The 71,846-nt window shown below is 45.7% G+C and overlaps 4 non-coding genes across 4 annotated transcripts; all 4 read right to left on the minus strand.

Moving 5' to 3' along the window:
* Positions 1-32,846: 32,846 nt before the first annotated feature.
* Positions 32,847-32,920, minus strand: trnan-guu (transfer RNA asparagine (anticodon GUU)). Its single transcript has one exon. It is a non-coding gene; the product is annotated as a tRNA-Asn (tRNA).
* A 2,864-nt stretch (positions 32,921-35,784) lies between these two features.
* trnav-uac (transfer RNA valine (anticodon UAC)) lies at positions 35,785-35,857 on the minus strand. The gene has a single exon. It is a non-coding gene; the product is annotated as a tRNA-Val (tRNA).
* An 8,573-nt stretch (positions 35,858-44,430) lies between these two features.
* trnaq-uug (transfer RNA glutamine (anticodon UUG)) lies at positions 44,431-44,502 on the minus strand. The gene has a single exon. It is a non-coding gene; the product is annotated as a tRNA-Gln (tRNA).
* Positions 44,503-68,505: 24,003 nt separating this feature from the next.
* On the minus strand, positions 68,506-68,579 carry trnav-uac (transfer RNA valine (anticodon UAC)). Its single transcript has one exon. It is a non-coding gene; the product is annotated as a tRNA-Val (tRNA).
* Positions 68,580-71,846: the final 3,267 nt, after the last annotated feature.

The raw sequence follows: 71,846 nt of genomic DNA on the forward strand, positions 1-71,846 counted from the left end.
AATTGGAAGGAAGTGACTTGTGGTGTCCACAAGAATCTGTGCTGGGGGGTCAACTATTCACTATATTTATTAATGACAGGGATAACATAATAGAGAGCCATATATCCAGGTTAGCCGATGACACAAAGATAGGTGGCACAGTAAGTAGTGTAGAGGGGAGCATAAAATTACAAAGAGACATTGATAGATTAACTGAGTGGGCAAAACTGTGGCAGGTGGATTTCAACACAGTTAACTGTGAGGTCATCCATTCTGGACCAAAGAAAGACAGATGTGAGTATTGTTTAAATGGTGGAAAGCTGGGAACAGTGAAGGTCCAAAGACATTTAGGGGTTTGTGGAAAGAGATCACTAAAATATAGTGATTAGGTACAAAAAATAATCAACAAAGCCAATGGAATGTGAGCCTTTATATCGAGAGGGCCAGAATACAAGGGGGATTGCTCGAGCTATACAAAGCCCTGGTTAGATCACATCTGGAGCACTGTGTACAGTTCTGGGCACCGCACCTTGTAAAGGATATCCTGGCCTTGGAGAATGTTACCAGGGCCCAAAGGGTTAAATTATAAGGAGAGATTACATAAACCTGGCTTCTATTCCTGGAATATAGAAGGTTAAGGGGCAAGTTGATTCAGGTTTCCAGGATTCTGAAAGGAATTGATCGGATAGACAGAGAAAACCTTTTTCCACTGGTGGAGGAATCTCGGACAAGGGGTCATAACCTTAAAATCAGAGCCAGGCCACTCAGGAGAGAATTTAGGAAACACTTCTTCACACAAAGAGTGGTAGAAGTGTGGAACCCTCTCCCACAAAAAGCAGTCGATGTCAGCTCAAATAATAGTTTCATATCTGAGGTCGAGAGATTTATCATCGCCAAGTGTATTAAGGGATCTGGAGCTAAGTCGGGTGGATGGAGTTAGGACACAGATCAGCCTCGATCTCATTGAATGAAGGAACAGGTTCGATGGGCTGAAGGGCCTCTTCCTGTTTCTATGTCCTGTGTTTCTCATATTCCACATCAGGGCAATAGGGATATATGACAATATCCTCCAATACCTCAATAAGAGCAATAGGGATATATGACAATATCCACCAATACCTCAATAAGGGCAATGGGGATATATGACAATATCCTCCAATACCTCAATAAGGGCAATGGGGATATATGACAATATCCTCAAATACCTCAATAAGGGCAATCGGGATAATGACAATATCCTCCAATACCTCAATAAGGGCAATAGGGGTATATGACAATATCCTACAATACCTGAATAAGGGCAATGGGGATATATGACAATATTCTCCAATACCTCAATAAGGGCAATAGGGGTATATGACAATATCCTCCAATACCTCAATAAGGGCAATGGGGATATATGACAATATTCTACAAAGCTTCGACATGAGGGCAATACAACAACAACTTGTAATTATATTGCGTCTTTAACGTAGTAAAAATGGTAAAAAGTCCCAGGATGATTCACTGGAGCATTTCAGACAAAATTTGACACCGAGCCACATTAGGGCAGGTGGCCAAAATGTTGTTCAAAGGTTTAAAGGAGGAAAGAGAGGTAGAAAGGTTTAGAGAGGAAATTCTGAGCTCAGGGCCTAGGCAGCTGAAGGCACGGCCACTAATGGAGGAGTGATTAAAATCAGGGATGTTCAAGAGGCCAGAATTAGAGAAGCGCAGATACCTCGGAGGGATTTTTGTGGGGCTGGAGGAGATTACAAAGATAGGGAGAGGCGAGGCCCAGGAGGGATTTGAAAACAAGGATGAGAATTTTAAACTGAGCCGTTGCCTAACCGGGAGTCAATGTAGGTCAGCGAGCACAGGGGTGATGGGTGAACGGGACTTGGTGCGATTTGGACACGGGCAGCAGAATTTTGGATGACCTCAAGTTTACGGAGGGGAGGTGGGACGCTGGCCAGGAGAGCGTTGGAATCATTAAGTCTAGAGGTAATAAAGGCAATGGATGATTGAGGTAGATCCCAAATCCTACAATACACCCACAGAACAGGAAAAGCAATATGACAATTGACGTAAGAAAACTACTGGGCACTTGGTCTAAGCATTAAACAAAGCTTTAATCAAATGCTTTATAAGATGGAGGTCCAGTTGTGTCCTTCACTAGTTCCTGTTAAGTATGTCCTGCGCAAGTTGGGCCCGTGCCCTAGTTTTCATACTCTCCCTGGACAGCACCAACCGCAGGCTGCTCAGTTGATTCATGTCAACAATATCTATGTTACCCCCACATACGGCCAATAAGGATGTATGACAATATCCTGCAATGTACCCACAGTAGAAAAACATGTGGAAACAGAAAACTTAATAAAGAATAGTCAGGACGGATTTCAAAAGGGAAGGTCATGCACGACTAACCTTATTCAATTCTGTGAAGTAGTAACAAAGAGAAGACAAGGATCATACAGTAGATGTAATAGATTTGGATTTTCCAAAGGCCTTCGATAAAGTACCGCATCGTAGACTCATGACTATGGTCATAGCATGTAGAGTCAGGGGACTGGTAGCAGAATGGATAGCAAGCAGGCTGCAGAACAGAAAACAGAGAGTCGGGGTTAATGGGAGCTACCCTGACTGGAAAATGTTGGGAAGTGGTGTTCCACAAGGATCGGTGCTGGGACCACTGTTCACAACTTACACAAACGATTTGGACTTGAGAATCGGAAATACAATTTCAAAATTTGCAGATGACACCAAATTGGGGGAGTTTAGTTAATACTGAGAAAGACTGCGAGAAAATACAAGAGAACATTAATAAACTTGCAGAATAGACGTGTAATTGTCAAATTAATTTCAATATAGATAAGCGAGAGATTTTACATTTTTGTATGAAAAATAAGGAGGCCACAGGCTGCTTGGAAATTAATAGTCTAACTGGGGCAGATGATCAAAGTGATCTGGGGGACAGATACTCAAATCACTAAAAGTAACGACGCAGGTTAATAAGGCCAAAAAAAACAAACCAACCCCTTGAGTTAGTTTCTAAAGGGATCGAATTGAAAAGCAGACAAGGTTTGTTAAACTTGTATTGAACCTTGGTTAGACCACATTTAACTTTAATGTTCACAGTTCTGGTCTCCATATTATAAAATGGATGGAGAGACACTGAAGAAGGTGCAAAATAGATTTACAAGGATGATCCCAAAACTAAGAGGTTATAATTATCAGGAAAGGCAGAACAGGCCTGTAGAAAAGAGAGGGCTGAGGGGTGAGCTCAGAGTTCTATAAGATTATGAAAGGGTTTGATAGGGTAGACGTGGAGAGATTCTTCCACTTGTGGGGGGAGACCAGAACTGGGCTCCATAAATACAAGCTGGCCATTAATAAATCCCACCGGGAATTCAGGAGAAACTTCTTTGCCCAGAGAGTGGTTAGAATGTGGAACTCGCTCCCACAAGGAGTAGTTGAGGTGAACAGCACAGGCCCATTTGAGGGGCAGCTTGATCAGCAGCTGAGGGTGAAAGGAATAGAAGGAGATGCTGAAAGGTGAGGTGAAGAGGGCTGGGAGGAGGCTTGTGTCAATCACAAACACCGCGATACACCAGTTGGACCCAATGGCCAGTTTCTGTGCTGTAAATTCAATGTAATTCAGGGCAAAAGTGCGATAGGAATATCTGACAATAGCTATAATAACAAAGAAAGTACTTTGAAGTACTTTTGAAGTGGAGTTGCTGTTGTAATGTGGGAAACGCAGCTGCCAATTAGTGCACAGCAAGCTCCCACAAACAGCAATTTGATAATGACGAGATAATCTGTTTCTGTTATGTTGGTTGAGGGATAAATATTGGCCAGGACCGCTGGTCATCCTCGAAATAGTGCCATGGGATCATTTACATCCACCTGAGAGAGTAGACGGGATCTCGGTTTAACGTCTCATCTGAAAGACTGCACCCCCGACAGTGCAGAACTCCCTCAGCACTGCACTGGAGTGTCAGCATAGCTTTATGTGCTCAAGTCTTTGGAATGGGACTTGAAACCACAACCTTCTGAGAGAGAGTGAGTCTGAGAGAGACTGTGAGAGACAGTGTGTGAGAGAGACAGTGTGTGAGAGAGTGAGTCTAAAAGAGACAGTGTATGAGAGAGTGAGTCTGAGAGAGACAGTGTGTGAGAGAGTGAGTGAGTCTGAGAGACGGTGTGTGAGAGAGTGCGATTCAGAGGCAGATGATGAAGTCCAACTCCACCTTCAGTTTGCTGGTGCAGTTTTCGGTCGCTTGAGGAAGAGCGTGTTTGAAGACCAGGACGTCGAACCCGGCACCAACTCATGGTCTACAGTGCAGTCGTGATTCCCGCCCTCCTGTATGCTTCAGAGATATACATAGATACATAGATACATAGAAGATAGGAGCAGGAGTAGGCCATTCGGCCCTTCGTGCCTGCTCCGCCATTTAATGAGATCATGGCTGATCCTTTAATTCAGTATCCCGTCCCCGCCTTCTCTCCGTAACCCTTAACCCCTTTTGCCCGTAGAAATATATCTAATTCCCTCTTAAATATATTTAATGAGCTGGCATACACTGCCCTCTGTGGCAATGAGTTCCACAGGTTCACCACTCTCTGAGTGAAGAAATTCCCCCTCATCTCTGTCCTAAATGGTTTAGCCCTTATCCTTAAATTATGTCCTCTAGTTCTGTTCTCACCCGCCAAGGGAAACATTCCTTCTGCATCCAGTCTGTCTAGACCTGTCAGAATTTTATACACTTCTATGAGGTCCCCTCTCAATCTTCTAAACTCCAGTGTGTACATCCCTAAACTACATAGTCTCTCCTCATAGGTCATTCCCGCCATTCCTGGTATCAGCCTGGTGAATCGCCGCTGCACCCCCTCCATGGCAAGAACATCCTTCCTCAGATGAGGCGACCAAAACTGTACACAGTACTCGAGGTGTGGTCTCACCAGTGCCCTGTACAGCTGCAGCAAGGTATCCCTGTTCCTGTATTCTAACCCTTTTGCTATGAAGGCCAGCATACCGTTTGCCTTCTTGACCGCCTGTTGCACCTGCATGCTCGCCTTCAGTGACTGGTGTACAAGAACACCCAGGTCTCTCTGTACTTCCCCCTCTCCCAATCTATTGCCATTTAAATAATAATTTGCCCTCCCGTTCCTGCACCCAAGGTGGATAACTTCGCACTTGTCCACATTATAGTGCATCTGCCATTTATCCGCCCAATCGCCCAGTCTGTCCAAATCGCTCTGGAGCTTCCTGGTCTCTTCCTCTGAGCCCACCCCCCCTCCTAGTTTAGTGTCGTCTGCAAATTTGGAAATGCTGCATCCGACTCCCTGATCCAGGTCATTAATGTAAATTGTGAACAGCTGGGGGCCCAGGACAGATCCCTGTGGTACCCCACTTGTTACTGCCTGCCATTCAGAAAATGAGCCGTTTATTCCAACTCTCTGTTTTCTATCTGACAGCCAGTTCCCTATCCACGCCAAAACTTTCCCCTTTATCCCATGAGCCTCAATTTTCCATGCTAATCTTTTATGTGGGACCTTATCGAAGGCCTTTTGGAAGTCCAGGTACACCACATCTACTGGCTCTCCCCCATCTATTCTACCAGTTACTCCCTCAAAAAATTCCAATAGATTAGTCAAGCACGATTTACCCTTTGTAAATCCATGTTGACTCTGTCCTATCCTGTCCCCATTTGCTAAGTGCTCCGCTATTTCATCCTTAATGATGGACTCCAGCATTTTGCCCACAACTGATGTAAGGCTTACAGGTCTGTAATTACCTGCTTTTTCCCTACCCCCCTTTTTGAATAGTGGGGTAACGTTAGCTACCCTCCAATCCATCGGCACTGTTCCCGAGTCTAATGAATTCTGAAAAATCATCCTTAGTGCATCCGCTATCTCTAGGGCCACCTCCTTCAGTACCCTAGGATGCATGTTATCAGGCCCTGGGGATTTGTCCACCTTCAATCCCTTTAGCTTCCTTAACACCATATCCTTAGAGATATTGATTTGCGTCAGTTCCTCCTTTGCCAATGTCCCTATTTTTCCCGATATCCCAGGGAGGTTTTTTGTGTCTTCCTTCGTAAAGACTGACCCAAAGTATGCATTTAGTTGATCTGCCATTTCCTTATTTCCCATTATATATTCCCCCGTATCTGACTGCAATGGACCAACTTTGGTTTTCACCAGTCTTTTCCTTTTGATATACTTATAAAAGCTTTTGGAGTTAGTTTTTATATTTTCCGCCAGCTTGTTTTCGTAAGCTATTTTGCCCCTCTTGATTATGCCCTTTGCCCTCCTTTGCTCTATCTTAAACTGTTCCCAATCTTCCGCTCTGGCGCTTTTTTTGGCTATTTTATACGCCCTATCTTTGGATTTTATGCTGTCTCTAATTTCCCCTGTTATCCACGGTTGAGTCACCTTTTTAGATTTCCTTTTATGCCAGGACCATGTCCAACAGGCAACTCAAATCCCTGCAAAGGTATCTCCAACGCTGCCTCCGCAAGATCCTGCAAATCCATTGGCAGGATAGGCGCATGAATGTATGTGCTCTCGCTCAGGCAACAGCCCCAGTATTGAAGCTTTGACCACGCTCGATCAGCTCCGATGGATGGGCCACATCGTCCGCATGCTCGATACGAGACTCCCAAAACTAGCGCACTACTCGGAGCTCCGACACGGCATGAGAGCCGCAGGTGGGCAGAGGAAATGCTTCAAGGGCACCCTAAAAACCTCCTTGAAAAAGTGCAACATCCCCACCGACACCTGGGAATCCCTGGCCCAAAACCACACAAAGTGGAGGAGAAGCATCCGGGAAGGCACCGAACACCTCGAGTCTCTTCAACGGGAGCAAGCGGAAGCCAAGCGCAAACAGTGGAAGGAGCGCACGTCAACCCAGGCACCACACCCACCCACCCCTTCAAGCACTGTCTGCCCCACCTGTGACAGAGACTGTAGTTCCTGCATTGGACACATCAGTCACTTGAGAACTAATTATCAGTAATGAAGCAAGTCATCCTCTGTTCCAAGGGACTGCCTAAGAAGAAGTGAGAGTCTGACAGAGACCGTGTGTGAGAGAGAGACCCAGAGGCTGTGTGTGAGGGAGTAAGTCTGACAGAGACAGTGCATGAGAGAGAGACCCAGAGGCTGTGTGTGAGTGAGTAAGTCTGACAGAGACAGTGTGTGAGAGAGAGAGTCTGAGAGAGACAGTGTGAGAGTCAGAGAGACAGTGTGTGAGAGAGTGAGACTGAGAGAGAGAGTGTGTGAGAGTGTGAGTCTGAGAGAGACAGTGTGTGAGAGAGAGTCAGAGAGACAGTGTGTGAGAGAGTGAGTCTGACAGAGACAGTGTGAGAGAGAGTCTGAGAGAGAATGTGTGTGAGAGAGGGTCAGAGAGACAGTGTGTGAGAGTCAGTCAGAGAGATAGTGTGTGAGAGAGTGAGACTGAGAGAGAAAGTGTGTGAGAGAGTGAGTCGGAGAGAGACAGTGTGTGAGAGAGAGTCAGAGAGACAGTGTGTGAGAGAGTGAGTCTGAGAGAGACAGTGTGAGAGAGAGTCTGAGAGAGACTGTGTGTGAGAGAGAGTCAGAGAGACAGTGTGTGAGAGTCAGTCAGAGAGATAGTGTGTGAGACAGTGAGACTGAGAGAGAAAGTGTGTGAGAGAGTGAGTCGGAGAGAGACAGTGTGTGAGAGTGAGTCTGAGAGAGACAGTGTGTGAGAGAGTGAGTCTGAGAGAGACAGTGTGAGAGAGAGTCTGAGAGAGACAGTGTGTGAGAGCGTGAGTCTGAGAGAGACAGTGTGAGAGAGAGTCAGAGAGACAGAGTGTGAGAGAGAGTCAGAGAGACAGTGTGTGAGAGAGAGTCAGAGAGATAGTGTGTGAGAGAGTGAGTCTGAGAGAGACCGTGAGAGACCAGCTATTCACAATATAAATAAATGAGCTAGACGAGGGAACTAGATGTAATATCTCCAAGTTTGCAGACGACAAAAAGCTGGGTGGGCATGTGTGCTGTGAGGAGGATGCCGAGAATCTCCAGTATGATTTGGGCAGGTTGGGTGATTGGGCAGAAGCATGGCAGATGCAGTACAATGTGGAAAAAAGTGAGGTTATCCACTTTGGTGGCAAAAACAGAAAGGCAGATTATTATCTGAATGGCAATAGATTGGGAGAAGGGGAAGTGCAACGAGACCTGGGTGTCCTTGTGCACCAGCCGCTGAAGGTAAGCATGCAGGTGCAGCAGGCGGTTAAGAAGGCAAATGGTATGTTGGCCTTCGTAGTGAGAGGATTCGAGTACAGGAACAAGGATGTCTTGCTGCAGTTGTACCGGGCCTTGGTGAGACCACACCTTGAGTATTGTGTGCAGTTTTGGTCACCTTACCTGAGGAAGGATGTTCTTGCCATGGAGGGAGTGCAGTGAAGATTCACAAGACTGATACCTGGGATGGCAGGAATGACGTATGAGGAGAGATTGGAGCGATTGGGCTTATACTCACTGGAGTTTAGAAGAACGAGAGGGGATCTCATTGAAACATATAAAATTCTAACAGGACCGGACAGACTAGGTGCAGGAAGATGTTCCCGATGGCCAAGGAGTCCAGAACCAGGGGTCACAGTCGAAGGATAAGGGGTAAGCCATTTAGGACTGAGATGAGGAGGAATTTCTTCACCCAGAGAGTGGTGAACCTGTGGAATTCTCTACCACAGAAGGCAGTTGAGGCCAATTCATTAAATATATTCAAGAAGGAGTTGGATATATTTCTTAAGGCTAAAGGGATCAAGGGATATGGGGAGAGGACAGGGACAGGATACTGAATTTGGATGATCAGCCATGATCTAATTGAATGGCGGAGCAGGCTCGAGGGGCCGAATGGTCTATTCCTGCTCCTATCTTCTATGTTTCTATGTGTGTGAGAGAGAGAGTCTGAGTGAGACAGTGTAAGAGAGAGTGAGTCTGAGAGAGAGTGTGAGAGAGAGAGTGAGTCTGTGAGAGAGTGTGTGAGAGAGTGAGTCTGAGAGAGACAGTGAGTGAGAGAGTGAGTCTGAGAGAGACAGTGTGTGAGAGAGTGAGTCTGAGAGAGGCAGTGTGTGAGAGTGTGAGTCTGAGAGAGACAGTGTGAGAGAGTGAGTCTGAGAGAGACAGTGTGTGAGAGAGTGAGCCTGAGAGAGACAGTGTGTGAGAGAGTGAGTCTGAGAGAGAAAGTGTGTGAGAGAGTCTGAGTGAGACAGTGTGTGAGAGAGTGAGTCTGAGAGAGATAGTGTGTGAGAGAGTGAGTCTGAGAGAGATAGTGTGTGAGAGAGTGAGTCTGAGAGAGACAGTGTGTGAGAGAGTGAGTCTGAGAGAGATAGTGTGTGAGAGAGTGAGTCTGAGAGAGACAGTGTGTGAGAGAGTGAGTCTGAGAGAGATAGTGTGTGAGAGAGTGAGTCTGAGAGAGACAGTGTGTGAGAGAGTGAGTCTGAGAGAGACAGTGTGTGAGAGAGTGAGTCTGAGAGTGACAGTGTGTGAGAGTGAGTCTGAGAGAGACAGTGTGTGAGAGAGTGTGTCTGAGTGAGACAGTGTGTGAGAGAGTGAGTCTGAGAGAGACAGTGTGTGAGAGAGTGAGTCTGAGAGAGACAGTGTGTGAGAGAGTGAATCTGAGAGGAACAGTGTGTGAGACAGCGAGTCTGAGAGAGACATTGTGTAACAGAGTGAGTCTGAGAGAGACAGTGTGAGAGAGAGTCGGAGACAGACAGTGTGTGAGACAGTGAGTTTGAGAGACACAGTGTGAGAGAGTGAGACTGAGAGAGACAGTGTGTGAGAGAGTGAGTCTGAGAGAGACAGTGTGTGAGAGAGTGAGTCTGACAGAGACAGTGTGTGAGAGAGTGAGTCTGTGCGAGACAGTGTGTGAGAGAGTGAGTCGGAGGGAGCGAGACGGAGGGAGCGAATCGGAGGGAGCGAGTCGGAGGGAGCGAGTCGGAGGGAGCGAGTGGGAGGGAGCGAGTGGGAGGGAGCGAGTGGGAGGGAGCGAGTGGGAGGGAGCGAGCGAGTGGGAGGGAGCGAGTGGGAGGGAGAGAGTCGGAGGGAGCGAGTCGGAGGGAGAGAGTCGGAGGGAGAGAGTCGGAGGGAGAGAGTCGGAGGGAGAGAGTCGGAGGGAGAGAGTCGGAGGGAGCGAGTCGGAGGGAGCGAGTCGGAGGGAGCGAGTCGGAGGGAGCGAGTCGGAGGGAGCGAGTCGGAGGGAGAGAGTCGGAGGGAGAGAGTCGGAGAGACAGTGTGTGAGAGAGTGAATCTCAGAGAGACCGTGTTTGAGAGAATGAGTCGGAGAGACACAGAGTGTGAGAGTGTGAGTCTGAGAGAGACAGTGTGTGAGAGAGTGAGTCTGAGAGAGACAGTGTGTGAGAGAGGGAGTCTGAGAGAGACAGTGTGTGTGAGAGTGAGTCTGAGAGAGACTGTGAGAGACCAGCTATTCAAAATATATATAAATGAGCTAGACTAGGGAACTAGATGTAATATCTCCAAGGTTGCAGATGACACAAAGCTGGGTGGGCATGTGTGCTGTGAGGAGGATGCCGAGAATCTCCAGTATGATTTGGCAGGTTGGGTGATTGGGCAGAAGCATGACAGATGCAGTACAATGTGGATAAAAGTGAGGTTATCCACTTTGGTGGCAAAAACAGGAAGGCAGATAATTATCTTAATGCCAATAGATTGGGAGAAGGAGCAGTGCAACGAGACCTGGGTGTTCTTGTGCACCAGCCGCTGAAGGTAAGCATGCAGGTGCAGCATGCGGTGAAGAAGGCAAATGGTATGTTGGCCTTCATAGCGAGAGGATTCGAGTACAGGAACAAGGATGTCTTGCTGCAGTTGTACCGGGCCTTGGTGAGACCTCACCTTGAGTATTGTGTGCAGTTTTGGTCGCCTTATCTGAGGAAGGATGTTCTTGCCATGGAGGGAGTGCAGCGAAGATTCACCAGGCTGATACCTGAGATGGCAGGAATGACATATGAGGAGAGATTGGGTCGATTGGGCTTATACTTGCTGCAGTTTAGAAGAACGAGAGGGGTCTCATTGAAATTTATAAAATTCTAACAGCACTGGACCGACTGGATGCAGGAAGGATGTTCCCGATAGTCGGTAGTCCAGAACCAGGGCTCACAGTCTAAGGATAAGGGGAAGGTCATTTAGGACAGAGATGAGGAGGAATTTCTTCACCCAGAGAGTGCTGAACCTGTGGAATTCTCTGCCACACAGGGAAGTTGAGGCCAATTCATTAAATATATTCAAGAAGGAGTTGCATATATTTCTTAAGGCTAAAGGGATCAAGGGATATGGGGAGAAATCAGGGACAAGGAACTGAATTTGGATGATCAGTATTGATCTCATTGAATGGCGGAGCAGGCTCGAGGGGCCGAATGGCCTACTCCTGCTCCTATCTTCTATGTTTCTATGTCTCTATGTGTGTGAGAGAGTGAGTCAGAGAGAGACAGTGTGAGAGAGTGACTCAGAGACAGTGTGTGAGAGAGTGAGTCTGAGAGAGACAGTGTGGGAGAGAGAGTCTGAGAGAGACAGTGTGTGAGAGAGTGAGTCTGAGAGAGACAGTGTGGGAGAGTGAGTCTGAGAGAGACAGTGTGTGAGAGAGTGAGTCTGAGAGAGACAGTGTGGGAGAGTGAGTCTGAGAGAGACAGTGTGTGAGAGAGTGAGTCTGAGAGAGACCGTGTGTGAGAGAGCGTGTCTGAGAGAGACAGTGTGTGAGAGAGTGAATCTGAGAGAGACATTGTGTGAGATAGTGAGTCTGAGAGAGACAGTGTGAGAGAGAGTGAGTCTGAGAGAGACAGTGTGTGAGAGAGTGAGTCTGAGAGAGGCAGAGTGTGAGAGTGAGTCTCAGATAGACAGTGTGTGAGAGAGTGAGTCTGAGAGAGACAGTGTGTGAGAGAGTGAGTCTGAGAGAGACAGTGTGTGAGAGAGAGAGTCTGAGAGACAGTGTGTGAGAGTGAGTCTGAGAGAGAGAGAGTGTGTGAGAGAGTGAGTCTGAGAGAGACAGTGTGTGAGAGAGTGAGTCTGAGAGAGACAGTGTGTGAGAGTGTGAGTCTGAGAGAGACAGTGTGTGAGAGAGTGAGTCTGAGAGAGTGTGTGAGAGAGTGAGTCTGAGAGAGACAGTGTGTGAGAGAGTGAGTCTGAGAGAGACAGTGTGTGAGAGAGTGTGTCAGAGAGAGACAGTGTGTGAGAGTGAATCTGAGAGAGAGTGTGTGAGAGTGAGTCTGAGAGAGACAGTGTGTGAGAGAGTGAGTCTGAGAGAGTGTGTGAGAGAGTGAGTCTGAGAGAGAGTGTGAGAGAGTGTGTCAGAGAGAGACAGTTTGTGAGAGTGAGTCTGAGAGAGTGTGTGAGAGAGAGTCTGAGAGAGACAGTGTGTGAGAGTGAGTCTGAGAGAGACAGTGTGTGAGAGTCAGTCTGAGAGAGAGTGTGTGTGAGAGTGAGTCTGAGAGAGACAGTGTGAGAGAGTGAGTCTGAGAGAGACAGTGTGTGAGAGAGTGAATCTGAGAGAGACAGTGTGAGAGTGAGTGAGTCTGAGAGAGACAGTGTGTGAGAGTGAGTCTGAGACAGTGTGTGAGAGAGACAGAGTGTGAGAGATTGAGTCAGAGAGAATCAGACAGAGAGAGAGTCTGAGAGAGAGAGTCTGAGACACAGTGTGTGAGAGTGAGACTGAGAGAGACAGTGAGACTGAGAGAGACAGTGTGTGAGTGAGTGAGTCTGAGAGAGACAGTGTGTGAGAGAGTGAGACTGAGAGAAACCGTGTGTGAGAGTGAGTCTGAGAGAGACATTGTGTGACAGAGTGAGTCTGAGAGACAGTGTGTGAGAGTGAGTCTGAGAGAGACAGTGTGTGAGAGAGTGAGTTTGAGAGAGACCGTGTGTGAGAGAGAGAGTCTGAGAGAGACAGTGAGAGTGTGAGTCTGAGAGAGTGAGTCGGAGAGAGTCTGAGAGAGTGTGTGTGTGAGAGAGTGCGACTGAGCAAGAGTGTGTGTGAGAGAGATTCTGAGAGACAGTGTGTGACAGATTGTGTGAATCTGAGAGAGACAGTGTGTGAGAGAGTGAGTCTGAGAGAGACATTGTGTGAGAGTCTGAGAGAGACAGTGTGTGTGAGAGTGACTCTGAGAGACATTGTGTGAGAGAGACAGAGTGTGAGAGAGACAGTCTGTGAGCGAGTGAGTCGGAGAGAGACAGTGTGTCCATTGAGTCGAATTGTTTCTGGGACAACTTGAAAACACTCCACAAAAAACAACATGACGATTTGTCCATTCAAAATGGGGACACATGGGTAAACCACTTTGAAAAATTATACCAGAAAAACACACTAAGGCCAGAGCAACACCAAATACGCAAAAAACTGGAAAAGCTTGAAATGGCCATAAAAGATAACCAAAACCCACTAGACGCCATAATAACAGAAAAAGAACTTCTTGAAAAACTCAAGGACCTGCGACCAGGAAAAGCTTGCGGGACAGACGGCATACTAAACGAGATGATTAAACACGCAGACGACAAACTGAAACTGGCTATACTAAAACTCTTCAACTTGGTTCTGAGTGTCGGTTATTTCCCTGACATCTGGAACAAAGGACTCATAACACCCATATACAAAAGTGGGGACAAAATCGACCCAAACAACTATCGAGGCATCTGTGTAAACAGTAACCTGGGGAAGGTATTCTGTAGCATCATAAACAAAAGACTTATAAACTTCCTTGAAGAGCACAATGTCTTGAGTAAAAGCCAAATTGGATTCCTGCCAAACTATAGAACATCCGATCATATCTTCACCCTACAGACCCTAATTGACAAACACGTTCACCATAACAAAAGCAAAATCTACGCATGCTTTGTAGATTTCCAGAAGGCTTTCGACTCCATCTGGCATGACGGTTTATTCCTGAAACTTATCGAAAGCGGGGTAGGAGGGAAAACATATGATGTAATTAAATCAATGTATACAAACAATAAATGTGCAGTTAAAATTGGAGACAAACAAACAAAATACTTCCCACAGGGGCGGGGGGTGACGCAGGGCTCGCCAATCTCACCGACACTCTTTAATATTTACATTAATGGATTGGCAAAACTACTTGAACAATCTACAGCACCCGGCCTCACCCTATATGAATCCAAGGTTAAATTCCTCCTCTATGCCGACGACCTGGTTCTGCTGTCACCAACTAAGGAGGGTCTACAGCAGAACCTGGACCTGCTGGAGTCGTACTGCCAGACTTGGGCCCTGACAATAAATCCCCCAAAAACCAAAGTCCCTGTGTTCCAGCAAAGATCCAAACAACATGGACCCACGATAAATTTCACAGTAGGAACAACCAAAATTGAACAATCCACTCACTACACATACTTGGGCTTAAAAATCAGTTCTACGGGAAACTTCAAACTGGCTGTGAATGAACTGAAAGAGAAAGCAAGAAGGGCTTTCTATGCCATCAAAAAATCAATCCAAATAGAAATCCCAATTAGCATTTGGCTCAAAATTTTCAAATCAGTAATTGAACCAATTGCACTCTATGGCAGTGAGGTCTGGGGACCACTAACACAACAAGATTTTGCAAAATGGGACAAACACCCAATTGAGATCCTACATGCGGAATTCTGTAAAAGTATCCTCCGGACTCGAAGGAAAACAGTAAACAACGCATGCAGGGCGGAACTAGGCCAATACCCATTAATAATCTCTATCCAAAAAAGAGCCACCAAATCTTGGAATCACCTACAAATGAGCAATCCCCAATGCTGTCACTACGACGCCCTGAAATGCCAAGTGCTGACCATAAAGAAGAATACCCTCAGTCAACTAGTCCTGGGACTCAATAAAGTAACTAATAACAATACTAACAATAACCAGTCCCAGGACAGTGACAGGGTAACACAAAGAATTCGACCCAACACAATCGTCGCTAAGCAAAAGGAAAAATATCTGTCATATTGGGCAGAAACAACAAAAACCTAAAGCAAACTCAATTGCTACTTGGCCCTAAACAGACAATACAACATAGCTGATTACCTGACCATGGTAAAGGATAACAAACTGAGAAGAACCTTGACAAGGTACAGACTTAGCGAACATAGCCTAGCGATCGAAAAAGGCAGACACAGGCAAACCAGGCTGCCAAGAGAAGACAGGATATGCTCTCACTGCAGTCAGGGAGTAGTTGAGACAGAGATGCACTTCCTCACAGCCTGTGGAAAATATCAGGGCATCAGAGAGAATTTCTACCAAAAATTCTCACAAATATGCCCTGAATTCAGAAATCTGACTGACAACCAAAAACTCCCATTCCTACTGGGGGAGGAGAGAAGCTGTGTAACACTGGCGGCACACTATGTTACAGCTTGCCATGAACAGAGGGACAACCAGTAAACTAAGACAAGAGTATGTATAAACAAGGCGAATGTATATTTATAAACTCAGGGATATACCTGTTTATACACTGTATGAATGGAACCGCGTTTATGTGTTCAACCATAAAGGTATTTTGATGCTTTGGCAACATAAGATGTACCTTATCATGCCAATAAAGCGATTTGTATTGTATTGTATTATTGTGTGAGAGAGTGAGTCGGAGAGAGACAGTGTGTGAGAGTGAGTCTGAGAGAGACAGTGTGTGAGAGAGTGAATCTGAGAGAGACAGGCTGTGTGAGAGTGAGTCTGAGAGAGACAGTGTGAGGGAGAGTGACTCTGAGAGACAGTGTGTGTGAGAGTGAGTCTGAGAGAGACAGTCTGTGAGAGAGTGAGTCGGAGAGAGACAGTCTGTGAGAGAGTGAGTCGGAGAGAGACAGTGTGTGAGAGTGAGTCTGAGAGAGACAGTGTGTGAGAGAGTGAGTCTGAGAGAGACAGTGTGAGAGAGAGTGAATCTGAGAGAGACAGGCTGTGTGAGAGTGAGTCTGAGAGAGACAGTGTGAGGGAGAGTGACTCTGAGAGACAGTGTGTGTGAGAGTGAGTCTGAGAGAGACAGTCTGTGAGAGAGTGAGTCGGAGAGAGACAGTCTGTGAGAGAGTGACTCGGAGAGAGACAGTGTGAGGGAGAGTGACTCTGAGAGAGCCAGTGTGCAAGAGAGAGAGTCTGAGAGACAGTGTGTGAGAGAGTGAGTCTGAGAGAGCCAGTGTGCAAGAGAGAGAGTCTGAGAGACAGTGTGTGAGAGAGTGAGTCTGAGAGAGCCAGTGTGCAAGAGAGAGAGTCTGAGAGACAGTGTGTGAGAGAGTGAGTCTGAGAGAGACAGTGTGCAAGAGAGTGAGTCTGAGAGCCAGTGTGTGAGAGAGGGCGTCTGAGAGAGACAGTGGGTGAGAAAGTGAGTCTGAGAGAGACAGTGTGTGAGAGAGAGTCTGAGAGAGACAGTGTGTGAGAGAGTGAGTCTGAGAGAGACAGTGTGTGAGACAGTGAGTCGGAGAGAGACTGTGTGTGAGAGAGAGTCTGAGAGAGACAGTGTGTGAGAGAGTGAGTCTGAGAGAGAGAGTGTATCAGAGAGTGAGTTTTTGAGAGAGACAGTGTGTGAGAGAGTGAATGTGAGAGAGACTGTGCGAGAGAGAGTCTGAGAGAGACAGTGTGTGAGAGAATGAGTCTGAGTGACTGTGTGTGAGAGAGTGAGTCTGAGAGAGACAGTATTTGAGAGAGTGAGACTGAGAGAGACAGTGTGTGAGAGAGTGAGTCTGAGAGAGACAGTGTGTGAGAGTGAGTCTGAGAGAGACAGTGTGTGAGAGAGTGAGTCCAAGAGAGACCGTGAGAGACCAGCTATTCACAGTATATATAAATGAGCTAGACTAGGGAACTAGATGTAATATCTCCAAGTTTGCAGACGACAGAAAGCTGGGTGGGCATGTGTGCTGTAAGGAGGATGCCAAGAATCTCCAGTATGATTTGGACAGGTTGGGTGATTGGGCAGAAGCATGGCAGATGCAGTACAATGTGGATAAAAATGAGGTTATCCACTTTGGTGGCAAAAACAGGAAGGCAGATAATTATCTTAATGGCAATAGATTGGGAGAAGGGGAAGTGCAACGAGACCTGGGTGTCCTTGTGCACCAGCCGCTGAAGGTAAGCATGCAGGTGAAGCATGCGGTTAAGAAGGTAAATGGTATGTTGGCCTTCGGAGTGAGAGGATTCGAGTACAGGAACAAGGATGTCTTGCTGCAGTTGTACCGGGCCTTGGTGAGACCTCACCTTGAGTACTGTGTGCAGTTTTGGTCGCCTTATCTGAGGAAGGATGTTCTTGCCATGGAGGGAGTGCAGTGAAGATTCACCAAGTTGATACCTGGGATGGCAGGAATTATGTATGAGGAGAGATTGGGTCGATTGGGCTTATATTCGCTGCAATTTAGAAGAACGAGAGGGGATCTCATTGAAACATATAAAATTCTAACAGGACTGGACAGACTGGATGCAGGAAGGATGTTCCCGATGGCCAAGGAGTCCAGAACCAGGTGTCACAGTCTAAGGATAAGGGGTAAGCCATGTAGGACTGAGATGAGGAGGAATTTCTTCACCCAGAGAGTGGTGAACCTGTGGAATTCTCTACCACAGAAGGCAGTGGAGGCCCATTCATTAAATATATTCAAGAAGGAGTTGGATATATTTCTTAAGGCTAAAGGGATCAAGGGATATGGGGAGAGGACAGGGACAGGATACTGAATTTGGATGATCAGCCATGATCTCATTGAATGGCAGAGCAGGCTCGAGGGGCCAAATGGCCTACTCCTGCTCCTATCTTCTATGTTTCCATGTCTCGATGTGTGTGAGAGAGTGAGTCAGAGAGGGACATTGTATGAGAGAGTGAGCCAGAGAGAGACAGTGTGAGAGCGAGAGACTCAGAGAGACAGTGTGTGAGAGAGTGAGTCAGAGAGACAGTGTGTGAGAGAGTGGGTCTGAGGGACACAGTCTGTGAGAGAGTGAGTCTGAGAGAGACAGTGTGTGAGTGAGTGAGTCTGAGAGAGGCAGTGTGTGAGAGAGTGAGTCTGAGAGAGACAGTGTGTGAGAAAGTGAGTCTGAGAGAGACAGTGTGTGAGAGAGTGAGTCTGAGAGAGACAGTGTGTGAGAGAGTGAGTCTGAGAGAGACAGTGTGTGAGAGAGTGAGTCTGAGGGAGTGTGTGAGAGAGTGAGTCTGAGAGACAGGGTGTGAGAGAGTGAGTCTGAGAGGGACAGGGTGTGAGAGAGTGAGTCTGAGAGAGACAGTGTGTGAGAGAGTGAGTCTGAGAGAGACAGTGTGTGAGAGAGTGAGTCTGAGGGAGTGTGTGAGAGAGTGAGTCTGAGAGACAGTGTGTGAGAGAGCGAGTCTGAGAGAGACAGGGTGTGAGAGAGTGAGTCTGAGAGAGACAGTGTGTGAGAAAGCGAGTCTGAGAGAGACAGTGTGTGAGAGAGTGAGTCTGAGAGAGACAGTGTGTGAGAAAGTGAGTCTGAGAGAGACAGGGTGTGAGAGACTGAGTCTGAGAGAGACAGTGTGTGAGAATGTGAGTCTGAGGGAGTGTGTGAGAGAGTGAGTCTGAGAGAGACAGTGTGTGAGAGAGTGAGTCTGAGGGAGTGTGTGAGAGAGTGAGTCTGAGAGACAGTGTGTGAGAGAGCGAGTCTGAGAGAGACAGGGTGTGAGAGAGTGAGTCTGAGAGAGACAGTGTGTGAGAGAGTGAGTCTGAGAGAGACAGTGTGTGAGAAAGTGAGTCTGAGAGAGACAGGGTGTGAGAGACTGAGTCTGAGAGAGACAGTGTGTGAGAATGTGAGTCTGAGAGAGACAGTGTGTGAGAGAGTGAGTCTGAGAGAGACAGTGTGTGAGAGAGTGAGTCTGAGAGAGACAGTGTGTGAGAGAGTGAGTCTGAGAGAGACAGTGTGTGAGAATGTGAGTCTGAGAGAGACAGTGTGTGAGAGAGTGAGTCTGAGAGAGACAGTGTGTGAGAGAGTGAGTCTGAGAGAGAGAGTGTGTGAGAAAGTGAGTCTGAGAGAGACAGTGTGAGAGAGAGAGAGTCTGAGGGAGACAGTGTGTGAGAGAGTGAGTCTGAGAGAGATAGAGTGTGAGAGTGAGTCTCAGATAGACAGTGTGTGAGAGAGTGAGTCTGAGAGAGAGAGAGTGTGTGAGAGAGTGAGTCTGAGAGAGAGAGAGTGTGTGAGAGAGAGTCTGAGAGAGACAGTGTGTGAGAGTTTGAGTCTGAGAGAGACAGTGTGTGAGAGAGTGAGTCTGAGTGAGTGTGTGAGAGAGTGTGTCAGAGACAGACAGTGTGTGAGAGAGTGAATCTGAGAGAGAGTGAATCTGAGAGAGAGTGTGTGAGAGAGTGAGTCTGTGAGAGACAGTGTGTGAGAGAGTGTGTCAGAGAGAGACAGTGTGTGAGAGTGAGTCTGAGAGAGTGTGTGAGAGAGTGAGTCTGAGAGAGACAGTGTGTGAGAGTGAGTCTGAGAGAGACTGTGTGAGAGTGAGTGAGTCTGAGAGAGACAGTGTGTGAGAGTGAGTCTGAGAGACAGTGTGTGAGAGAGACAGAGTGTGAGAGATTGAGTCTGAGAGAGAGTGAGTTGGAGAGAGAAAGTCTGTGTGTGAGAGAGAGTCAGAGAGAGAGTCTTAGAGAGTTTCAGAGAGAGAGAGTCTGAGAGAGGCAATGTGTGAGAGAGACAGTGTGTGAGAGAGTGAATCTGAGAGAGACAGTGTGTGTGAGATTGAGTCTGAGAGAGAGAGTGTGTGAGAGAGTGAGTCTGAGAGAGACAGTGTGTGAGAGAGTGAGTCTGAGAGAGAGAGTGTGTGAGAGAGAGTCTGAGAGAGACAGTGCGGGAGAGAGAGTCTGAGAGAGACAGTGTGTGAGAGATTGAGTCAGAGAGAGAGAGAGTCAGACAGAGAGTCAGAGAGAGAGAGAGAGTCTGAGAGAGAGAGTCTGAGACACAGTGTGTGAGAGTGAGTCTGAGAGAGACCGTATGTGAGAGAGTGAGACTGAGAGAGACAGTGTGTGAGTGAGTGAGTCTGAGAGAGACAGTGTGTGAGAGAGTGAGACTGAGAGAAACCGTGTGAGAGTGAGTCTGAGAGAGACATTGTGTGACAGAGTGAGTCTGAGAGAGACAGTGTGTGAGAGAGTGAGTCTGAGAGAGACAGTGTGTGAGAGAGTGAGTTTGAGAGAGACCGTGTGTGAGAGAGAGAGTCTGAGAGAGACAGTGAGAGAGTGAGTCTGAGAGAGTGAGTCGGAGAGAGAGAGTCTGAGAGAGTGTGTGTGTGAGAGAGTGCGACTGAGCAAGAGTGTGTGTGAGAGAGATTCTGAGAGACAGTGTGTGACAGATTGTGTGAATCTGAGAGAGACAGAGTGTGAGAGAGTGAATCTGAGAGAGACAGTGTGTGAGAGTGACTCTGAGAGACATTGTGTGAGAGAGACAGAGTGTGAGAGAGACAGTCTGTGAGAGAGTGAGTCGGAGAGAGACAGTGTGTGAGAGAGTGAGTCGGAGAGAGACAGTGTGTGAGAGTGAGTCTGAGAGAGACAGTGTGTGAGAGAGTGAGTCTGAGAGAGACAGTGTGAGGGAGAGTGACTCTGAGAGACAGTGTGTGTGAGAGTGAGTCTGAGAGAGACAGTCTGTGAGAGAGTGAGTCGGAGAGAGACAGTGTGTGAGAGAGTGACTCGGAGAGAGACAGTGTGAGGGAGAGTGACTCTGAGAGAGACAGTGTGCAAGAGATAGAGTCTGAGAGAGACAGTGTGTGAGAGAGTGAGTCTGAGAGAGACAGTGTGCAAGAGAGTGAGTCTGAGAGACAGTGTGTGAGAGAGTGAGACGGAGAGAGACAGTGTGTGAGAGAGTGAATCTGAGAGAGACAGGCTGTGTGAGAGTGAGTCTGAGAGAGACAGTGTGAGGGAGAGTGACTCTGAGAGACAGTGTGTGTGAGAGTGAGTCTGAGAGAGACAGTCTGTGAGAGAGTGAGTCGGAGAGGGACAGTCTGTGAGAGAGTGACTCGGAGAGAGACAGTGTGCAAGAGAGTGAGTCTGAGAGACAGTGTGTGAGAGAGTGAGACGGAGAGAGACAGTGTGTGAGAGAGTGAGTCAGAGAGAGAGGGTGTGAGAGAGTGAGTCAGAGAGAGTGTATGAGAGAGAGTCTGAGAGACTGTGTGAGAGAATGAGTCTGAGAGAGTGTGTGAGAGAGAGTCTGAGAGAGACAGTGTGTGAGAGAGTGAGTCTGAGAGAGACAGTGGGTGAGAAAGTGAGTCTGAGAGAGACAGTTTGTGAGAGAGAGTCTGAGAGAGACAGTGTGTGAGAGAGTGAGTCTGAGAGAGACAGTGTGTGAGAGAGAGTCTGAGAGAGACAGTGTGTGAGAGAGTGAGTATGAGAGAGACAGTGTGTGAGAGAGTGAGTCTGAGAGAGACAGTGTGTGAGAGAGTGAGTATGAGAGAGACAGTGTGTGAGAGAGAGTCTGAGAGAGACAGTGTGTGAGAGAGTGAGTCTGAGAGAGAGAGTGTGTGAGAGAGAGGGTCTGAGAGAGACAGTGTGTGAGAGAGAGTCTGAGAGAGACAGTGTGTGAGAGAGTGAGTATGAGAGAGACAGTGTGTGAGAGAGTGAGTCTGAGAGAGACAGTGTGTGAGAGAGTGAGTATGAGAGAGACAGTGTGTGAGAGAGTGAGTCTGAGAGAGAGAGTGTGTGAGAGAGAGAGTCTGAGAGAGACAGTGTGTGACAGAGAGTCTGAGAGAGACATTGTGTGAGAGAGTGAGTCTGAGAGAGACAGTGTGTGAGAGAGTGAGTCTGAGAGAGACAGTGTGTGAGAGAGTGAGTCTGAGAGAGACAGTGTGTGAGAGAGTGAATCTGAGAGAAACATTGTCTGAGAGAGTGAGTCTGAGAGAAACATTGTCTGAGAGATTGTCTGCTAGAGTCGTTCTGTCAGACCTGGGCCCTGACAATAAACTCCCAAAAAACCAAAGTCCTTGTGTTCCAGCAAAGATCCAGACATCAGGGACCCAGAATAAATTTCACACTAGGAACAACTAAAATTGAACAATCCACTCACTACACATACTTGGGCTTAAAAATCAGTTCTATGGGAAATTTTCATCTGGCTGTGAATGAACTGAAAGAGAAAGCAAGAAGGGCTTTCTATGCCATTAAAAAATCTATCCAAATAGAAATCCCAATTAGCATTTGGCTCAAAATTTTTAAATCAGTAATTGAACCAATTGCACTCGATGGCAGTGAGGTGTGGGGACCGCTAACACAAAAAGAATTTGCAAAATGGGACAAACACCCAATTGAGATCCTACATGCAGAATTCTGTAAAAGTATCCTCCGGACTCAAAGGAAAACCGTAAACAATGCATGCAGGGCAGAACTAGGCCAATATCCATTAATAATTACTATCCAAAAAAGAGCCACCAAATTTTGGAATCACCTAAAAATGAGCAACCCCCACTGCTATCATTACGAAGACCTGAAATGCCAAGAGAGGACCATAAAGAAGAATACCCTCAGTCAACTGGTCCTGGGACTCAGTGAAGTAACTACTAACAATAACCAGCCCCAGGACAGTGACATCGTAGCACAGATAATTCGACCCAACACAATTGTCATTAAGCAAAAGGAAAAATTTCTGTCATATAGGGCAGAAACAACAAAAACCCAAAACAAACTCGATTGCTATTTGGCCCTAAACAGACAATACAACATGGCTAAATACCTGACCACGGTAAAGGGTAGCAAACTGAGAAAAACCTTGACAATGTACAGACTTATTGAACATAGCCTGGCCATCGAAAAAGGCAGACACAGACAGACCCGGCTGCCAAGAGAGGACAGGATATGCTCTCACTGCAGTCAGGGAGTGGTGGAGACAGAGATGCACTTCCTCAAAGCTTGTGGAAAATATCAGGGCATCAAGGAGAATTTCTACCAAAAATTCTCACAAATATGCCCTGAATTCAGAAATTTGAATGACGACCAAAAACTCCCATACCTACTAGGGGAACAGAGAAATTGTGTAACCTTAGCGGCACACTATGTTACAGCTTGCCATAAACAGAGGGACAACCATTAAATCTAAGAAAAGAGGATATACAAATTATACGAATGTATATTTATACACTCAGGGATATATCTGTTTATACACTGTATGGATAGATCTGCGTTTATGTGTTCAACCATCAATGTTTTTCGATGCTTTGGCAACATAAGATGTACCTTGTCATGCCAATAAAGCGATTTGAATTGAATTGAATTGAATTGAGTCTGAAAGAGGCAATGTGTGAGAGAGACAGTGTGTGAGAGAGTTAGCCCGAGAGAGACAGTGTGTGAGAGAGTGAGTCTCAGATAGACCGTGTCTGAGAGTGAGTCTGAGAGAGACTGTGTGTGAGAGTGTGTGTCAGAGAGAGACAGTGTGTGAGAGAGTGAATCTGAGAGAGACAGTGTGAGAGAGTGACTCAGAGACAGTGTGTGAGAGAGTGAGTCTGAGAGAGACAGTGTGGGAGAGAGAGTCTGAGAGAGACAGTGTGTGAGAGAGTGAGTCTGAGAGAGACAGTGTGGGAGAGTGAGTCTGAGAGAGACAGTGTGTGAGAGAGTGAGTCTGAGAGAGACAGTGTGTGAGAGAGTGAGTCTGAGAGAGACAGTGTGTCAGAGAGTGTGTCAGAGAGAGACAGTGTGTGAGAGAGTGAATCTGAGAGAGAGTGTGTGTGTGAGAGAGAGTCAGAGAGAGAGTCTGAGAGAGAGTTTCTGAGAGAGAGAGTCTGAGAGAGGCAATGTGTGAGAGAGACAGTGTGTGTGAGAGTGAGTCTGAGAGAGACACTGTGTGTGAGAGTGAGTCTGAGAGAGACAGTGTGTGAGAGTGAGTCTGAGAGAGCCCGTGTGTGAGAGAGTGAGTCTGAGAGAGACAGTGTGTGAGAGAGTGATTCTGAGAGAAACAGTGTGGGAGAGAGCGTCTGAGAGAGACAGTATGTGAGAGAGTGAGTCTGAGAGAGACAGTGTGTGAGAGAGAGTCTGAGAGAGCCCGTGTGTGAGAGAGTGAGTGTGAGAGAGTCTGAGAGAGACAGTGTGTGAGAGAGTGAGTCTGAGAGAGACAGTGTGTCAGAGAGTGAGTCTGAGAGAGACAGTGTGTGAGAGAGAGTGTGTGAGAGAGAGTGAGTCTGAGAGAGACAGTGTGTGAGAGTGAGTCTGAGAGACAGTGTGTGAGAGAGTGAGTCTGAGAGAGACAGTGTGAGAGAGTGAGTCTGAGAGAGACAGTGTGTGTGAGAGTGAGTCTGAGAGAGACAGTGTGTGAGAGTGAGTCTGAGAGACAGTGTGTGAGAGAGTGAGTCTGAGAGAGACAGTGTGTGAGAGAGTGAGTCTGAGAGAGCCAGTGTGTGAGAGTGTCTGAGAGAGACAGTGTGTGAGAGAGGGTCTGAGAGAGCCTGTGTGTGAGAGAGTGAGTGTGAGAGAGTGAGTCTGAGAGAGACAGTGTGTGAGAGAGTGAGTCTGAGAGAGACAGTGTGTCAGAGAGTGAGTCTGAGAGCGACAGTGTGTGAGAGAGTGAGTCTGAGAGAGAGTGTGTGAGAGTCTGAGAGAGACAGTGTGAGAGAGAGTGAGTCTGAGAGAGACAGTGTGTGAGAGAGTGAGTCTGAGAGAGACAGTGTGTGAGAGTGAGTCTGAGAGACGGTGTGTGAGAGAGTGAGTCTGAGAGAGACAGTGTGTGTGAGAGTGAGTCTGAGAGAGACAGTGTGTGAGAATGAGTCTGAGACAGTGTGTGAGAGAGTGAGTCTGAGAGAGACAGTGTGTGAGAGAGTGAGTCTGAGAGAGAGTGTGTGAGAGAATGAGTCTGAGAGAGACAGTGTGTGTGAGAGTGAGTCTGAGAGAGACAGTGTGTGAGAATGAGTCTGAGAGACAGTGTGTGAGAGAGTGAGTCTGAGAGAGACAGTGTGTGAGAGAGTGAGTCTGAGAGCGACAGTGTGTGAGAGAGTGAGTCTGAGAGAGAGTGTGTGAGAGAGAGTCTGAGAGAGACAGTGTGTGAGAGAGAGTCTGAGAGAGCCCGTGTGTGAGAGAGTGAGTGTGAGAGAGTGAGTCAGAGAGAGACAGTGTGTGAGAGAGTGAGTCTGAGAGAGACAGTGTGTCAGAGAGTGAGTCTGAGAGCGACAGTGTGTGAGAGAGTGAGTCTGAGAGAGAGAGTGTGTGAGAGTGAGTCTGAGAGAGACAGTGTGTGAGAGTGAGTCTGAGAGACAGTGTGTGAGAGAGTGAGTCTGAGAGAGACAGTGTGTGTGAGAGTGAGTCTGAGAGAGACAGTGTGTGAGAATGAGTCTGAGAGACAGTGTGTGAGAGAGTGAGTCTGAGAGAGACAGTGTGTGAGAGAGTGAGTCTGAGAGAGACAGTGTGTTAGAGAGTGAGTCTGAGAGAGACAGTGTGTGTGAGAGTGAGTCTGAGAGAGACAGTGTGAGAATGAGTCTGAGAGACAGTGTGTGAGAGAGTGAATCTGAGAGAGACAGTGTGTGAGAGAGTGAGTCTGAGAGAGCCAGTGTGTGAGAGTGTCTGAGAGAGACAGTGTGTGAGAGTGAGTGTGAGAGAGATAGTGTGTGAGCGAGTGAGTGTGAGAGCGACAGTGTGTGAGAGAGTGAATCTCAGAGAATCAGTGTGTGTGAGAGAGTGAGTCTGAGAGAGAGTGTGTGAGAGAGTGAGTCTGAGGGAGGCGGTGTGTGAGAGTGAGTCTGAGAGAGAAAGTGTGTGTGAGAGTGAGTCTGAGAGAGACAGTGTGTGAGAGAGTGAGTCTGAGAGAGACAGTGTGTGAGAGTGAGTCTCAGAGAGACAGTGTGTGAGAGTAAGCATCTGAATGAGGGAGGATCAGAAAGGGAGGGAGTGCGAGAGATGGTGTGGATACAAGAGTGAGAAGGAGCGAGACTTGGGGCGACAAAGGGGAGAGACTGTATAATTGAGAAGGACAGAGAAAAGGGGAAAAGTGTCTGTTTGTGTCCGAGAACTAAGTGATAAAAAACGTGAGAGTTTGGATAGGAGGGACAGGGAGAGGGAGAGAGAGACAGAATGGGTAAATAACAAAAAACTGAGTTGTGGTTAACAGCTGTTATTTGCACTGGAATGATTTAAACAATAGTGATCCCCAGGGGTCAGTGTGGGCACCATTACTTACCTCAATATATGTGGATATGATTGACCTGAATTTGGGTGTTTGGAGCACAATATCAAACATTGCAGCTTCCACAAAGATAAGGAGTGAGGTTAACCATGAAGAGGACTGTAGACAACTTCAGGAGGAGGTAGACAGGTGAGCAGATTGGACAGGTCGATGTCAGATGGAAATTAATGCAGAGATGTGAGGTGAGAAGAATGAGAGGAAATAGACACTATACGGTAAAACTGTAGAAGGAGTGGAGGAGCAGAGAGATTCAGGGATTCAGATACACAAATCTTTAGAAGTGGGAGGCAAGTTGATAAAGCTGTTTTGCAAAATTCCACATGGAATACAAGGAATTATAAATAAGGACACAGAGTATAAATGGAGAGTTAATGCTACACCTGGGCACATCATTGTTTGGGCCACAGTCAGAATATTGTCTCCAGTTTTTGGTGCATTACTTTAGTAAGAATGTCGGGGCCATGGAGAGGTGCAGAAGAGATTCACTGAGATGATCCCAAGGACGGGAGACTTCACAGAACTTTTCTTATGAGAAGAGAAGTTGAAAAGGGGTCAGATAAAAGGGTTCAACATTTTGAGGGTGTTTTTGTTCAATTAACTGATAAAAAAAACTATCCCCACTGGTTAGTGAGTCGGTAACCAGAGGATATCAATTTAAGACCAAAATAATTAAGTGCCAGGTTGATTTTTCCTTTTCTACACAATGTCTTCCTGAACACATTTACAGTCTCATTACTGTTTGTCAAACCTTCTACTTTTGTGCCATCAGCAAATGTTGAGATTGTGAAAATCCGAACAGTCTCTGTATAGGGAGAAGAAAAGTGGGCCCAGCACTGAGCACTGGGGTAACCACTTCCAACCCTTCCCCAATCTGAGCAACTCCCATTAACACTGAGCCTCTGCTTTCGATCCTCAGCCAACTTTCTCCCCGCACTGTTCCACTTCCTTTTAAACTGCCCACCTGAACAGAGTGGCCATTACCCCGGGGATCCCCAGTTACCTGAACAGAGTGGCCATTTACCCGGGGATCCCCAGTTACCTGAACAGAGTGGCCATTACCCTGGGGATCCCCAGTTACCTGAACAGAGTGGCCATTACCTCGGGGATCCCCAGTTACCTGAACAGAGTGGCCATTACCCCAGGGATCCCCAGTTACCTGAACAGAGTGGCCATTACCCCGGGGATACCCAGTTACCTGAACAGAGTGGCCATTACCCCCGGGGATCCCCAGTTACCTGAACAGAGTGGCCATTACCCCGGGGATCCCCAGTTACCTGAACAGAGTGGCCATTACCCCGGGGATCCCCAGTTACCTGAACAGAGTGGCCATTACCCCGGGGATCCCCAGTTACCTGAACAGAGTGGCCATTACCCCGGGGATCCTCAGTTACCTGAACAGAGTGGCCATTACCCCGGGGATCCCCAGTTACCTGAACAGAGTGGCCATTACCCCGGGGATCCCCAGTTACCTGAACAGAGTGGCCATTACCCCGGGGATCCCCAGTTACCTGAACAGAGTGGCCATTACCCCGGGGATCCCCAGTTACCTGAACAGAGTGGCCATTACCCCGGGGATCCCCAGTTACCTGAACAGAGTGGCCATTACCCCGGGGATCCCCAGTTACCTGAACACCGTTGTTCGCCATGTCCCTGATTTCACTTTACGTCCTTCACAGTCTCATCGAATTGTCTCGGTGCCGCCTGGCCATGTGATGATCCAAAGCGGTTTCCAGTCGGAATTAAGTATTTTCCAGAACATTTCTTCAACACCGGTGAAAATTCCTTCTCAAAATTCCTGGAAGTTTCAGCAAGACTTCTCCTGTGGAAAAAAAGAGACATTGGGTTAGGGGACGGAACAATTAAGGACCGTTCTGAAGTACTCGGTGTCGGCCTTGGCTCATTGGTAACACTCTCTCGCTTCTAGAATCATAAAGGTTGTGTGTTCAAGCCCCCCTCCAGAGAGTTCAGCACAAAATCCAGGCTGACACTGCAGTGCGGTGCTGAGGGAGTGCCGCACTGTCGCAGTTGCCATCTTTTGGATGGGACATTAACGCGAGGCCCTGTCTGCCCTCTCAGGTGGATGTAAAAAATCTCATGGCATCATTTCGAAGAAGAGTGGCCGAGTTCTCCCCGGGGTCCGGGGCCAATATTTCTCCCTTGATCAACATCACTAAAGTGGATTATTTGGCCATTGGCCACAGTGTTGTGTGTGGGATCTTGCTGTGCCCACAGTGCTGTTTGTGGGATCTTGCTCTGCCCACAGTGCTGTGTGTGGGATCCTGCTGTGCCCACAGTGCTGTGTGTGGGATCCTGCTGTGCCCACAGTGCTGTGTGTGGGATCTTGCTGTGCTCAAAGTGCTGTGTGTGGGATCTTGCTGTGCCCACAGTGCAGTGTATGTGATCCTGCTGTGCTCACAGTGCAGTATGTGGGATCTTGCTGTGCTCACAGTGCTGTGTGTCGGATCTTGCTGTGCCCACAGTGCTGTGTGTGGGATCTTGCTGTGCTCACAGTGCAGTGTAAGGGATCTTGCTGTGCTCACAGTGCTGTGTGTGGGATCTTGCTGTGCACACAGTGCTGTGTGTGGGATCTTGCTGTGCCCACAGTGCTGTGTGTGGGATCTTGCTGTGCCCACAGTGCTGTGTGTGGGATCTTGCTGTGCTCACAGTGCAGTGTAAGGGATTTTGCTGTGCTCACAGTGCTGTGTGTGAGATCCTGCTGTGCCCACAGTGCTGTGTGTGGGATCTTGCTGTGCCCACAGTGCAGTGTATGGGATCCTGCTGTGCCCACAGTGCTGTTTGTGGGATCTTGCTGTGCCTGCCACTTTTCCTGGAGTGAGCTCCCTTCACAAGGCTTCCGTTGTGTGTGAGGCTCTGGGCCGGGCTGAGGCTGTGAAAGACGATGGGGAAATGCAGGTTGTCCCGGGCTCCCGCTATCCGGGCCGCCCTCCCTCTAATCTCAGCGCCCGCCCGCCCGCTCGCTCTCTCTGGCCGGAGACTGGAGCCGCCCCCTCACCCCTGACCTTCGGCCCCGGGACAAACCGCCAATCAGCGGCCTTCTGACGTCAGCCAGCATTGTGGCGTCACTCGCCGCCCGGTCGCCATCTTGCTGTGACCCAGCTCACTGCGCAGGAGCGCTGTTGCGGCCATAAAAGCGCGCGATTAAAAGGAAAAGTGTCGTCAGTTTCCTGCAAAATCACCGCTCGCTCTTAACGGAGAGACTGAAAGTTTGTCCCGCGCCGCAGAGAGAAAGTGGCGGCTCATCGGGTGCCTCAGGTGCGCATGTGCGAGCTCTGCCCCCAGAGTGCAGTGCGGCCTGTGTCACAGAGATAGGGACCTTTCGCTGTCGCTTGGCATTGTGGGAGTTGCAGTCCGCCATTGCGCACCGGCTACAATTCATTGCGAAAGCATTGGACTGCAGATCTAAAGGTCCCTGGTTCAATCCAGTGTCTCGCCAATTTTGTTTAATTTGTTTCTGCTTCACCATAAGAGGAGAGATTTTCCGATCTCGAATCCGGCCTCCCAGACCAATAGGAATTAATTTGGTCCCCTCATCTATGATTTGGATGAGGGGACCAAATGTTGTACACAAAGCTGGATGGGAATGTAAGTTGCCTGTAAGCTGATGATACAAAGTTGTTAGGAGGATGCAAGTAGGCTTCAGGGGGATATAAACAGGCTAAGTGAGTGGGCAAGAACATGGCAAATGAATATAATCTAGAGAAATGTGAAGTTATCCACTTTGGTAGGAAAAACAGAAAAGCAGAGTATTTTTGAAATGGTGAGAGATTGGGAAATGTTGTTGTTCAGAGGGACCTGGGTGTCCTTGAAAAGAATCATGGAAAGTTAAGCAAGTAATTAGGAAAGAAAATGGTATGTTGGCCTTTATTACAAGAGGATATGAGTACAAGAGTAAAGACTTCTTACTGCAATTACATAGGACCCTGGTGAGACCATACCTGAAGTATTGTGTACAGTTTTGCTCTCCTTACCTCAAGAAGGATATACTTGCCATAGAGGGAGTGCAACGAAGGTTCACCAGGCTGGTTCCTGGGCTGGGTTTATTGTCCTTTGAGGAGAGATTGAGTAGACTAGGCCTATATGCTCTAGAATATAAGGATGAGAGGTGATCTCATTGAAACATACAAAATTCTTACAGGGCTTGACTGGTTGGATGCAGTGAGGATGATTCCCCTGGCTGCGGGAGTCTAGATCCAGGGGCAACAGTCTCAGAGTAAGGTGTTGGCCATTTAGGGCTGAGATGAGGAGACATTTCTTCACTCAGAGGGTGGTGAATCTTTGGAATTCTCTACCCCAGGGGGCTGTGGAAGCTCAGTCGTTGACTATATTCAAGACAGAGATCGATAGATTTTTGAATATTAAAGGAATCAATTATGTTCTTATGATATGAGGATAGTGCAGGAAAGTGGAGATGAGATAGAAGATCAGCCATGATCTTATTGAATGGTGGAACAGGTTTGAAGGGCCAAATGGACTACTCCTGCTCCTATTTCTTATGTTCTTACATGTAAACCACATCTGACCCTCTGGATCCGGCTCCAGCCGCCCGCTGCGTGTTCGAGTCCGGTTGTGGTGACAGCGGCTCAGGGTCGCGCTGGCTGGTTTTATATCAGGACAATGTTTGAGGGGGGGGCGGCTGTTCAGCGGTGGTGTGATACTAACTTTCAGAATTAAGCTTAATAGATTAAAGAGCTCTTTTTCTATTACTTTCGATTTACGCTCTGCCCAGTTTTATATACAAACAGTTAACAATGTTTAAGCGATGTGGTGTGTTGATTGTTTGTGCAGTAACTCTGCCACCCAATGTGAGCCTGAAAGACAATCACCCAGCCTGGGCTCGAACCTATCCAAGGGGCACTTGGTTGCCGGTTACCTCAATTGCTGAGAGTATGGTGCTAATAACGCCAAGGTCGCGGGTTTGATCCCTGCCCGGGTCACCAGAATATTTTCAGCAATTTACGGTTTTTCATGAAATTTAAAATACAAACTTTATAAGGAAACAAATCCACACCGAATCTCAATGGGGAATTATTTGGATGAACATCCATTGCATCTTCGACCCCGGGGCGGAGAGACTCATAGACCATGAAATTATAGATAGATACGGCACAGAAGGAGGTCTTTCGGCCAATCAAGTCAGCGCTGGCACATTGAAAGAGCTCTCCAATTAGTCCCACTCCCCTGCTCTTTCCCCACAGCCCTGGAAATTTCTCCTTTTCAATAGTAAACCAATTCTCTTTTGAAAGTTACTATTGAATCTGCTTCCACTGCCCTTTCAGGCAGCACATTCCCGATCACAATAACTCGCAGTGTAAAAAAATTCTCCTCATCTCCCCTTTGGTTCTTTTGCCGGTTACCTTCAATTAGTGTCCTCTGGTTACCGACCCTCCTGCCACTGGATTCTCCTTATTTTGAAAACCTCCATTAAATTTCCTCTTAACCTTCTGAGGAAAAGAATCCCAGCTTCTCCATTCTCTCCATATACCTGAAGTCCCTCATCCCTGGGCCCACTCTCTGAGACGTCAAACTGAGGATCTCGCTCTGCGTGTCCCTCTCTCTCTTTGTCTCTGTCTCTCTCTTTGTCTCTTTCTCTCTCTATGTCCGTCCCTTCTGTCCCTTTCTCACTCTGTTCACAGCTCGACTGTTGCTCTGACAGATTTTATATTTGTTAGTTCTCCTTAGTAGAGTTGTGAGTATCTTTGCCTGTCACGAGAGAGACCGGGCTTCATAATCCCCGATGGAAAGGATGCTTTTTAACATCCCCAATTTTAAACCTTTTGGATGCTCCTTGGAATAGTTAACAGAAAAAATGAATAGGGGACACAGATTTAAGATTTTGGGCAAGAGATATAGGGGGGATGTGAGGGGAAACCTTTTGACGCAGCGAGTGGTGAGGACCTGGAATTCACTGCCGATGGAAGTAGTGGAAGCGGAGACACTCAGTTTTCAAGGGAAGGCTGGATAGGCACTTGAGGGAAATAAACTTGCAGGGATACTGGGATAGAGCGGGGGAATGGGGCTGATTGGATTGCTCTACAGAGAGCCAGCACAGACTCGATGGGCCGAATGCCCTCCTTCTGTGCCGTGTGACTCTGTGACTCTATGATTCTATTACTTGCATTTGTAGACTGCGGTTCTCTTCTGTGATGTTCCAGTGACAGCTCACGGAGCAGAGTTTCCACAGTGTAGTGGTTATCACATTCACCTAACACACGAAAGGTCCCGTTAGAAACCGGGCGGAAACATTTTGTAAAATATTTCCCATTAAAACTGAATCAATATGAAAAAGTTGAAATAATTTTGTGATTAAATATCAATAAAGCAAAATATCTCATAAAACACGTGTATTTTCTCTGTACAATTCTGGACCATCAGCAGCAGTAGAATTGTATTCAACCACAATCTGTAGCCTCCTAGCCCGGGAGATCCCTCACTCTACCATTACCGTCAAACCAGGGGAACAAACCTGGGTCAGTGAGATGTGTAGAAGAGCAGGCCAGGAGCGGCACCAGGCGCACCTAAAAATGAGGCCATTCCAAACTGGTGAAACTGGATATGGAACAAAGGCGGGCCAATGCAGTTGAGATACAGGTTATCCAGGATCTAATTGAATGAAGGAACAGGGCTGAGGGGCTGAATGGCCTCCTCATGTTCCTATTAGTCTGTCACCAATAAGAGAATGTTACGAAACGGTTTTTTCGGATCCCTGTGGATGATCTCATACTCACCGACATTGTACCCAGTGCTGCAGTTTATCCCATGATCTTGCAGCCAAAATGCACATTTTGAAAACCTGGAAATGTTAAAACACAGTCCCTGGGTGGACTCGAACCACCAACCTTTCGGTTAACAGCCGAACGCGCTAACCGATTGCGCCACAGAGACCTGTTGGGAAATTAATTACAACATATACTAAAGCCGGAGATTACAGAGATAAAACCTCAGGTCAGAGAGAGCAAGATAGCGACTGTCCAGTCTCCGTTTACTTGTCCAAATTAAAGAATGTAACATTCATTGTCGGAACATGGAAATAGTCGCTGAAAGAAAATCCGTTAAACAAATTGTTTTGAAAACCAGCTTTGAGCCATTAGATCGGTTCATCAACCAATGGTGACGGTGAGATATTAACACGGTGTCTGGGTTTCTCACAACTGTTGGAATCTTCCCACGAGTTCTTTTGCTGTTGTATTTGTTCATCAATGTGGAGATCAGATATACACGTGGTCGCTTCACTGGGCGCCCTGGGAACCAGATACACCAGAGCACAGGCCAATGATGGGACTCTGCCCTGTCTGCTCTATATGGGGGTCAGTAACACACCGAATGCAGAACAACGAACCTACCACAGCCCGTAAAGCCGAAACAGCTTAGTTGGGCGAGCGTTAGGTTGACGATCCTGGGTTTCGGCAGGTTTTAGTTACTTTTTGTCTCCTTCACTATAAGAGGAGCGAATCAGGAAAAAAAAATCGCATCTGAACCCGCGTTTACTAAAGCAACGAGCGTGAAACCACATCCTGAGCCGGGGATTCGGCTCCAGCCGCCGGCTGGGGATTCTAATCCAGTCGGGGTCCCGCCGGCTGTTTTTATTCCGGTACTGAGTGAGGGGCTGTTCAGCGGTGGTGCGATCATAATTGTTAGAGTGAGGTTTGTTAAACTAAAGAGCTCTTTTTCTGTTACTTTTGATTTACACTCTGCCCAGTTGTATATACGAACAGTTAACAATGTTTAAGCGATGTGGTGTGTTCAATGTTTGTGCAGTAACTCGGTCACCCAGTGTGAGCCTGAACGATAATTCCCCAGCCTGGGTTCAAGCCTGGCCAATATTCCCTGACAATGTTTTCAGACCAAACACTGACCGATCGTTCTTACCACCAAAGTGGATGATCTGACACTTGCCCACATTGAACTCCATTAATCGCAGTTCAGGGGAGAATTAATAGAGGTGATCGAAATTATGGGGAAACAGTTTTCACTGGCAGGAGGGTCAGCGAGGCTATGGGGGAAGAACAGCGGAGTGGGACTGATTGGATAGCTCTTTCAAAGACTCTACATCAATTGCTCATTTTAATCTGCGATTGATAGATTTTTGTTAACCAAAGGTATGATGGGATAATTCAAGTCAGTGAGACTCTTTATAATTGTTTCAATCATCATTAATCAACCCACAACATTGTGTTGCTCACTGAAGGAATTGCTAACAAGTTTACTGGGTGACAGACAAACTGTAATAACTTAATATAGAATCATAGAATCAGACAGCACAGAAGGAGACCATTCGGCCCATAGTGCCTGTGCCTCTTTGAAAGAGCGATCCAATTATTCCCACTGCCCTGCTCTTTTCCCAAAGCCCTGCAAGTGTTTCTTTTTCAATTTATTTCTCTTTTGAAAGTTAATATTGAATCTGATTTTACCACCATGTCAGGCAGAAAAATATTGATATTAATGTTATCCACGTCCCATTTCACACAGTAATTTCCATGCTTTGCATGTCATGAACTTTTATCACTTCTGATTTTACACACTCTATTTTAGGAGTTTGCTTAAAAATGCTTGTGACATCAGCCATTGTTGGATTTAAAATGATTGCAGCCCCTTTCCTTAAAATCTCTGCCCCAAAGTGCTGTTGATGCTCATTTGTTGAGTATATTCAGGGCTGAGGTCGATTGATTTTTGGACTGTAGTGGAATCAAGGGATATGTGGATAGGCAGGAAAGTGGAGTTAAGGTCGATGATCAGCCATTATCTGATTGAATGGCGGAGCAGGCTCGGGAGTCATATGGCCTATTCCTGCTCCTAATTCTTTCGTTCTTATGTCCTTTCACAGGAGAGCAAACTCGCCCCTGGACCTGCATAAGGAGCAAGTTCCAACAAAATGTTTCCGCGTACCTGATAGCTCCGACACTGCGGAAACGTCTCCACTTTCAGCACCAGTTCAGATGGGAATGTTAAGCGAGCAGTTGAACCGCTGAATCCCACTTTTGAGGGATGTCCCAAAGCGTTTCACAGTGGCGTCAAAAGAAATGAGTTGCACTTAGTAATTAAATATAAGCAAAGTGAGATTTGAACGCACGCTCCCAGAAGAGACTGCGATTTGAACGCAGCGCCATAGACCTCCCGACCAGCCTGACTGTTGGAAAGCTCCATTGCAAGTTCTCACTTCCGCATTTAGAAAGTTTCAGTCCGGGTGCTTGTTCAATGTTGCACGGAGGCTCATTGACCGGGTTATCATCTCCCTCGGGGCTTCCTGAGCCTGTGCTCGGTGTATGGGGAGGTTTGGCCCGGGTCACTGGGATGGACAATAACAACCTGAGCTGTGAAAGAGCGAATAATTAATGGGTTTGTCTCCGTGCCTGAAATGCGGCTTAGATCTGTTGGTGTTAACCGAGGCCGGGGCTCCGAGATATTGCATTTTGTTCACGTTTAATCAGAGGAATATCCGGTCAGGAGCTGAAAAGGACCAAGAGCTGAAAAAACACAAGAAAAAAGATAAGAAATATCAGCAATTGTGATAAACTCTTTAAAGTGTTATCTGGTAGTTTAGTGGTTTAATTCTCTTAATCACCATTCATTAACCGATAGCGTTGATTTAGCAGAATGAAAGAAATGCTCACACTGAGGGACAGTCGAAAATAAATAACTTAACTTTAATAATTTGCGAAACTTTTATTCATTGATGAAATTTTATCACCTATCTGATTTTACACACTGTATATCAATTTACTGTACGTAAATAATACTCTCGACCATAATGTTTCCGCCCGGGATCGAACCGGGGATCTTTCGCGTGTAAAGCGAACGTGATAACCGCTACACTACGGAAACTACTGATGCACGCCGTTTCCAGAAAAATCTGTTCAGGGAGTAGGTGAAATGCTGACTCCCAGATTCTGACTTAATTTCCCATCACTAACATTCTCTGAACAAAACTGCACACTTCAACAATGTTCCTTTCTAACTCATTAAAGTCCCGAAATGTCTTCCCTCGAATCTCCTGAATCTGATGCCTCTAGTTTTCCCACTCAATCAATGTCCCTTTGCAATTTCCTGCGCCCATCTGCACTACTTACTCTGCCACTAACTTAGTGTCGTTAAACTTGGTAATATATGCCTATAGAAGACTTTAGGATTACCTTTTATGTTAGCTGCCATTCTATTCTCAGACCCTCTCTTTGCCCCTCTTATTTTCCTTTTCACTTCTCCTCTGAACTTTCTATATTGAACCTGATTCTCAGGTATATTAGGATAGTTGAAGGCCCCATTATCACTGCCATAGTCATAGAGTCATAACGGCACAGAAGGAGGCCATTCGGCCCATCGAGTTCGTGCTGGTGTTCTGTAGAGCAATCCAGTCAGTCCCATTCCCCCGCTCTATCCCCGTAGCCCGGTATGTTTATTTCCCTCAAGTGCCTATCCATTATTCACTTGAAAGCAGTGTGTGTCTCCATTTCCACCACTTCTGTCGGCAGCGAATTCCAGGTCCTCAACACTCGCTGCGTAAAAAATGTTTTCCCAACGTTCCCCCTGTATCTCTTACCCAAAACGTTAAATCTGTGGCCCCTAGCCCTTTTAACATCAACTAGTCGGAACAGCCTTTCCCCGTCTAGCCTATTCAAACTCACGATAATGTTGTGCACCTCTATCAACTCACCACTCAACCTCCTTTGTCTTAAAATACACCTGTGCCGCGCCTTGGGACGTTTTACTATGTTAAGGGCGCTATATAAATAGAAGTTGTTGTTGTTGTAATGAAAACTAATGCAGCTTCTCCAACCTGTCCTTATAGCTAAGATCCCCCATCCCCAGAACCATTCTGGTAAATCTCCTCTGCACCCTCTCAATGGCCTTCACATCCTTCCTAAAGTGTGGTGACCAGAACTGGACGCAATTCTCCAGTTGTGGCCTAACCAGCGCTTTATAAAGGTTCAGCATAACTTCTCTACTTTTGTACTCAATACCTCTATTTATGAAGCATTATCCTATATGTTTGTTAATCACTCTATCCATATGCCCTGCCACCTTCAAGGACCTATGCACATTAACTCCCAGGTTCCTCTTTCACTGCACACTCTTTAAAACTGCCATTACGTGTATTGCCTCTCGCTGTTCCTTCTGCCAAACTGCATCATCTCACACCTCTCTGTATTAAATTCCATCTGCCATTTGTCTGCCCATTCTGCTACCCTTTCTATGCCCTGCTGCAGTCGATTGGTATCATCCTCACTGTTTGTTACACCCCCAAGTTTGGTGTCATCGGCAAATTTAGAAATTATACTCTGTACTCCAATATCCAGGTAATTTATAAATATCACAAAAGCAATGGCCCCAGCACTAACCCTTACGAAACACCACTGTCTACCATTCTCCAGTGTGAAAAACAGCCATTTACCACAACTCGCTGTTTTCTAGCCTTAAGCCAATTCCTTATCCAAGCTGCCACTGACCCACCTATTTCGACAGACTCAATTTTATTAACCAGCCTTCTATGTGGTATTTTAATCAAACGCCTTCCTAAAATCCATGTCGGCACCATCCAATGCATTTCCTTCTGTGCAGACTTCAGCGAACATCCCCATTGCTGGCCTTATTTTGGAGGGAAGGTCATTGATGAAGCAGCTGAAGATGGTTGGGCCTAGGACACTGCCCTGTCTAGGCCCCTCGTGATTTTGAACTCCTCACAATCTTCTCTGCTCTAAGGAGAACAACCCCAGCTTCTCCAGTCTATCCACGGAACTAAAGTGCCTCATCCCCCGAAACATGCTTGTAAATCTTTTCTGCCTTCCCATCCTTCCTAAAATGTTGTGCCCAGAATCCTCCATCTGAGGCGTAACCAATGAGGTAAAGAGACTTAGCAATACTTCCTTGCTTTTGTACTCTATGGCTCTATTAATAAAGCCAAGATCCCGTACGCTTTTTAACAGCCTTCTCAACTTGTCCCACCACCTTCAATGTTAGATAAATACACCCCCAGGTCTCTCTGTTCCTGCACAGGATTTAAAATTGTACCATTTAGATCATATTGCCTCAGTTGAATCTTCCTACCAAAATGGATCACTTCACACTTCTCTGTATTAAATTACATCTGCTGCGTCTCTGCCCATTTCACCACTCTGTAGATGTCCTCATGAAGTCTGTTACTTTCCGTCTCAATATTTACTACATTTCTGAGTTTCCTGCCATTTGCAAACTTTGATATTATGCCCAGTATACCCAAGTCCAGGTCATTAATATATATCAGAAAGAGCAGCGGTCCTAATACCGATCCCTGGGGAACAGCACTTTATACTTCCCTCCAGCCTGAAAAATAACCGTTCACCACTATTTACAAATCGTACTCATTCTATAAACACCCATTTTATATATAAACACCAGACCCATATACACAACAACAACGTGCATTTATATAGCGCCTTTAAAGTAGTAAAACGTCCCAAGGCGCTTCACAGGAGCGATTATCAGACAGAATTTGACACCGAGCCACATAAGGAGATATTAGGACAGGTGACCGAAAGCTTGGTCAAAGTGGTAGATTTTAAGGAGCGTCTTAAAGGAGGAAAGAGAGGCGGAGATGTTTAGGGAGGGAATTCCAGAGCTTAGGGCCTCGGCTCACACACACAGTTTATATTTTTACACAGCCTTGTTTGCAGTTCTGAATATTTTTTTCCCGCTGCAAGTTTAATTGTTTTTCAGAAGCTGCACGACCAGTTGTGTATTTGGAGCAGTTTCCCAGTTTATTTCCCTGTGATGTGATGATTGTGGGGGCTCGGTGTGTGTAATTGGATTTGCTGCAGTCAGCCGGCAGCAGGCGGTGAAAGCGGGCGTGAGACGGTGAGTGACAGGTGGGCGCTGCTTCTGACACCCGGGGGACTCGAGTGGGCGGGGATTTTAAAGCCCTTTAATTACTCCGAGGCAGGAGAAATGAAACAGTGTTTGTGGTACGTGTATATATACAAACATCGCTGTTTGCCCTGTAGACTTCGTGGCGCAACGGTACCGTGTCTGACTCTAGCTTAGAAGGCTGCATGTTCAAATCACGTTGAGGTCGTCGTTCTTTTGGATAATCCCGGAGTTAATATTTTCTTTGCTGTTTCACAATAACCAGATCCTTGCTCTAAAGTCTGTCTCACTGTTTCCCCAATGTCAGGGAGAGAAGCGCCTGATGCCCTCATGTATTTAATTTTACTATTCACAAATACAGTTATTCGTTCAAAATCAACCTGCAGGTGGCCACACACAGAATAAACAGAGCCAGAGAGACAGACAGAATCGGGAAACACCGGGAAATAGGCAAGAGATATTGACAAGCAGATGTTTCCGAGACCAGAACCTGTCATCATTGATGAAGAACTGGAGCCTGTCCCAAAAACTATCAACACAGAGCTGGATATACTGGGTTTATAAAGATTGCTGCTATTGCCAGCCCACCTGTCCTCTCTCGGCACTTGGTTCTACCCATAGCCCTGAATAAAGGAGGTAATGACCTGGGGAGTGGATTACCTGAAGAAACTGAAGATGAGAACTCTGCTTCTCAGATTGCTGGAAAGATGCCGTAGTTTTGTGTCTAAAGGCGCTTTGCGATCTGAACATTGCCTGGACCCCTGTGGTTAATGAAAGGTCTTTTGATGCTTGATTTTCTTACACACCTTGGAATTCAGGAGAACCTGGTTCATGGTTTGCAGAACAAGTTAAACCCCTGGAGCAGAGCCACCAGGCGCCTGGCTGCAAGCAGCGACAAAGATGCTTAAAGCGATTAAACGCGGTGAGTTCAGTCGCCAGACTGTTAGACTCTTAATTTCAGTGTTCGTTAGTTCGAGCCCCACGTTGGGCGAAAGCATTTTGTTAAACTTTTATGTTGCTTTCACGGGAAAGCATCATTAATTAATCTTCTTTTGCACAATGAAAGAAATGCTAACTGAGGTAGTGTCGATAGTTCAATCATTTGTACCGTTGCCCACATCTCATTATATACACTGAACCTTAGGAGTCTGGTTTAAAAATGGTCATTGCTGATGGCACCATGAATTTGGGGAGCTTTGGTCAAATTTAACAGGACCGGTTATTTCTACCGTGCACAGAAAATAGAATCAGTAGTGAACATAAAATCCCATTGTGCTGAATTGCAGAATCAACGCGATCAGCTTTAAAATAAAGTGAAATAATTTTACAGTGAAAAGATTTGGAAGTAAGTGTTACTTGTATTTGTGCCTTTAATTAAAGTTTGTGGCGTCTGACTCCCTTTCACGTCTCTGACGAAGAAAGGAGGGGCTTGACGTTGACCAGACTTCACGGGCCCTGATATCTGTGATCTCATCCTTTATATCGAGTTGTTTCTCACTTGTTGCTTGGTGTCAGCTTTAGCTCAGCGGTTACTTCGCTAACACCTGTTTAAATTTAAGCACTGCTCTTGCCGCGGGCGCTGCCTAGCGTTTGTATTGTCAGTTTTAATCCCCTTTTACATCGAAACACATTGTAACCGTGATTTTAATTTAGCAGTGTGAAATTTTTCCAGGACAACTTTAAACGATTCATAACCGATCCCTTTCAACACTGTGACCCGGGTTCGATTCCCGGTTAGGGAATTAAATTTGCTATCACCGTTTTTAATTAATTAATGCGAAGTAATTTTATTAAATTAATAACATGCATCTAATGTGATAAAATAACAATTGATTTAATAACCATTATTGAACCAATAACTTTCTTTTGCAGAATGAAATACATTTAAATATGGTTACTGAGGGACAGTTGAAATACAGTGAATTATTTTGCTCTTGCATGTGCTGAACTTTTAACCCATATCGCATTTTACACATCGTATTTTAGGAGAATGCTTTCAAATGTTCATTGCTTGTGAGAGCAGGGATCTGGGGCAACTTCTGTTAAATTAAACAGGACCGGCTATTTCACAGGAAAAAAATATTCTCTGCCAATGTTTTCAGATCATAGACTGACTGATCTTTCTTAGTGGATGACTTGACATTTGCCCACATTGATCTCCATTAACCACATTTCAGGGGAGATTTAAGAGAGTTGTTCAAAATTATGGGGGAAACAGTTTCCACTGGCAGGAGTGTCAGCAGGGCTATGCGGGAAGAGCAGCGTAGTGGGACTAATTGGATAGCTCTTTCAAAGGTACAACATCAATTGTTCATTTTAATCTGCGATTGAGAGATTTTTGTTAACCAAAGGTATTTAGGGATAATTCAAGTCAGTGAGACCCTTCATAATTGTTTCAATCATCATTAATCAACCCACAACATTGTGTTGCTCACTGCAGGAATTAATAACAAGTTTACTGGGTGACAGACAAACTGCAATAACTTATTATAGAATCATAGAATCAGACAGCACAGAAGGAGGCCATTCGGCCCACAGTGCCTGTGCCTCTTTGAAAGAGCGATCCAATTATTCCCACTGCCCTGCTCTTTTCCCAAAGCCCTGCAAGTGTTTCTTTTTCAATTTCCTTCCCCTTTGAAAGTTAATATTGAATCTGCTTCCACCACCATGTCAGGCAGAAAAATATTGACATTAACATTATCCGAGGCCCATTTCGCACAGTAATTTCATGTCATGAATTTTTTCCCTTCTCATTTTACACACTTTATTTTAGCAGTTTGCTCTGCAAACCATGAACCAGGTTCTCCTGAATTCCAAGGTGTGTAAGGAAATCTAGCTCACCTGTCAGTCACTGTCTCTGGCCCGCTTTCACCACCTGCTGCAGGCGGACTGCAGCATATCCAATTAGACACACCGAGCCCCCACAATCATCACATCACAGGGAAATAAACTGTGAAACTGCTCAAAATACACAACTGGTCGAGCAGCTTCTGAACAACAATTCAACTTGCAGCATATGGACAATATTCAGAACTGTGAACCAGGCCGTGTAAAAATAAAAACAGAGTCAAAGAATCATAGATTCAACATTAACTTTCAAAAGGGAAATGTAGTTGAAAAAGAAACACTTGCAGGGCTATGGGGAAAGAGCACGGCAGTGGGACTAATTGAATAGTTCTTTCAAAGAGCCGGCACAGGCACGATGGGGCTTAATGGGCTCCTTCTGTGCTGTCTGATTCTACAAAAATGTTACTAAAGTTTGACTCTCACCTGGAAAACATGTTAGCGTTCCCTTCAGTGTGCAACAAAAAGCAGTGGGTCGATTAAGAGAATTATTAAGTGTCTCACAGACTTGAATTATTTTATTAAACACTTTTGTAAGAACCAATGGGTCGCGGTGATGAGAGCGCCGAATCCTAACCACGAGACCACCAGGGAACACTTGTACAAACTGCAATATCTCGCAGATCCTTGCTCGCTTACTACCAGCAGATCAAAACCGTATTTTAGTTTTGGTCACCTTACCTGTTGAAGGATATACTTGCCTTAGATGAGGTGTGAGAAGGTTCACTAGACTGATTCCTGCAATGAGAGGGCTGTCCTATGAGGAGCGATTGAGTAGATTGGGCCTATACTCTCTGGGGTTTAGAAGAACGAGAGGTGATCTCATTGAATCATACAATCATACAGCTACTTATGCAACTGCCTTTTGAAAACCACGATTGAATCTGCCTCCAGCACCCTTTCAGGCAGTGCATTCCAGATCCTACGATCGATAACCGTAAACCAAGTCTGACAGTGGCACAGTAATTAGTGAGGATAGGAGCAGAAAATTGCAAAGGGACATTGATTGAGTGGCAATACTGGAGGCATCTGATTCAGAAGATTCGGGGGTGACCTGGAAATTCCAGAGTTTAATGACTTTGAAAGGAACAGGAAAAGTTAGTGAAAGGAAATAAATCCATAATCTGGAATTCAGCATTTCACCTTCTCGCTGAACAGTTCTTTCTGGATGTTTAGCTAAGCAGAGGTTGCCGTAGTGTAGCGGTTTATCATATTCACCTCACAGGCGAAAAGTCTCCGCCTCGATCCTGGGGGGGAAACATTATGTTCTAGAAATGGTGCCCAGTTCAAACTGAAAATAAACCTTTCCTATTGCAATTTAATAAATATGAACAATGGAAGAAATCATATTCTAATTAAATATGTATAAAATAAAATATTTCATAGAGGCTGTACATTATCTGATCCTGAACCATTCTTCACAGACTCAACCTCAGCACGGGTACCGACAGCAATCCCGCCCATTTCAGTCGAAGTCGTCTTAATTTCCACCAAGTAACCTCCCCAGCACTGAAAATTAACTTTTATAAGTGTGGAATCTCATTCCTTCAGATATAAATAGTTGTAGAAGATTTTTTATATTTTAAAAATGTTTTTACTTTTGTCTCTTTTCTTTTCTCTCTCTTAATCCAACATTTATTTTCCTCTCTTTATTTCTCTTTCTGTGCCTGATTGGACATTGAATTCTATTCTAATTCTAATTGACTCTTCCTGGTTCAGATTCTGCGCTGCTCATTAACGATTCTTCAATCAATTAATTATGGGGTATGGCGGCACAGTGATTATGTTACTCGACCAGTAATCCAGAGGAAAGGTGGAATGGTGGGGAGAAAATTGTCCAGTGCTTGCTGGTGGGAGAGGTTTGCCTTGAGGGGGCAGCGATGAATCGCCATTGCAGTGCTGGTCCCCGTCACAAACTGTTCCTCAGCCGCAGACTTCATGATGACCTGGAGACCTGAGTTCACAATCCCACCACGGCAGATGGTGGAAGGATTAAAATCGGGGATGTGCAAGAACGCAGAATTGGAGGAGTGCAGAGATCTCAGAGGGTGTAGGGCTGGAGAATGTTACAGAGATAGGGGGAGGCGAGTCCATGGAGAGATTTGAAAGCAAGGAAGAGAATTTGAAAATTCAGTTGTCGCCTGGTTGGGAGCCAATGTAGGTGAGTGAGACCCGGGGTGATGGGTGAACGGGACATGGTGCGAGTTAGGATACGGGCAGCAGAGGATTGGATGAGCTGAAGTTTATGGAGGGAGGAAGATGGGAGGCCTTCCAGGAGTACATTAGAATCGTCAAGTCTGGAGGTGACAAAGGCAAGGATGAGGGTTTCAGCAGCAGATCAGCTGAGGCAGAGGCGGAGTCGGGCGATGTTACGGAGGTGGAAGTAGACCGTCTTGGGCAGAAGCTCATCTCGGGGTCAAATACCAAGGTTGCAAGCTGTCTGGTTCAGTCTCAGTGGCCAGGGATTGGGATGAAGTCGGTGGCTCGGGAACGGAGTATGTGGCGGGGACCAGCACCGCAATGGCGATACATCACTGCCCTCTCAAGGCTACTTGCAAATCCCGTCCAGCAGCAATATTGAAAGGACTGGACAATTTTAACTTCACCATTACATTTTTGCCCGGCCTTTTCTCATTCAGACCTTCAGCTTCGACACTTTCCCGCTGCTGAGCAGCCAATCACAATTACTTTCACGACAGCTGGGACAAGAGGGAACCAAGTTCCACCGAGATTTGAACTCGGATCGCTGGATTCAAAGTCCAGAGTGCTCACCATTACACCATGGAACCCTGATACACTAGCTCGAAGCCAATTCGCTTTTTTCCGACTCACCTGCCATTCACAGCTGCTGAGTATTTTCAGCAAATTCTGTTTTTATTTCAAACTTACATCATCCGCAGCATTTTGTCTTGTGTTGGAAAAGCAAACGGGATCCTGGGCTTTATAAACAGAGGCATAGAGGGCAAAAGGAAGGAAGTTATACCAAACCTTTGGAGTATTGTGTGTAATTCGGGCACTGCGCTTTAGGACGGATGCGGGACTTCAGTTCCGTGGAGTAGTGGAGAAGAAGAGGTTGTTCTCCTCAGAGCAGAGAAGATAAGGGGAGATTTTGTCGACGTGTTCAATATCATGAAGGGTTTTAATAAAGTAAACAAGGAGAACATTTTCCAGCGGCAGAAGTGTTGCTAACCAGAAAACACATATTAAAGTGATTGGATAAAGTATCAGTAATAAGGTTCTCTCGGGCTTTTGTTGGCCGATTTACTGGTAAAGCTGGGAATTGAGGGGAAACTGGTTCATGGTTTGTAACACAAGCAGTGCGCGGGGTCAGACCGGCCCGGCTAGCTCAGTCGGTAGAGCCTGAGACTCTTAATCTCAGGGGCGGTTTGTGTTTCTAATTATTGGGCTGGTTTCACAGGCGATCCCCAGCTCTAAATCCCCCGGCACCTCTCGATCAATGACTCTTTCAATAAATGTGATTCAACAACATTATCAGGAAATCTGAAGTGTTTATAAACACCGGAAGCTGACACACCAGGGAAGACCTCACAGTCTTGGACACAGATTGAAATACACTGAAGTGTTTATAAAAAGTTACAGAACACCACACGTGTGTAAAATTCCCCGTTGTTTTCTCGGCCCTGATGGGTTGTGAAGGGAGAGACGGGCCGAAGTCCCACTGAGCCGCACTGACCCCGAGCCAAGGTGAAATTAAAGTCAGTTCAATCTTTAGCAGCGAGCGGCTGGAGAGAGACAAGATTCCGGAATCAAGGAGAGATTTTCTTATTTTGTTGAGCCGCATTTACATGAAACACTCATTGACCGAGCTAGGAATCGGCTTTAAAATGAGCCCAAAAATTTAAAACACAAACTCCCCACCCTGGGGATGAAGTATCCGACACTCCACCGACTGGGCTAGCCGGACTGGTCTGTCGCAAGGACCCTGCCTGTGCTCCAGTTTCCTCTCAATTCCCCGGTTTATCAGTAAATCCACCAGCAAAAGCCCGAGGGAACCTTATTACTGATTCATTGTCCAATTACTTGAATAGAAAGCGAGCGGAGGAGAAGAATTGAGAGCCTTCAGTGTGGGACAGAAGTGATGTTGTTTGACGGAGAAGCGACACAATCTCAATCAGTGCAGAGAGAGGTGAGTCAGCGGGTCACCTTCTCCCTTAACACATCCTTCTGACTTGCGGCTGACAAACTGAGCAGAGGTTTCGGGACTGTAGCAATTATCCCGCTCGCCTTACACCCGAAATGCCCCCGATTCCGCTCCAGGGCGGGATGAATGATTTTGGATCTTGCTCCAGGTGAACCTCCAGGGGTGAGTTTCTTCCCCTGTGTAAAAGCGGCGACAATTGTCGGTTCCTCTTAAACTGAACAACGGCTGCAGCAGATTCCCGGTGTGATAAACACTGAACAGTTTTAATCAACTCCTGTTGAAAATTCTTCACAAGCAAAAGGCAAAACTCTTGTGAAAGTTTTTCCTGTCACTCAGTGACCATGTTTGGATTTCCTTCAGTCTGAAACAGAAAGTTGATTCTTCAATTAGAAGAATTGTCCATCTTTTTACAGAGTTTAATGAGTTTTGTGAAAATCAAATAATAACGTGTATTAATACAAAAGTTAATCCCGGACCTGCATTTGCAGATCGCAGTTCTCTTCTGTGATGTTCTTGCTGCAACTAATTGCGGCAGAGATTCCCGTAGTGTAGTGATTATCACGTTTTGAAAATCTTCCCCTTTAAAATTCAATTAATATAAGAAAATGGAAGATATTATGTGGTTACATTTCAATAAAGTTAAAAATCTCAAAGAACCCGTCAATTTTCTCTGTCCAATTCTGCACAGACACACACTCAGCAAAGACACCGACAGTGTCCCTCCCTCACTCCCGTTTCCTGCCCTGACGGTGCAGAAAGCCCCTCTCAAAGCTACACATTCCACTGGTTTCAGTGGATCAGCGGGAGATCTTTAAAGGATCCTGCAGCGTCGCCTTGGCTAATAACCATAGATCGTCGCCATATTTCACCCACCGCAGCAACCCCGTCCATTTCAGTCTAAGTCCCCTTTTTAACTCTTTCGCGCCAGGCAAACTGTTTGTACAAAATGACATTTTATAGACGAACACACAAAAAGACGTGTTCGCGAAAGAACGGCACCAAGTGCGGTTACGCATCCACTTGAAATCGATTTCCTCCTGTGTTTTTCTCTGGATGTTGTCTCTCTCGGTGCTGGGCGAACAATTCATTGATGCATTTGTCCTGATGCCTTTCGCCCATCTCGTGGGGTCAGAGGCGCTCTGTCTGTCTCTTACCTGCTTGTGACCAAAGATGTGCGGGTTAGGTTGATTGGCTATGATAAACTGACCCTTAGTGTTAGGGGGATTAAATACGTGGGGTTACGGGGATAGGGTGGGGTATGTGTCGGTGACGGGGATCTCGTGGGATATGTGTCGGTGCAGGCTCGATGGGCCGAAATGGCCCCTATCTGCACTGTGGGGTTTCTGTGATTTCTGTGATTTCTGTGACCATTATCGGGAACAGTCCGCCTTTTCAACGTTCATCAGCAAACTCAGAAAGACAAATAAACAGAAAGATGTGTCTCTCAGCCCCGGTGGCAAAGGTGCAATGGATGTTAATCCAAATAAATCCCCCGTGAGATTCTGTGTGCATCGGCTTCCTTATAAAGTTTGTATTTTAAACGTGCGGGAAAAGCGTTAAATTATGAAAGTAATCCGATGGCCCGCACGGGGATCGAACCTGCGACGTTGCCGTTAATTAACACCACGCTCGTACACCAACTGAGACTAATCGGCCACAATGCTCCCGTTGGCCAGGTTCGAAGATTGTCTTTCAGGCTCGCACTGGGTGACCGAGTTACGGCACAAACAGTGAACACACCACATCGCTTAAACATTGTTCCTATATACAACTGGGCAGAGTGTAAATCGAAAGTAACAGTAAAAGAGCTCTTTAATCTAACAAACCTCATTCCAAAAATTATTATCGCAGCACCGCTGAACAGTCCCTCCCTCAGTCCCGGTATAAAAACAGCCGGCGGGACCTCGCCTGGATTCGAACCCGCAGCGAACGGTTGGAGTAGGATCCAGCGGGTCAGATATGGTTGCACTCCCATTCCTTCAGGAGACGCGTGTCCCGGAGTGGAAAATCTCTCCTGATTCACTCCTCTTACAGTGAAGGAGGAAAATATAACTAAAAATTGCCGAAACCCGGGACCTTTAGAATCTAACGCTGTCCCAACTGAGCTATTCCGGCTTCACATCAAGTTAAATATTCTGTCTTTCGGAGGATTTTCTAACCCCGGGAGGAATTGCCCCTCTCACTCATTCCTCACTTCGGGCAATGTGACCCGACCAGATCTCGGAGCTCAGGTTGTGTTAATGTAAAGCTGGAGTGTTGATAAAGATACAAAGCTGACACAGCACGGGGACCTCACCGTGTTGGACACAGCGTGAAATGCAATGACATGTTCAAATAAAGTTACAGAGCACAACACATGTGTAAAATTCCCTGTGCTTTTCCCCGCACTGGTGGGCTGTGAAGGGAGAGACGGGCCGAAGTCTCACTGAGCCGCACTGATCACGAGACAAGGTGAAATTATATCAAATTCAATCTTCAGCAGCGAGATGCTGAAGAGAGATCAGAGTCCCGAATCAAGGAGTAATGTTCGGATACAAATGTTGAATCTCATTTATATCAAACTCTCGTTGAATTCACTGCTGGGGGATTCAGAGCTGGGGATCGCCTGTGAAATCAGCTTAAAACATTGAAATGACAACTTCAGTCCCTCCGACAATGAAGGTTACATTTATTTAATTTGCACAAGTAAACAGAGACTGGACAGTTGCTATCTTGCTCTCTGTGACCTGAGGTTTTATCTCGGTAAACGCCGGCTTTAGTATATGTTGTAATCAATATTTCAGCCAGTCTCTGTAGCGCAATCGGTTAGCGCGTTCGGCTGTTAGCTGAAAAGTTGGTCGTTCCAACCCACCCAGGGACGGTGCGTTAACCTTTTCCAGGTTTTCAAAATGTATATTTTGGCTGCAAGATCATGGGATGAACTGTAGCACTGGGTACAATGTCGGTGAGTATGAGATCATCCACTGGGATCTGAGAAAGCCATTCCGTAACATTTTCTTAATGGTGACAGACTAATAGGAACATGAGGAGGCCATTCAGCCCCTCAGCCCTGTTCCGTCATTCAATTAGATCCTGGATAATCTGTATCTCAGCTGCATTGGCCCGCCTTGGTTCCATATCCAGTTTCACCACTTTGGAATGGTCTCATTTTTAGGTGCGCCTGGTGACGCTCCTGGCCTCTCATCTCACATCTCACTGAACCAGGTTTGGTCCCCTGGCTTGAGGGTAATGGTAGAGTGAAGGATACGCCCGACGAGATTGTGGTTGAACGTAATTCTGCTGCTGCTGATGGCCCAGAATTGCACAGAGAAAATATACGTGTTTTAAGAGATTTTATTTTATTCATTGTTAACCACAAAATTAATTAACTTTTTCATGTTTATTCATTTTTAATGGGGAATATTTTACAAAATGTTTCCGCCCCGAAGTGGTGGAACCGGAGTCACTCAAAGTTTTCCAGGGGAGACTGGATAGGCACTAGAGGGAATAAACTTGCAGGGCTACGGGGAGCCAGCGGGGAATGGGACTGACTGGGTTGCTCGACAGAGAGCCGGCACGGACTCGATGGGCCGAATGGCCTCCTTCTGTCCTGTTTTGACTCACTGATCATGAACCAAGCTGAAATGATGTCAGGTTCAATCTTCAGCAGCAGGTATGGTGCTGAGCCCCACATAGAACTGAAAATGCCCAGGCTCGATGCCCGGCCTGTGGTCTCTCAGTTCCTCACTCAGCGGGCTACTGAGCAATACAGGAAGGGCTCAGGCCTAATGAATATCTTAATGCTCAGTTTACATTATCACTGCCCAGGCACTCTCTGATTCCAGTCTTGCACACGTTGCTAAGCTTCAAATGTTGCATTTTTCTCACTGGCAATAAATTGATTGATAGCCGTGCTGTGACAATCTAGGTTTGTTAGGGAGATGTTGTGGGAAAGAAGATACATAGAAGACTATTGATAACTGTGACTGTTCTGACACTGTGAGCTGCAGTCAAATGTAGGCAACATGTAAAGTGTCCTGTTCCAAATGTTGATAGAAAGGTCTAGTAATTTCCTGATGACTTTGAAACAGCAGGCATTGTGCAGAAGGCATGGAAGTGAATTTTGTGAAATTCAGATCACTTCCACGCCAGGCAAACTTTTGGTACAAAATGACATTTTTAGGTGAGAATACAGAATACGTGTTCGCGAAACCACAGCACCAAGTGCGGGTAGGCATCCACTTGAAATCTATTTCCGTCTTTGGTTTTCTCAGAGACAGAGAGAAAAATCTTGAGTATTGTGTGCCGCTTTGGTCACCTTATCTGAGGAAGGATGTTCTTGCCATGGAGAGTGCAGCAACGATTCACCAGACTGATACCTGGGATAGCAGGGAAGTCGTATGAGAGATTGGGTTGATTAGGCTTAAATTCGCTAGAGTTAAGAAGAATGAGAGGGGATCGCATTGAAACTGATAAAATTCTAACAGGACTAGACAAACTAGATGCAGGAAGGATATTCCTGATGGCGGGGGATTCCAAAACCATGGGTCATAGACTAAGCGTAAGGGGTAAGTCAATTAGGACTGAGATGAGAAGGAATTTGTTCACCCAGAGAGTGGTGAACCTGTGGAATTCTCTGCCACACGGGGCAGTTGAGGCCCATTCATTAAATATATTCAAGAAGGAGTTGGATATATTTCTTGAGGCTAAAGGGATCAAGGGATATGGGGAGAAAGCAGGGACAGGGTACGGAATTTTGGTGATCAGCCATGATCTCATTAAATGGTGGAGAGGGTTCGAGAGGCCGAATGGCCTACTCCTGCTACTATCTTCTATGTTTCTATGAAACATACAGAGAGAAGCTGTTGGGGAATTGAATACTCACCGCTATACTGTCAAGGACGTGGTAGAGGAAGTAGTTATGCAGTGTTTGAGACAAATGCTCAAACACACACAGACACAGACATGTGTCTCTTTGTGTGTGTATGTCTCAGATATCCATCTGAGTTTCATTGATTGATGGAGGCTTGCATTACATTGGGAGGCCATTCGGCCCGACGAGCCTGTGCTGTATCTTTGAAAGAGAAGTCGTGCTTAGTCCCAAACCCCTGCGATTTGTGCGTAACCTTGTTAATCTCATTTGGTCTGTCACTCTCTCGCTCCTCCATGCCCCACACAAAAGGGAAAGGGAAACTATACTAACGAGGAAAGGTTGCAGGAAATTGTTATACATTTCTTCATATGCCAGTACATCTTTAAAAATTCATTTCGTTTTTTTTTTCTGTTCAAAAAGGAGCATTTTAAGGTGATGTCCAAAAGTTTATAATTGGGGATGTTAAAAATCATCTGCCCTGTCAAAAATGGAACCACCGGTCTCGCGCGTGACATACCACACAACTATCTTAACATATACAGAATCTGTCAGAGCAACAGTACAGCTGTGAACAGAGTGATAAATAGACGGGCATAGAAAGAGCAATAGACAGAGGGAGAGACAGAGAGCGAGGAACAGACGCAGAGAGCAAGAACCTCGGTTTGAAGTCTCAGAGTGGTCCCAGGGATGAGAGACTTCAGTTATATGGAGAGACTGGAGACGCTGGGATTGTTTTCCTCAGAAGGTTAAGAGGAAGTTTAATAGAGGTTTTCAAAATTTCAAGGGGTTTTGATAGAGTAAATCAGGAGAAACTGTTTCCAGTGGCAGGAGGGTTGGTAACCAGAGGACACAAATTGAGGATAACTGGCAAAAGAACCAGAGGGGAGATGAGGAGCACTTTTTTACGCTGTGAGTTATTCTGATTGGGAATGTGCTGCCTGAATGGGTGGTGGAAGCAGATTCAATAGTAATGTTCAAAAGGGGAATATTGATAAGGAGAAATTTGGAGGGCTGTGGGGAAAGAGCAGGTGAGTGGGATTAATTGGAGAGCTCTTTCAATGTAACAGTGCAGACTTGATGGGCCGAATGGCCTCCTTCTGTGCCGTATCAATCTATGATTCTATGGTCTATGTGTCTCTCCACCCTGGTGTCAAAGGTGAAATGGATATTCATCCAAATAATTCCCCCGTGAGATACGGTTTGGATTTGTTCCCTTATAAATTTTATATTTCAAATGTTATGAAAATCCATAAAATTATGAAAATATTCTGATGGCCCCTCCGGTGATCGAACCCACGCTCTCAATAGCGGAGGTAACCGGACACAAAGTGCCTTTTGGATAGGTTCAAGCACAGACTGGGGAATTGCCTTTCAGGCTCACACTTGGTGACAGAGTTACTGCACAAACATTGAACAATGCACATCTCTTAAACACTGTTAACGGTTCATATATACAACTTGGCACAGCATAAATCGAAAGTAACAGAAAAAGAGCTCTTTATTCTAACAAACTTCATTCTGAAAATCATCACACCACTGCTGAACAGCCCCTCTCTCAAACACTGTCCTGATATAAAACCAGCCAGCGCGACCCTGAGCCGCTGTCACCACAACCGGACTCGTACCTGCAGCGGGCGGCTAGAGCCGGATCCAGAAGGTCAGCTGTGATTTACATATAAGAACATGAGAAATAGGAGCAGGAGTAGTCCATTTGGCCCTTCAAACCTGCTCCGCCATTCAATAAGAACATGGCTGATCTTCTACCTCATCTCCACTTTCCTGCACTTTCATTGAATCCTTTAATATTCAAAAATCTATCGATCTATCGAAGGTATTGGTGAGACCGCACCTGGAATACTGCATACATTTTTGGTGTCCATACTTAAGAAAAGTCATACTTGCTCTCGAGTCAGTACAAAGAAGGTTCACTCGGTTAATCCCGGGGATGAGGGGGTGGTCATATGAGGAGAGGTTGAGTAGATTGGGACTCTACTCATTGGAGTTCAGAAGAATGAGAGGCGATCTTATTGAAACATATAAGATTGTGAAGGGGCTTGATCGGGTGGATGCGGTGAGGATGTTCGCAATGAAGGGTGAAACTAGAACTAGGGAGCATAATCTTAAAATAAGGGGCTGCTCTTTCAAAACTGAGATGAGGAGAAACATCTTCACTCAGAGGGTGGTGGGTTTGTGGAATTTGCTGCCCCAGAAGGCTGTGGAAGCTACATCATTAAATAAATTTAAAACAGAAATAGATAGTTTCCTAGAAGTAAAGGGAATTAAGGGTTACGGGGAGCGGGCAGGAAATTGGACATGAGTCTAGGTTCGGAATGGTCATGGCCCTGTGGGTAGTGGAGTGGGCCCAAGGGCCGTGTAGCTTGGTTCTGCTCCTACTGTGTTCTAATTCTGTGTTAGATTTCAGGAGATAGTTTTATTCCTGTTCCTGGCTGGGGTGGAGATCGCCTTTACAGAAGGTAAGTACTGTAGAAAATATAGGGACAGTGATCTCCTGGAAGAATTTCGATTGCCTAGATGGGTCGGAGAGGAATTTCCCAGATTTTTTTCTCCCAAATTTGCCATTGGGTCTTTATCTGGTTTTTCGCCTCTCCCAGGAGATCACATGGGTTCGGGTGGATGCAGAGTGATAGAAGATTTGAGGTTAGGATCAGATCAGCCATGATCTTATTGAATGGTGGAGCAGGCTCGAGGGGCCGATTGGCCTACTCCTGCTACTATTTCTTATGTTCTTATGTTATTATGTTCTCTCGCTACGAAGGCCAACATACCATTTGCCTTCTTAACCAGCTGCTGCACCTGCATGCGTACCTTCAGCGACTGGTGCACTAGAACGCCCAGGCCTCATTGCACTTCCCCTTCTCCCAATCTATTGCCATTCAGATAATAATCTGCTTTCTTGTTTTTGACACCAAAGTGGATAACCTCGCTTTTATTCACGTTATTTTGCATCTGCCATGCTTCTGCCCAATCACCCAACCTTCCCATTCATACTGGAGTTTCTCAGCATCCTCCTCACAACACACACGCCCACCCAGCTTTGTGTCGTCTGCAAACTTGTAGATATTACATCCAGTTCTCTCGCCCAGATCATTAATATATATTGCGAATAGCTGGAGTCCAAGGACTGATCCCTGTGGTACCCCACTAGTCACTGCCTGCCACTTGTAAAAAGAGACGTTTATTCCAACTCTTTGCTTTCTGTCTGCCAACCAGTTCTCTATCCAAGTCAATACCTTGCCCCCCAACCACATGTGCCTTAACTTTACACGCTAATCTCTTATGCGGGACCTTATCGAAAGCCTTCTGAAATCCAAATACACCACATCCACCTGTTACATCCTCAAAAAATTCCAGTGGATTAGTCAAGCATGAATTACCTTTTGTAAATCCATGTTGACTTTCTCCGATCCGGTCACTGTTTTACAAGTGCTCTGCTAGTTCATCTTTTAAAATGGACTCTAGCACTTTCCCAAATACCGATGTCAGGCTTACTCCCCGTTTTCTCTCTACCACATATTTTGAACAGTGGGGTAACATTACCTAACCTCCAATCCATGGGTGCTGTTCAAGAGTCTATCGAATTTTGGAAGATGAACAGCAATGCATCTATAATTTCTAGGGCCAGTTCCTTAAGTACCCTAGAATGTAGATTAGCAGGCCCTGGGGATTTATCGGCCTTCAATCCCGTCAATTTCTCTAACACCATTTCCCTACAAATACTGATTTCTATCAGTGCCTCCCTTTCATTAGACCATATGTTCCCCGACAGCTTTGGGAGATTATTTGTGTCCTCCTTTGTGAAGACAGAACCAAAGTATGTATTTAATTGTTCTGCCATTTCTTTGTTCCCCATTATAAATTCCCCTGATTCTGACTACAAGGGACTTACGCTTGACTTCACTAACCTTTTTCTCTTCACATGTCTTTAAAAGCTTTTACAGTCAGTTTTTATGTTCCCATATAAGCTTACTCTCATACTCTATCTTCCCCCTCTTAATGAATCCCTTTGTCCTCCTTTGTTGAATCCTAAACTGCTCCCAATCCTCAGGTTTACTGCTTTTTCTGGCCAGTATGTCCTCTCCTTGGATATTATGCTATCCTTAATTTCCCTTTTTAGCCACGGTTGAGTCACCTTTTTTGTTTTATTTTTATGCCAAACTGGGATGAACAAATTCTGTAGTTCATCCATGCGACCTTTGAATGTTTTGCATTGCCGATCCACCGTCAACCCTTTGAGTGACTTTCCCCAATCAATCCTACCCAACTAGCGCAGGATGACAGGACATCAGCCTGAACCATTAACTGTGTTTCTCTCTCCACAGATGCTGCCTGACCTGCTGAGCATTTCCGAGATTTTCTGTTTTTGTTTCGGATTTCCAGCATCCGCCGTCTTGTGCGTCTATTGTCTGTAAAGTTGTCGGCTGCAGGTTTAATATTTGCTATTCATCCACTTGCACGGGGAAAATTGCATTTTAAACTGAGAGTGATTTTTCTACTCGCGTTGTTGTTTTACTTTTTCTGTCCCTCGTTACTTCGCACACTGCCTCCATTTTTCTCTGATAATTTCTCTCTCTCTTTCTCTGTTTCTCCCTCTGTTTCTTTCTCTTCGTATTTCTCTCTCCCTGTCGCTCTCTCGTTCAGTCTCAATACCTCTCTGTCTAGGTCTATCTCTCTGTCTTTCTGTCTCTGCGTGTCCGTCTTTCTCTACTGGCCCATCTTTTATTCCCTCTTGCTCTCCTATCGAATGGTCTCTCCCTTTCTTCCTCACACTGTGCCCGTGTCTTGTTTGTTTAATGGAACTATGTCTTTGAAAAACTAACATAACCGTTTCGAGATTTCCATGACTTTTTTACTGCAACTGCTAATGCTACGTAAGTTTATCAACGTTTGATTCCATGATCCCTGCCAGAACACAGAAACAGATCTGTCACCTACACCCGTATTAACATTGAACTAAAAGTATTTGAAATATGCTTCGGCTGCTCGAATGGCCGATTGTTTAAGGCGTTGAACTGTAAAATCCAATGGGCATGTGTCTGCTGTAGGTTCGAACCCAGCTCCTGGGTAACGTTCCAATTTAACCTTTATCTCTCCCACTACCACCACATTTTGCTTTGCACCATCATCCATTTTGTCGTTTATTCACTCCTGCCCCTCCACCCAATCACAGATTCCTATAATTTCCTCACACGCACACTTTTCCTTGGCTCTGCACTGCCTTATAAAATGTTAAATCTCTAGCTTATTCCATTTCTGACGAAAGGTCAACGACCTTAAAGGTGAACTCGGTTTCGCTCTCCACAGAAGCTGCCCTGACCTGCTGAGCGTTTTCCAGGTTTTCTGTTTTTATTTGGATTTCCAGCATCCACAGTAGTTTGCTTCTATTTAAGCAGCAGCTTGACTTTCACTTGCTTTATGCTCTTAGCCTCCCGTTCCTTTTCCAATTGCCCCGACTGGATTACCGCCCCAGACATGGGTGCCGCTGTTGAAGCTGAATCTGAAGGAAGAATGTTGTGATGTGAACAGATGGATCGACAATGAGGCAGATCAGCAGATAAACCTCTCCTGGAAGGTGTGAAACTTTAAAATAAAAGTTAAAACTGATATACCTGATGACAATTCACACTATTCTTTCCATAAAGGATGAGCTCCCAAATAACAGGCGCAGTGCAGTCTGGTCAACGTCAGCCCTCCTTTCTTATTCAACAGAGGAAGAAGCGACATGTACGAGAATCAGATCCAACAAACTTTAATAAAGGCACAAATACGAGTAACACAGACTCCCAAATCGTTTCACTGAAAAAATCTTTCACTTGGTGTAGAAGCTGACTGCGTTGAATCTGAAAATGAGCATCTTGAGATATTTTGTTCACGATTGACTCTATTCTCTATGAGCAGTGAAACAGAGGTTTCCGTAGTGCAGCGGTTATCACGTTTCCCTTACACATGAAAGGTCCCTGATTCGAGCCCAGCGGAAACATTCCATTTCTCAGGATTTTATTCTGTGCAGTGACCAGTCCTGTTAATTTTAACAAAAGTTGCCCCAGATTTCTGCTTTCATAAGCAATGAGAATTTTAAACAAGCCTACCAAAATAAGTTGTGTAAAATGAGATATGGGTAACAGATCATCAATTACAAAGGGCAAAATGCGTTATTGAAGTGTGTTTCGCCTTTCTTTCATTCTGTAAATTATGGTAATCGTTTATTTAATGGTGATGGTAAAAAAGTCAACTGCAAGTCCAATAGTGGCGGCAAAATAAGGGCTCGTTTGTGATTTGAACTGCGGATTTCTCGGAAATTTAAACAACCACCGAAGCGAAAATCGGACACCGAGAACGACAGTTCAAACCTAACCGAGTGAGGAGGTAACCATTGTAAAACTATTTAATAAGTGGCTATTCTAAATGAGCTGTTAGGACGTTAATGTATCCGGGCTGCAGGAGGCCACCCTAGGCGCAGCAGTGGAGTCTCTGCATTAGTTCTGCGAGGAAACAGTATTTTTCCCTACTCTCATCCTCTTCTCTATATCCTTGTGTTTTGATTTCTATAGTTATTCCCCCTGTCTCAGTTTCCTGAATCATAACACGGTGTTGTCATTTTTGGAGACGCACTTACTTTGTTACTTATTGAAAGGACACCCAGACGGACCGATTGAAACAAATATTTTGAATCCTGTCGCTGCCCCTGTGTTTTCTGATTAATCTGTGTTGTTCTGCGTCCAAATTCTTAATGACAAAGGCGTAAGTCCCACCGCTTCAAATAGTGACACGCGAGCGGGAGATTCCCTAAATCAGTGACACATTTCCCCAAATCCTCCTTACAGTACCGTAAGCCAAACTGTGTCCTATATGGGAAATATCATTGAGAATGACTTCACGCACTGTAACGCTGCCATTTGAATGGCATAATTCACCTGATAATGCCCATTTTATTTATATTAACAAATATGCAAATTATTCCAGTTTTCATATTTACTAATCTTGAATGGGGAAAAGGTATTAAATTGCTTCCACCCACTTTCGAACCGTTGAGATTCCGTGTGCTGGTGGAATGAGATAACCACCACACACCAGAAATCCTCCAGCACTCGGTGCATTCCATTGCAGCGACTCCATAGGAACAGGAAGAGTCCATTCAGCCCCTCGAGCCTGCTCCGGCATTCAATTAGATCCGGTCTCGTCTGTTTCTTCAGTCCATCTACGCGCTTTGTTTCCGTAACCCGTAATCACCTTACCTAACAAAAATCTATCGACACTAGCGGCAATCTTGAGCCTGAAACCAGCTGCACTCCCGGATCCAGCGAGAAAAGGCTTGTTACTGACGGCCACCCTGCAGATCAATGAATTACATTTCTGAACTTCAGGGCTTCAGAGATTCCAGGGCTTAAAAGGGAACAAAGGATGAAATGGGCCTCACTGTGGATCACTTTACTCTCACTCAAAGGTATCTGATTAGTGAAGTTAAATAAAGAACAATTAAAAAGCCGCTGTAGCACTATTAACAAGAGAATAAACTACCCATACATCTCTCTCGGTTCCCAGTTCTATAGAAGGATAATTGACTTGAAACGTACACTCTGTTTCTTTATCCACAGATACTGCCTGAACTCTTGAGAATTTGCAATAACTTTCTTCTGTCATTTGGAATGAACCAGCTGGTTGTTCATCCAATTTCAATTTCAATTTCAATTTTATTTGTCACATAACCAAATAAAGCAAGTGAAATCCAGTCAGTGAAATGCTTTTTTCTTAACGAGCCGAGCGCACCAAGCAGCAAAGGACACCTAGCTGCCTGGTACGCACGGAGCCCGCAAGGACGGCAGCCATCTTTATCGGTGCCATCACAATAGGGTCCGCTCTCGCCCCGCTCCGCCTTTCCCGCATTCCTGCCCGACAATCTTCAGCCGCCGTACCGACGTCCCGGGGCCTGCTTCTCCCTGGCTCTCCTTCTACCCAGTCTGACCTCCGAGCCTCCCGCGGTGTCCGACCTTCCAGGGCCTGCTTTTCCCACCCTTGGTCCGCTGGCCACCTCCCCTCCTACCGGTTCGACCTCCGAGCCTCCCGCTGAGGAGCTGCCAGCCGCCGTGCTACAGCGGGTCGTCGTGGCCTCCGTCGCTGCTTCTGCTGCCTCCCCGCCGACCTCATCAGCGCCGATGCACAGCATCTGACTACACTTCAAAAAGTGCTTAATTAACTGTAAAGCGCTTTGGAACTTTCTGAGGTCGTGAAAGTCGCTATATAGCAAGTTTAATCAATAATGTTCCCACCCGGGATCGAGGCGGGAATTTTTCACGTGTAAACCGAACGTGATATCCATTTCACTACAGGAACCGCTTTGCGCACCGCTTCAACACAGGGGAACTGACCAGTGAACCCCCTCTGTGCTGATTGGTTCACCTTAAACATCATCACTCAATATAAAGGAAGCGCTCAAAAATATCAGCCGCAGTGCAGTCTGGTCAACCACAGCCCTTCTTTCTTTATCAACAGAGGAAGAACAGACATCAACGGGAGTCAGACGCCACAACATTTAATTAGAGGCACAAATACGAGTAACACATACTTCCACATCATTTCACAAAAAAATTATTTCACTTCGATGTAAACGTTGACTGCATTTTATCTGAAAATGAGCACCGTGTGATATTTTGTTCACTATTGATTCTATTCTCTGCGAGCAGTGACGCAGAGTTTTTCATAGTGTAGCAGTTGTCACGTTCACCTCAGAAGCGACAAATACCCGGTTCGGCTGCTGGCGGAAAAGTTACATTCGCCAGCAGTTTATGCTGTGCATTGACCAATCCTGTTTTTTAAAAGTTGCCCCAGATTTCTGATTTGATAAGCAATGAATATTTTAAACGAGGTTCCTAAAATACAATGTGCCAAATGAAATATGGTAAACAGTTCATTACTTACAAAGGGTAAAATGCGTTATTGAAGTGTGTTTCGCCTTTCTTTCATTCTGTAAATTATGGTAATCGGTTATTTAATGGTGATTGCAAAAGATTCAACGTCCAATAGTGGCGGCAAAACGAGCGCTCCTTTGTGATTTGAACCGCGGACTTCTCGGAAATTTAAACAACACCGAAGTGAAAATCGGACCCCGAGAACGCTGGTTCAAACCTAGCCGAGTGAGGATCTAGCCATTGGTAAAATAATTTGTGTATGTGGCTATTCTTCATGATCAGAGCATTGAGACGAGAAAGTGTCTTTGCCTTTTCGACCTGTCTTCTGAAGCGCCGCCCAGTCCCACTCCTACAGTTAATGAGCTGTTAGGACTTTAATGTATCCAGGCTGCAGGAGGCCGCCCCAGGCGCAGCAGAGGAGTCCCGGCACTAGTTCTGCGTGGAAACAGTATGTTTCCCCTGCTCGCTTCCTCTTCTCTATATCCATGTGCTTTTATTTCTCTATTTCTACTCCCGTCTCAGTTTCCTGAATCATAACATGCTGCGGACATTTTTACAGACGCGCTTTTATATTACTTATTGAAAGGACACACAGTTGGAACGATTAAAACTGCAATTTGAATCCTGTCGCTGACCTTGTGTTTTCCTATTAATCTTTATTGTTCTGCTTCCATTCTCAATGAGAAACTTCTCAACCACATTTTTTAAATAAAATATGACCGACCTCTTTAGTCAGCGACACGCGAGGGGAGATTCCCTAAATCAGAGTCAACTTTCCCCAAATCCTCCATAAAGTCCCGCTATCTGTGTCCTATATGGGAAATATCATTGAGAATTACTTCACTCACTGTAACGCTGCCATTTGAAAGGTATAAGTCACCTGTCAATGCGTATTTTATTTAGACTTAACCAAACATGCAAATTATTCCAGTTTTCATATTTACTAAACTTGAATGGAGAAAAGGCATTAAATTGCCTCCACCCACTTTGGAACCGTTGAGTTTTCGTGTGTTAGCGGAATGCGATAACCACTACACACCGGAAACACTCCAGCACTCGGCTGCATTTCTAATAATTCATTGATGGTATGTGGACGTCGCTGACTAGTCCTGCATTTAGTGCCCATCCCTAATTGCCCTTGAGAAGGTGGTGGTGAGCCGCCTTCTTGAACCGCTGCAGTCCATATGGTGTAGGTACACCCACAATGCTGTTAGGAACGGAGTTCCAGGATTTTGGCCCAGTGACAGTGAAGGAACGGCGATACAGGTCCAAGTCAGGATGGTGTGTGGCTTGGAGGGGAACTTGTAAGTGGTGATGTTCCCATGCGTCTGCTGCCCTTGTCTTTCTAAGTGGTAGAGGTCGCGGGTTTGGAAGGTGCTGTTGAAGGAGCTTTGGCGAGTTGCTGCTGTGCATCCTGTAGATGGTACACACTGCAGCCACAGTGCGCCGGTGGTGGAGGGAGTGAATGCCGAATGTGGATGGAGTGCCAACCAAGCGGGTTGCTTTATCCTGAATGGTGTCGAGCTTCTTGAGTGTTGTTGGAGCTTCACTCATCCAGGCAAGTGGAGAGTATTCCATCACACTCCTGACTTGTGCTTTGTAGATGGTGGAAAGGCTTTGGGGAGTCAGGAGGTGAGACAATCGCCGCAGAACACCCAGCTTCTGGCCTGCTCTTGTAGCCACAGTATTTATATGGCTTGTCCAGTTCAGTTTCTAACACCCAGGATGTTGATAGTGGGGGATTCAGCGCTGGTAATGCCATTGAATGTCAAGGGGAGATGGTTAGAGTCTCGCTTGTTGGAGATGGTCATTGCCTGGCACTTGTGTGGTGCGAATGTTACTTGCCACTTGTCAGCCCAAGTCTGAATGTTGTCCAGGTCTTGCTGCATATGGACACGGACTGCGTCAGTATCTGACGAGTCTTGAATGGTGCTGAACAGTGTGCAATCATCAGCGAACATCCCCACTTCTGGCCTTATGATGGAGGGAAGGTCATTGATGAAACAGCTGAAGATGGTTGGGCCTAGGACGCTGCCCTGAGGAACTCCTGCAGTGATATCATGTGATTGAGATGAATGACCTCCAATAACCACAGCCAACTTCCTTTGTGCATCGACTCCATAGGAACAGGAGGAGGTCATTCAGCCCCTCGAGCGCCATTCAATTAGATCAGGGCTGGGCTGTATCATCACTTCATTTACCAGCTTTGTTTCCGTAACCTTTAATACACTTATCCACAAAAATCTATCGACAGTAGCAGCAATCTTGAGCCTAAACGCGCTCCTCTCCCGGATCCAGACAGAAAAGGTTTCTTACTGACGGCCACCCTGCAGCTTAAAGAAATACGTTTCTGAACTACAGGGCATCAGAGATTCCAGGGATTAAAAGGGAACAAAAGATGAAATGAGACTCACTGTGGGTCAGTTTTCGCTCACTCACATGTATCTGATCAGTGCAGTGAAATAAGAGAGAAGCCGCTTTGCCCTATTGACAAGAGAATAATCTCACCATACATCTCTTCCATTCCCAGTTCTAACGATGGTTAATTGACCTGAAAGGTTCACTCTGTATCTTTTTCCACAGATACTGCCTGACCTCTTGATAATTTCCAGCATTTTCCGTTTCTATTTCAGATTTACAGCAATTTTCTTTTGTCATTTGGAACAAACCCGCTGGCTGTTCATCCACAGCAAGTTTAAACAAAATGTGCCCGCCCGGGCTCGAACCGGGCACCTTTCGCATGTAAAGCGAACGTAATAACCACTACACTGCGAGAACCACTGTATGCATGCATTCTACACAGGGGAACTGACCAGTGAACTCCCTCTGTGCTGATTGGTTCATCTTAAACAGCATCACTCAATATAAAGGATGAGCTCACAAAGTGAGCCGCAGTGCAGTCTGGTCAACGACAGCCCTCCTTTCTTTATCAACAGAGGAAGAACAGACATGAACAGGAGTCAGACGCCACAACATTTAATTAGAGGCACAAATACGAGTAAGACATACTTCCACATCATTTCACTAAAAAATTATTTCACTTGATGTAAACATTGACTGCATTGTATCTGAAAATGAGCACCATGTGCTATTTTGTTCACTATTGATTCTATTCTCTGCGAGTAGTGATGCTGAGTTTTTTGTAGTGTAGCGGTTGTCACGTTCACGTCAGAAGCGTCAAGTACCCGGTTCGACTGCTGGCGGAAAAGTTACATTCGCCAGCAGTTTATGCTGTGCATTGACCAATCCTGTTAATTTAAAAAAAAAGTTGCCCCAGATTTCTGCTTTCATAAGGAATGAATATTTTAAACGAGGCTCCGAAAATACAATGTGCAAAATGAAATATGGTAAACAGTTCATTACTTACAAAGGGCAAAATGCGTTATCGAAGTGTGTTTCGCCTTTCTTTCATTCTGTAAATTATGGTAATCGGTTATTTAATGGTGATTGCAAAAGGTTCAACTTCCAATAGTGGCGGCAAAACGAGCGCTCCTTTGTGATTTGAATCGCGGACTTCTCGGAAATTTAAACAACCACCGAAGCGAAAATCGGACCCCGAGAACGCTGGTTCAAACCGAGCCGAGTGAGGATCTAACCATTGATAAAAGCATTTGTGTGTGTGGCTATTCTTCATGATCAGAGCATTGAGACCGAGACAGAGTCTTTGCCTTTTCGACCTGTCTTCTGAAGCGCCGCCCGGTCCCACTCCTACAGTTAATTAGCTGTTAGGACGTTAATGTATCCGGGCTGCAGGAGGCCACCCCAGGCGCAGCAGAGGAGTCTCTGCATTAGTTCTGCGTGGAAACAGTATTTACCCTTCTCTCTTCCTCTTCTCTATATCCATGTGCTTTTATTTCTCTATTTCTACTCCCGTCTCAGTTTCCTAAATCATAACATGGTGTGGACATTTTTACAGACGCGCTTTTATATTACTTATTGAAAGGACACACAGTTGGACCGATTGAAACTGCAATTTGAATCCTGTCGCTGACCTTGTGTTTTCCTTTTCATCTTTATTGTTCTGCTGCCACATTCTCAATGAGAAACTTCTTAGCCTCAATTTTAGCTAATGTTACCCCACTATTTAAAAAAGGTGGTGGAGAAAAGGCGGGGAATTATCGACCGGTTAGCTTGACATCGGTAGTGGGGAAAATGCTAGAGTCCATTATAAAAGATGTAATAGCAGAGCACTTGGAAAGCAGTGACCGGATCCGACAAAGTCAACATGGATTTACAAAAGGTAAATCATGCTTGACTAATCCATTGGAATTTTTTGAGGATGTAACTGGTAAAATAGATAAGGGAGAGCCAGTGGATGTGGTGTTTTTGGATTTTCAGAAGGCTTTCGATAATGTCCCGCATAAGAGATTAGCGTGCAAAATTAAGGCACATGGGATTGGGGGCAAGGTATTGACTTGGATAGAAAACTGGTTGGCGGACAGAAAGCAAAGAGTTGGAATAAACGGGTTGTTTTCCGAGTGGCAGGCAGTGACTAGTGGGGTACCGCAAGGATCGGTCCTAGGACCCCAGCTGTTCACAATATATATTAATGATCTGGACGAGGGAATTGGATGTAATATCTCCAAATTTGCAGACGACAGAAAGCTGGGTGGGTGGGTATGCTGTGAGGAGGATGTCGTGAAACTCCAGTACGATTTGGACAGGTTGGTTGATTGGGCAGAAACATGGCAAATGCACAATAATGTGGATAAATGTGAGGCTATCCACTTTGGTGGCAAAAAAAGGAAGGCAGATTATTAGTTGAATGGCAATAGATTGGGAGAAGGGGAATTGCAAAGAGACCTGGGTGTTCTTGTGCACCAGTCGCTGAAGGTAAGCATGCAGGTGAAGCAGGCGATTAAGAAGGCAAAAGGTGTGTTGGCCTTCGTAGCAAGAGGGTTCGAGTACAAGAACAAGGATGTCTTGCTGCAGTTGTACAGGGCCTTGGTGAGACCACACCTTGAGTATTGTGTGCAGTTTTGGTCGCCTTACCCGAGGAAGGACGTTCTTGCCATGGAACGAGTGCAGCAAAGATTCACGAGGCTGATACCTGGGATGGCAGGAATGACGTATGAGGAGAGATTGTGTCGATTGGGCTTATACTCACTGGAGATTAGAAGATTGAGAGGGGATCTCATCGAAACCTATAAAATTCTGTCAGGCCTGGACAGACTAGATGCAGGAAGGATGTTTCTGATGGCCGGGGAGTCCAGAACCAGGGGTCATAGTCTAAGGATAAGGGGTAAGCCATTTAGGACTGAAATGAGGAGGAATATCTTCACCCAGATAGTGGTGAACCTGTGGAATTTTCTGCCACAGAGGGCGGTGGAGGCCAATACATTAAGTATATTCAAGAAAGAGTTGGATATATTTCTTGAGGCAAAAGGGATCAAGGGATATGGGGAGAAGGCAGGGACAGGGTACTGAATTTGGATGATCAGCCATGATCTCATTGAATGGCGGAGCTGGCTCGAAGGGCCGAATGGCCTACTCCTGCTCCTATCTTCTATGTTTCTATGTTGAAATAAAATATGACCGACCTCTTTAGTCAGCGACACACGATGGGAGATTCCCTAAATCAGCGCCAACTTTCCCCAAATCCTCCTTAAAGTCCCGCTATCTGTGTCCTATATGGGAAATATCAATGAGAATTACTTCACTCACTGTAACGCTGCCATTTGAAAGGTATAAGTCGCCTGTCAATGCGTATTTTATTTATACTGAACCAAACATGCAAATTATTCCAGTTTTCATGTTTACTAAACTTGAATGGAGAAAATGCATTAAATTGCCTCCACCCACTTTCCAACCATTGAGTTTTCATGTGTTAGCGGAATGCGATAACCACGACTCATCGGAAACACTCCACCACTCGGGTGCATTGCATTGCATCGACTCCATAGGAACAGGAGGAGGCCATTCAGCACCTCGAGACTGCTGCGCCATTCAATTAGATCAGTACTGGGCTGTATCATCACTTCCTTTACCCGTTTTGTTTCCGTAACCCTTAATACCCTTATCCACACAAAAATCTATCGACAGTAGCAGCAATCTTGAGCCTAAACGCGCTCCTCTCCCGGAACCAGGCAGAAAAGGTTTCTTACTGACGGCCACCCTGCAGATCAATGAATTACATTTCTGAACTTCAGGGCATCAGAGATTCCAGGGTTTAAAAGGGAACAAAAGATGAAATGGGCCTCACTGTGGGTCAGTTTTCTCTCACTCAAATTTATCTGATTAGTGAAGTGAAATAAAGAAAAAATTAAAGAATAAGAGACAAGCCGCTTAGCCCTATTGACAAGATAATAATCTCACCATGCATCTGTCCCGTTCCCAGTTCTAACGATGGTTAATTGACCTGAAAGGTTCATTCTGTATTTAATCCACATTACTGACTGACCTCTTGATAATTTCCAGCAGCTCCATTTCTACTTCAGATTCACAGCAATTTTCTTTTGTCATTCGGAACAAACCCGCTGGCTGTTCATCCACAGCAAGTTTAAACATAATGTTCCCGCCTGGGTTCGAATCGGCGACCTTTCGCGTGTAAAGCAAACGTGATAACCACTACACTACGGGAACCGCTGCCGACAGGCCTCCCGCACAGGGTAACTGACCAGTGAATTTCCTCTGTGCTGATTGGTTCACCTTAAACAGCATTACTCAATATAAAGGATGAGCTCACAAAATCAGCCTCAGTGCAGTCTGGTCAACGACAGCCCTCCTTTCTTTATCAACAGAGGAAGAACAGACATGAACGGGAGTCAGATGCCACAACATTTAATTAGAGGCACAAATACGAGTAACACATACTTCCACATCATTTCACTAAAAATTATTTCACTGGATGTAAACGTTGACTGCATTGTATCTGAAAATGAGCACCGTGTGATATTTTGTTCACTATTAATTCTATTCTCTGCGAGCAGTGACGCAGAGTTTTTCGTAGTGTAGCGGTTGTCACGTTCACGTCAGAAGCGACAAATACCCGGTTCGACTGCTAGCGGATAAGTTACATTCGCCAGCAGTTTATGCTGTGCATTGACCAATCCTGTTAATTTTTAAAAAAGATGCCCCAGATTTCTGCTTTCATAAGCAATTAAGATTTTAAACGAGGTTCCTAAAATACAATGTGCAAACTGAAATATGGTAAACAGTTCATTACTTACAAAGGGCAAAATGCGTTATTGAAGTGTGTTTCGCCTTTATTTCATTCTGTAAATTATGGTAATCGGTTATTTAATGGTGATTGCAAAAGATTCAACTTCCAATAGTGGCGGCAAAACGAGCGCTCCTTTGTGATTTAAATCGCGGACTTCTCGGAAATTTAAACAACCACCGAAGTGAAAATCGGACCCCGAGAATGCTGGTTCAAACCTAGCCGAGTGAGGATCTAACCATTGATAAAATAAAGTGTGTGTGTGGCTATTCTTCATGATCAGAGCATTGAGACGAGAAAGTGTCTTTGCCTTTTCGACCTGTCTTCTGAAGCGCCGCCCGGTCCCACTCCTACAATTAATGAGCTGTTAGGACGTTAATGTATCCGGGCTGCAGGAGGCCACCCCAGGCGCTGCAGAGGGGTCCCGGCATTAGTTCTGCGTGGAAACGATTTTTTCCCCTTTTCTCTTCCTCTTCTCTATATCCATGTGCTTTTATTTCTCTATTTCTACTCCCGTCTCAGTTTCCTGAATCATTACATGGTGCGGACATTTTTACAGACGCGCTTTTATATTACTTATTGAAAGGACACACAGTTGGAACGATTGAAACTGCAATTTGAATCCTGTCGCTGACCTTGTGTTTTCCTATTAATCTTTATTGTTCTGCTTCCACATTCTCAAAGAGAAACTTCTCAGCCTCCACTTTTAAATAAAATATGACCGACCTCGTTAGTCAGCGACACGCGAGGGGAGATTCCCTAAATCAGCGCCAACTTTCCCCAAATCCTCCTTAAAGTCCCGCTATCTGTGTCCTATATGGGAAATATCATTGAGAATTACTTCAGTCACTGTAACGCCGCCATTTGAAAGGTATAATTCGCCTGTCAATGCGTATTTTATTTATACTGAACCAAGCATGCAAATTATTCCAGTTTTCATATTTACTAAACTTGAATGGGGAAAAGGCATTAAATTGCCTCCACCCACTTTAGAACCGTTGAGTTATCGTGTGTTGGCGGAATGCGATAACCACTGCACACCACGGAAACACTCCAGCTCTCGGGTGCATTGCATCGACTCCATAAGAACAGGAAAAGGCCATTCAGCCCCTCGAGCCTGTTGCGCCATTCAATTAGATCAGGACTGGGCTGTATCATCACTTCATTTACCCGCTTTGTTTCCGTAACCCTTAATAGCCTTATCCACAAAAATCTATCGACAGTAGCAGCAATCTTGAGCCTAAACGCGCTCCTCTCCCGGATCCAGACTGAAAAGGTTTCTTACTGACGGCCACCCTGCAGATTAATGAATTACATTTCTGAACTTCAGGGCATCAGAGATTCCAGGGATTAAAAGGGAACAAAAGTTGAAATGGGCCTCACTGTGGGTCAGTTTTCGCTCACTCAAATATATCTGATTAGTGAAGTGAAATAAAGCTACATTAAAGAATAAGTGAGAAGCCGCTTAGCCCTAATGACAGGAGAATACTCTCACCAAACATCTCTTCCGTTCGCCAGTTCTAACGATGGTTAATTGACCTGAAAGTTTCACTCTCTGTATCTTTGTCCACAGATACTGCCTGTCCTCTTAACAATTTTCAGCACTTTCCGTTTCTATTTCAGATCTACAGCAATTTTCTTTTGTTATTCCGAAGAAATCCGCTGGCTGTTCATCCACAGCAAGTTTAAACATAATGTTCCACGCCCGGGCTCGAACCGGGTACCTTTCGCGTGTAAAGCGAACGTGATAACCACTACACTACGGGAACCGCTGTACACATACATTCTACACAGGGGAACTGACCAGTGAACTCCCTCTGTGCTGATTGGTTCACCTTAAACAGCATCACTCAATATAAAGGATGAGCTCACAAAACCAGCCTCAGGGCAGTCTGGTCAACGACAGCCCTCCTTTCTTTTATCAACAGAGGAAGAACAGACATGAACGGGAGTCAGACGCCACAACATTTAATTAGAGGCACAAATACGAGTAACACATACTTCCACATCATTTCAGAAAAAGAAATTTTCACTTGATGTAAACGTTGACTGCATTGTATCTGAAAATGAGCACCGTGTGATATTTTGTTCACTATTGATTCTATTCTCTGCGAGCAGTGACGCAGAGTTTTTCGTAGTGTAGCGGTAGTCATGTTCACGTCAGAAGAGACTGAAATGGACGGGGTTGTTGCGGTGGGTGAAATATGGTGACGATCTATGGTTATTATAGTGAGGGAGGGACACTGTCGGTATCTGGGCTGAGTGTGACTCTGTGCAGAATTGTACGGAGAAAATATACGGGTTCTGCGAGATTTTTAACTTTATTGAAATTTAACCACAAGATCAGTTGTTCCTTTTTTATATATTATGGGGAACGTTTTCAAAATGTTTCCGCCCGGTTTCAAACGGGGGAACTTTCGCGTGTAATGCGAACGTGATAACAACTACACTCCGGAAACTCTGCCATTGGTTGGGCCAAGAACATCACAGAAGAGAACTGCGATCTGCAAACGCAGGTCCGGGATTAACTTTTGCATTAATGCACTTTATCATCTGAATTTGACAAAGCTCAATAAACTCTGTAAAAAGATGAACAATTCTTCTAATTGATGAATCAACTTTCTGTTTCAGACTGAAGGAAATCCTAACATGGTCACCGAGTGACAGGCAAAACTTTTATAAGTGTTTTGTCTTTTGCTTGTGATGAATTATCACCAGTTCTCATTTTACAGCCGGTATGTGAGGAGTTGGTAAAAAATGTTCAGTGTTTATCACACCGGGAATCTGGTGCAGCCGTTGTTCAGTTTAACAGGAACCGACAATTGTCACCGCTTTTACACGGAGGTTCACCTGGAGCAAGTTCCAAAATAATTCATCCCGCCCTGGAGCGGAACCGGGGGCATTTCGCGTGTAAGGCGAGCGTGATAATTGCTACAGTCCCGAAACATCTGCTCAGTTTGTCAGCCACGAGTCAGAAGGATGTGTTAAGGGAGAAGGTGACCCGCTGACTCACCTCTCTCTGCACTGATTGAGATTGTGTCGCTTCTCCGTCAAACAACATCACTTCTGTCCCACACTAAAAGCTCTCAATTCTTCTCCTCCGCTGGCTTTCTATTCAAGTAATTGGACAATGAATCAGTAATAAGGTTCCCTCGGGCTTTTGCTGGTGGATTTACTGATAAACCGGGGAATTGAGAGGAAACTGGAGCACAGGCAGGGTCCTTGCGACAGACCAGTCCGGCTAGCCCAGTCGGTGGAGTGTCGGATACTTCATCCCCACGGTGGGGAGTTTGCGTTTCAAATTTTTGGGCTGATTTAAAAGGCGATTCCCAGCTCGGTCAATGAGTGTTTCATATAAATGCGGTTCAACAAAATGAGAAAATCTCTCCCTGATTCCGGAATCTTGTCTCTCTCCAGCCGCCCGCTGCTACAGATTGAACTGACTTTAATTTCACCTTGGCTCTGGGTCAGTGCGGCTCAGTGGGACTTCGGCCCGTCTCTCCCTTCACAACCCATCAGGGCAGAGAAAACAACGGGGGATTTTACAAACGTGTTGTGTTCTGTAACTTTTTATAAACACTTCAGTGTATCTCACTTTGTGTCCAAGACTGTGAGGCCTTCCCTGGTGTGTCAGCTTCCAGTGTTTATAAACACTTCAGATTTCCTGATAATGTTGTTGAATCACATTTTTTGAAAGAATCATTGACCGAGAGGTGCCGGGGGTTTAGAGCTGGGGATCGCCGGTGAAACCAGCCCAATAATTTGAAACACAAACAGCCCCTGAGATTAAGAGTCTCAGGCTCTACCGACTGAGCTAGCCGGGCCGGTCTGACCCCGCGCACTGCTTGTGTTACAAATCATGAACCAGTTTCCCCTCAATTCCCAGGTTTACCAGTAAATCGGCCAACAAAAGCCCGAGAGAACCTTATTACTGATACTTTATCCAATCACTTTAATATGTGTTTTCTGGTGAGCAACACTTCTGCCGCTGGAAAATGTTCTCCTTACTTACTTTGTTAAAACTCTTCATGATATTGAACACGTCGACCAAATCTCCCCTTATCTTCTCTGCTCTGAGGAGAACAACCTCTTCTTCTCCACTACTCCACGAAACTGAAGTCTCGCATCCGTCCTAAAGCGCAGTGCCCGAATTACGCACAATACTCCAAAGGTTTGGTATAACTTCCTTCCTATTGCCCTCTATGCCTCTGTCTGTAAAGCCCAGGATCCCGTTTGTTTTTCTAACACAGGACAAAATGCTGCGGATGCTGGAAGTTTGAAATAAAAACAGAATTCGCTGGAAATACTCAGCAGCTGTGAATGGTGGGTGAGTTGGAAAAAAGCGAATTGGCCTCAAAAATGCTGTATAAGGGTTTCATGTTGTAATGGTGAGCATTCTGGACTTTGAATCCAGCGATCTGAGTCTCGGTGGAACCAGGTTTCTTCTTGTCCCAACTGGGGACGAATAAAATAAATATTGATAGCAACTGTGTGATTGGCTGCTCAGCAGCGGGAAAGTGTAGAAGCTGAAGGTGTGGATGAGAAATGGCCGGGCCAAAATGGAATGGTGGAGTTAAAATTGTCCAGTTCTTCCAATATTGCTGCTGGACGGGGGTTACAAGTAGCCTTGAGAGGGCAGTGATGTATCGCCATTGCAGTGCTGGTCCCCGCCACAAACTCCGTTCCCGAGCCACCGACTTCATCCCAATCCCTGGCCACTGAGACTGAACCAGACAGCTTGCAACCTTGGTATTTGACCCCGAGATGAGCTTCTGCCCAAGACGGTCTACTTCCACCTCCGTACCATCGCCCGACTCCGCCTCTGCCTCAGCTGATCTGCTGCTGAAACCCTCATCCTTGCCTTTGTCACCTCCAGACTTGACGATTCTAATGTACTCCTGGAAGGCATCCCATCATCCTCCCTCCATAAACTTCAGCTCATCCAATCCTCTGCTGCCCGTATCCTAACTCGCACCATGTCCCGTTCACCCATCACCCCGGGTCTCACTCACCGACATTGGCTCCCTTCAGGCGAC

Source organism: Somniosus microcephalus, unplaced genomic scaffold, assembly GCF_052327205.1.
Source record: "Somniosus microcephalus isolate GS21.2 unplaced genomic scaffold, FLI_Smic_1.0 unresolved_chr4, whole genome shotgun sequence".
In the NCBI taxonomy this organism is placed as follows: domain Eukaryota; kingdom Metazoa; phylum Chordata; class Chondrichthyes; order Squaliformes; family Somniosidae; genus Somniosus; species Somniosus microcephalus.